At 49.1% G+C, this 70,719-nt stretch overlaps 2 protein-coding genes across 4 annotated transcripts in view; one reads left to right on the top strand and one right to left on the bottom strand.

Annotated features, from left to right (window-relative positions):
* Positions 1-3,210: 3,210 nt before the first annotated feature.
* Positions 3,211-30,872, bottom strand: KREMEN2 (kringle containing transmembrane protein 2). Its single transcript, XM_035135658.3, has 8 exons — positions 29,377-30,872; positions 15,240-15,506; positions 14,172-14,296; positions 12,478-12,631; positions 9,633-9,965; positions 7,605-7,733; positions 4,856-4,928; positions 3,211-4,355 (listed from the first exon to the last, which is right to left on the bottom strand). The coding sequence occupies exons 1-8, from the start codon at positions 29,441-29,443 to the stop codon at positions 4,061-4,063; spliced, it is 1,443 nt and encodes a 480-aa protein (XP_034991549.1). The 5' UTR covers positions 29,444-30,872; the 3' UTR covers positions 3,211-4,060.
* A 27,950-nt stretch (positions 30,873-58,822) lies between these two features.
* LOC118094628 (uncharacterized) overlaps positions 58,823-70,719 on the top strand; it is a 13,036-nt gene continuing 1,139 nt past the window's right edge. Inside the window, exons 1-4 of one of the 3 annotated variants that reach the window (XM_035135183.3) lie at positions 58,823-59,094; positions 63,836-64,823; positions 65,795-65,996; positions 67,238-70,719. The exon at positions 67,238-70,719 is cut by the window's right edge and continues 1,139 nt beyond it. In XM_035135183.3, the coding sequence (XP_034991074.1) occupies positions 63,999-64,823; positions 65,795-65,996; positions 67,238-67,887 (1,677 nt within the window). In that variant the 5' untranslated portion in view covers positions 58,823-59,094; positions 63,836-63,998 and the 3' untranslated portion in view covers positions 67,888-70,719. Of the gene's footprint in view, positions 59,095-59,199; positions 59,334-63,835; positions 64,824-65,794; positions 65,997-67,237 lie in introns of those variants that run through there. The other 2 variants (XM_035135185.3, XM_088656340.1) reach the window with 2 other exon arrangements.

Consider the following 70,719-nt stretch of genomic DNA (forward strand, 5'->3'; position numbering starts at 1 on the left):
TTGACGCGGTTATGAAATTAATTCCTAAATCCTAGAAAGTCACGCCCCTGGCTAAACTGCGTGGTGGCCCGTCACATAATAGGACACCTCTTTGATTTTTTTTTTAAGTAATCCCCAAAGCGCTATTGCAATAACGTTGTTTGTGCAAGGAGATCTCATATTATTATTAGTATTTGCATGTGTTTCATAATGCAGTGATTTCCTACGCATTTATAGCGCCTTGTGAGTTTTCAGCTTTCAGACACATAACGTGATCATCCTTGTATGGAAGGCCAGCCTTATCCCCATATTGCAGAAGCGGGACAGGCTGAGAGAGCGGTTTGCCTATAACCGCGAGGTGGGTGTCTCGCAGGAGGAGTGAGGTTTGATTGAGAGACTGCCAGGTTCCTAGTTCAGTCTGCGGGTTGGCAGCCACTAAGCTACACAGCAGTTTTATTAATAGAAATATAACTCACGCGGGTGATCCTCCTCTTTATTAAAGCAATAAGTAACTGGGAGGAAGGCTGACGGAGGGGTGGGAACGCTGTAACAATATTTGCACAATGTAGGATACAGCTTTCCTTTTACCTCTTGATTACCGTAGTAATAATTTGGGTTCGTTATTGTCATGTTCATCTCAGACTACTTGCACATTCCAGATTACTGCATTAAACTCGTCCTGCCCAGGCAGAACATAAGGAAAGCTAGTGGAACAGACACGAATTACAATAATTAATTACTCTCTCAGCATTGCCTCATTAATCCAACTGCTTTGGGTGTCTCCCTTTCCTCAGGTGCTCCTGGCAGGTGGAGGGTAACAAAGTTTTCCCCTCCAAAATGGAAGACAATTAACATTATACATGTACAATATGAAAAAAATATGAGGCGAGGGGAGTTACAGCACAACCCTATGCATGCTTAATCAATGGTTCAGTGGGACTTCTTTTATTTATTTTTACATTTTTATCCCACCTTTCCTCCAAGGATCTCAAGCACGCACTTTCCTCCATTTTATCTTCACAACAACCCTGTGAGGTAGGTTTGGCTGAGAGACAGTTCCTTCCAAGGCAGTGTGTATAAGATTGCAGCTGCAATTCCTTTTGTTTTGTTTTGAAATGCAAAACTCAACATAACATTTGAATGTGTATTTAATTAAATATGTAAACTCACAACCTTGGCCCACATCTAAATTTGACTTCCCTCAAATTTGCATGCAAATTAAACATGAATCTTCTGCTTGCTGCATTTCCATTTGTTTCCATTTGGAATTATTATTTAATATGAATGGGAATAATTCATATTAAATGAGTTTGGGTGCTCACTGTGATTGGATGTTCATTACTGTATATTTACGGCTGTTTAATTTTTTGTGGTCAGGTATGGCATGCTGTAAATCCAAAACAACCGCTGGATTACAGTCAAGATTTTGAACTCATACCTGATTTGGGCCTGTTCATTAAAACTTCAGAACAAACATGAGGGAAAACACATTTTTAAATGTAGGTTAGGTTGTGGACATTGCTAAAATAAGGTACTGTTCCTCTGGTGTCTCAATCTAGAAATTACACCTGTGTTCTTGGAAACCCTTACTTGTGAAAGCACAAAATCTGTGTGGCCGGTGACAGCTAGTTAGGCCCAGCACCGGCACCCAGTACCTTTGGGCAGTTGCTGGTGTTGCGCTCATGCCTCATGTAGGGTGGCTGGGCCTTCAAGCTGTCATTAAAAAATATCCCAAAATGCAAAGTATTTTGGGAGTTACTGTGGGAAATTCACACATGCTCAGAGCACCCTCTTTGTATTGTTTCACATATGGGCCCAAGAGCTGAAAAGAAACTATAAAAGTTATTGCCCCATAATTTAGTTTAGCGCTGGCAAAAGAAATATGTGAGGGGATTTGGAGGGGGCAGGTTGGAGGGGGAGGGTTCACTTCGGGGCGGTGGGAGTGGAAACTTTTGGGCTCCACAGACTTGATCCTTACCAGGATTGGCTTTGCAAGTAAAACCATCTAACTAGCAATCGCCTAACATCACAATGAGGCAGCGGTCAGTAAGGCGCTGCTGCTAAAATGGAGAAAACAAACATCATTTTAGCAGGGGCTTCAGTAAAGGGGTTTGCATTGAATTCTGTCAAGATGAGCAGGATTTAATGCCCCCTCCCATCAACAGCTGGTGAGCTGGAGGGTCAAATTCTGCCACAATGGCTGCAGGCACAGGCAGAACAGAATTGAACCCTGCCCATCAGCTGGTATCACCCACCTATTGGAGTGGTGTCAGGTGGTTGATAGGCATGTGTGGTTTGGGGGGGGTGGCTTGATGGGCCAGGTTGGCCGACGGGTCGGAGGTGCCCCATCCTTGCTTCAAGGCATGGAAAATTTAAATGGTAGCTCCCCTACTGATCCAAACTTCCCCAGGGCTGATCAAAACTTTGGGAGATAATTAACATTGTGTCCAGGGCAGGTCAGTGGTAAGCTTTGTCAGGGCCCAAGATCTTCAGCAGCTGCTCAAGGATAATAGAATCATATATACCGGTAGTCGTACCTTGGATCCCGAACGCCTTGGTACTCGGACATTTTGGCTCCCGGACGCCGCAAACCCAGAAGTGGGGGTTCCAGTTTGCGAACTTTCTTTGGAACCTGAATGTCTGACAGGGCTTCCGCGGCTTCCTGCAGCCAATCGGAAGCCGTGCTTTGGTTTCCAAACGTTTTGGAAGTCAAACGGACTTTCAGAACAGATTCCGTTCGACTTCCAAGGTATGACTGTAACTGTAGAGATGGAAGGAACCATGAGGGTCATCTAATCCAATCCCCTGCAGTGTAGTAATCTTCTGCCCACCATGGGGGATTGAACCCACAACCCTGAGATTAAGAGTCTCGTGCTCTGACTGAGCTATCCCAGTTTTTGACGCCAGGAGGCCCGCAGACAGAAACACAACCAGCAGCCTCCTTTGGACTCACAGGAGCCTTTAATGAATTATTGCTTTTTCACGACAAGATAGGGATCATCTCATGTTCTGTGTCCTGTCACAAATTTGGGAATTGTTGCTGTTACCGAAGGAAATCTGATCAAAACCTCTAGGTACGTGTGTTAGAATTATTCCCTGCTCTTGTGCCTTCAACAGCCACCCCTGTATATCCAAACCAGGAACAGTAAGAAACATTCAGACTTTCAGTTCCCCGCTTTCAGCCCCAGCCCAACATTGCTGATCAGCACAGTGAAGAACATAGAAGCATTGTTACCGATATGAAAATAATTTAATGAAGGTTTTATGTTCCAAAATCCATCGTGCGGCTCTGGGACGCAATAGGCAAGGGGGCTGGTTTTAATCTCCCCTCTTCTTTTTTGGTGTGTCTTTGCACCCCCATGCAGTCAAGTGAGAAGTCTTTCAAGTGCCTCATGGCCTCTGTGTGTACCCAAATGTCCCCAAAGTGACACCAGTAATGGGATCTGCACACAAATACCACCATTCCCTGCCCCCCGCCCCAATTCAGCATCCACGGATGAACTGCCCTCCCTGTGAAACTGAAGCTTTTCCCCGCTCCAACCACTTTGAGGATGCAGCCAGGATCTCACCATTCCCAGGCCTTGGCGACTCACAAAATGTGAACCTGCGAGATGCCTGAACTTCCATGTGTTATAGAGAACGCACCTCTCCTGTCACACAGTCCTAAATTCCATGCAGGTATGAATCCAGCCATGATGGGAGACTTCCACCAAAACTCTTTGTCCCACAGGCAAGATTTATAAAACCCCAGCTTCAAAGAAGGCACAAATGTCTCCCCCAAAGGGACGTGGCAATAGGAGTCTCGCCACCTCAGTACTCTCCTGACCCAGAAAAGGTTGTTTAGGCAATGTTGCTACACAAGTTCCTGCTGTCAAAACAACTTTCAGTTTTCCCGGAATCTTCTTATCTCTGCCAAACGGTGCATTGGCTTCCATTAAATTCCGGCTCCCCACCCAGAGAGCATATGCTTATAAGGTTGGTCTCTTGGTTCCTAGCAAACTGAGGAAGTTCTGCTTCAGGGGTCTGGCAGTAGAAAGGGAGCTGGTCCTGACAGGGGTGAAGTTATAAGGTTTGCATGGCCTCAGATGGTGGAGATGAGGGATTTGAGAGAGGACTGGTTGGTGGACGAAAGGTTCTCGTAACTGTGGCACAGGCATGAGCAGTCTGAGGAGGCCTCGTCGTCCCCGGCAACCCCGCCCCCGTTGCGCAAGGGGCGGTGGTGCGGGGCTCCGCGCGTGGTGCAGATCACGACTCGGGTGTGGCGGTAGGCCACGGCCCACGCCTCGCCCCCAAGGCATTGGCAGCGACTTCGTGGGCCTTTGGAGGAGAAAGGGCCCAGAGAGCTGCCAGTCTTCTTCTGCACAAAAAGGCAGGTCCTGGAGATAAGAAAACCAAACAAACAGTGCAATCAGGTGAGTCAAAGATTGACGCCACCCCTAGCAATGGCCCAGCATCCAGAGCACGTATCTAATGTTCAACACGTACAAGACTCTCTAGATCAGGCACCCCCAAACTTCGGCCCTCCACATGTTTTGGACTACAATTCCCATCTTCCCCGACCACTGGTCCTGCTAGCTAGGGATCATGGGAGTTGTAGGCCAAAACAAATGGAGGGCCGCAGTTTGGGGGTGCCTGCTCTAGATTAAGGGTAGTCACTGTGGGGATCTCTGTAGGTTTTTGGACTACAGTTCCCAGCATCCTCTGCCAACATGGCCAAAGTGACTCACTTCCTCTTATCTCCTTGTAAATCCACAAAAAGGGGGCAGAATCTAGGACTCTTTGCTCCCTACAATACACACACACACACATCAAAAGATGGGAATGAAATGCAAGACCTCTGACTCACTCCCATCATCCAGTTGAAACCCCAGCCTACCTCTTGCGTAGATGGTACGAGATGATGAGGATGGCTAAGATGAAGGTCCCTGTGGCTGTGTACATCACCCAAGCTGTGTTAACAAAAGAACAGAAGACACTATTTATGTCCAACCTTTCACCGAGATCTAGAAAGCTACAGGGCAGGGTTGATTAATCACCATGCTGAGTCCCCTACAGAATTAAGTCTCTTTCTAGCTCTCACAACGAAAAGGAAATTACTTTCAGACATTGCAAATATGATAAGAGGATGCTATACTGGTCAGCTTACATTTCTGTGTAAAAAGCTGGCCAATACCTGCTCGGTAAAGAGAGACATCCTGTGCCTTTCATATAAATTTATAATGTCTGCTGCGTCACGCAGATCCAAAAAGCCAAAAGGTCAGCCATTTCCAATCTGTTTATTGAGCCAAGGTAGGAAGCTGGTTGAGATCTGTGATCAGACCTACCATCTATTTTTTAAAAGCAGTTCTTTTTAAAGACAGCAGCTTTGATCACAGAGCTGCAAGTCTGGTTTATGTTTGTCAAGAGTGGTGATTTAAAACAGGGACATGGAATCGGTGGCCTTCCAAATGTTATTGGACAAGAAGTCCCGTTCTCCCTGACCACTGGCCATGCTGGCTGGGGCTGATGGGATCCAGCACCACTTGGAGAGCTTTGAGCTCCCCTACCCTGGTTTAAAGCACCTTCTAGTCCCTCTGACATTGCACAGCCTCCTTACTACCAGGCCTTTGGCAGATTGACATCTGATGTAAGCGGGGATTATTGGGTTGTATTTGTTTTTGTTTTTATTATGTATTTCGTGTGTGTGTTTTTTATTGTGGTTTTATGTTGTGAACTGTCCTGAGATCTACAAGTTTGGATGGCGTACATGTTTAATAAATAAATAAAAAACAAAATTGGCACCAGGTTGTGCCAAATGTTCTATATAACCCTCAACACAACAAAACAGAGGTTGGGAGGTGGGTGTTGTACATCAAAATACACCTAGACTACGGTCTTGTGAGCCACTTTAGGAACAAAAGGGGCACACAGATTAAAATAATGGTAGTAATAGTATCAATAACAATAATAAGACTATTTGGAGAAGAGAGAAGACCCATGAGAAAGCAGAAGTTGGCTCCCATCCACATTTTTGTTTGTCCCATGATTTCAAGTCATGGGTCCGAGAGGAGGTTTTTTTTGGGGGGGGGGGTGGTCCTGCTGCTTTCCCTGGGAAAACCGTCTGTTTACTGCAGAAATGGAACAAACAAAAAAATCCTCTTGGACAAGGAGCTGTTTATTTTCGGGGGGGAAAGTTATAACATGGTGCAAATCCATGTAAAGGTGTTCTCTGTATAACTCTCTCTCTCTCTCTCTCTCTCTCTCTCTGTGTGTGTGTGTGTGTGTGTGTGTGTGAGAGAGAGAGAGAGAGAGAGCATGTTGGCATACAGAGACTTGGGGGGGGGGGGTGTTTTTTCATGCTCCTAGTCCCCTGTAGATATACAGATGTGAAAGTGCATGGGCAATGCTGCAGAAACCAGGTGGGGTGACAGCCAAGCAGGGTTTTTGGCAAAAGCAAAATAGGGATGAGGCTGCCCTGCCCAGCTCTCTTCCATTCCCCATGGCTAGTAAGGGTTGTGCAAAATAAGATATGAAATAATTGTGCTTAATAAAACTTAGGTCACAGAATCCAGTTTTTACTGCATGCTGAGTTCTGATTTTTCTTTCATTCATTCTATTTAAGTGCAAGGTGTGCAAAGCTTTGTCCAGAATAAGAGAGAGTTCAGGATAACCCACCGCTGTGCATTACGTTGCAATGGTAAAGACTATGACCCCTGGTGGCTGGATTGCACCACAGCAAATTTTACACAGTGTGGGAACCAAAGGTCAACTAGCTGCACTTTGGAGATGGGCAAATCAGTTTACTTCAAATCTGTGCCCTTTTTGCTTGTGGTCACCCATAAATTCATTCTGTGCCATTTCCACATGAATCTACATTTTTTTTTTAAAGCAGATTAATTTCTATCAAAACATGCATTTCCAAACCTATCTTTCTATCAAAATATGCATTTCAAAGTATTTTGATACGTTTTTTGAGCCGAGATTTGCATCGGAACATTCAGAGAGCCTGGACATTTGTGGGTGACAAAATCCCAATTCACACATTAGTACAGGAAGAGCAGATCAGTTCATATTGGAATATGCAAAGATCCAATTCTTCAAGCATCCCTATTAAATTATATGTGAATGTGTATTATTAGGGAATGTTAGTATTTTGGGGTTGTTGTTGATTTTTTAAGAAGCTGCTTTAAGAGAGGGAGATGTAGACTGTAGAATGGAGAGAGTTCTTTACCCCTTCCCTCCCCATTTCTCAGCTCCAAATGGCACCCACAGTGAGTGCCCCCCCCCGCACTGCTCTGATACCACTTACATGCTTATCCTTGAAAACATGCAACTGTTACCTGTGCTTGGGATTTGGAAGCTGTTATAGGAAGGGGTTTAGAATTGTGAAATGGTGGGTAGAGAAAGGACTAAGCACATATAGGTTGCCTTTCTCTAATCTGTACTCTCCTTTGCAAAAGTTACCTTCTCGTTTTCTAAAAAAAAGGGGGTCATCTGGCAGGCACATGTGTACAATGAGTTGTTAGCCCCACATTTCCTGCAGGGAATGTCCTCATCAGAGACTGTTTTGATTGAGCCAGCCAATCGGGTTATAGCACAAGCTGCAGCATCGAGGGCCAATCCCTGCCACAAGTCTAGTTCTTTACCTCCTACCCCAATGGCAGAGTCATTGGCGCTGTAGTTCCAGGTGGAGTTCAACCAATCGGAGGAGGTTGGGATGAGACGGGATCCGTCACCCGGTAGGGTTTGTAAATCAGACCGGGCTCCTTTCACTCCTGCAGGGAAATCAAAACAGTTTATTTGACTTCACAGTGGATTTTTAGCCCACCCTGTTTCCAAAGTCTGGAATCCAAGCCTTATGAGGAACGGTTGAGGGAGGTGGGTATGTTTAGCCTGCGAAAGAGGAGACTGAGAAAAGATATGATAGCCATCTTCAAATATCTTAAGAGCTGTCACATGGAAGATCTCAAACCAATGGCTTCAAATTGCAAGAAAGGAGATTCTGACTAAACCTTTCTAACAGTAAGAGCTGTTCAACAGTGGAGCGGTCTCCCCTTGGGAGGTGGTGGACTTTCCTTCGTTGGAGGTTTTTAAGCAGAGGTTGGATGGTCATCTGTCATGGATGGCTTAGCTGAGTTTCCTGCATTGCAGGGGGTTGGAGTAGATGACCCTCGGCTTACTGTGTCACAATTGTGAGGCAAGAGCCCCAGGGCACTTCAAGACTGTCACAAGTGATGCCGATTTGGAGCTCTTGCAAAACAAACCTGCTTCCCAGAAAGATAGGTGACCCAGAAATGAACTGCAAAGTGTGGGGTGGTGATGTAAATTATGAAATTTATAGCTGTGAGGGTGTGCAATTGCTCTTAAATGGTTTTTAAAATTCTAAGTGTTTTAAAGTTCTCAGCTTTTGACGTTCTCTGCTTTTAAAAAGCTTTTTAGGTGGTTTTTGATTGTGTTTAAATAGGTTTTCACTTGCATTTTAAATCCTGCTTTTCTAACATGTTGACCTTTTCTGCCCTGAGCAATTCTGGCAGGATTTGGCAGGATCCAAATTTAACAAGCAAAGTCCACCAGCAGGTATTTTGCCTGACGATCAATAAGATGGTACCTTTCCTGTTTCCTGGCCAATGGACACAGAGGCCCAGGGACAAGCAAGACAGCCATTGTATTAATTGTTGTTGTTTAGTCATTAGTCGTGTCTGACTCTTCGTGACCCCATGGACCAGAGCACGCCAGGCACTCCTGTCTTCCACTGTCTCCTGCAGTTTGGTCAAACTCATGTTCGTAGCTTCGAGGACACTGTCCAACCATCTCATCCTCTGTCGTCCCCTTCTCCTTGTGCCCTCCATCTTTCCCAACATCAGGGTCTTTTCCAGGGAGTCTTCTCTTCTCATGAGGTGGCCATAGTATTGGAGCCTCAGCTTCACGATCTGTCCTTCCAGTGAGCAATCAGGGCTGATTTCCTTCAGAATGGATAGGTTTGATCTTCTTGCAGTCCATGGGACTCTCAAGAGTCTCCTCCAATGCATCAGGCCACTTGTATTTAGGCTCTTCCTGTTCTACATTCATTCTCTCTCCCCTCCCCCAAATCCCCCAGCCAGGTGCCCTACCCACCTTTAGTTCACAATGATTTTTGGCTTCAGGCTGCACAGGAAATTCAAAGGGACACACCGGGAGAAACTTGCCCGTAGTTAACCCATTGGGTGACTATTTCAAAGGTGCTGTCGCCAGCAGGAGGGCGAGCGAGTGCGAGGAACCCACATGCAGGGCTTCCCAAGCGCTGTCAAAAGAAACCCTCCCCATTCCCAGGGCCCCAGTTCAAAGGGCCGGTCACCCTCCTCCCTTTGCAGGTGTGGAAGCAAGAGCTTCTAATTAGAGACTCTGACACACCGAGCCCCAGGGAAGAGTTGGCAGGCGCTGGAGTAAGTCCGGGAGTTCAAAGACAGCCTCGCTCCGCCTCAGCCGCATACCACACCACCTCGAAGTCTTCTGGTGTGGGAGCAGGGGTTCTTACTTTTGGCCCTCCAGACCCACTTGGGAAGAGGCTTCTTTCCCCTGATCCACCTCCTCTGCTGGTGATCGCTGCAGCGTTACTCAACCCAGGTGGAACAGGTTTATCCCGCTGATTCTACCCCCGGGGCAGATGCATCGCAGAGTCAGGCCTTGGCGCATACCTCTGTACAAGATGGCAAAGCCCTGGGCTTGCAGGAGCTGATCTGACTGGAAGGAGAGGAGCAGGTGGTCTGTGGGGAACAGCAGGGGAGCCCCCGGCCTCCGGCGCCCGTCAAACTGAGCCAGCAAGAGGTTGCTGTGTCCATCCCACAGCTCCAGGCGGTCGTTGGGGTCATGCACGTCAAAGATCCGGAAGGTGACCTCCACGGACTCGCAGCCCAGGGGGTGCAGGGACCAGCTGCAGTTGCTGTCGGCTTCGTAGTCGTCCGGGAACTGCGGAGAGTAAATCACTCCAGAGAGATCACTGAAGTTTCCCTGGCAGGCACCCATGGATACTGTGGGGTGGAGAGACAAGCAGGGTGGGGGGGGGGTAGGGGGGAAGGATCAGAATAAAAATGTAATCAATAGAGGGATGCAACTTTTAGTGTCCCCAGTTTTTTTGTGTACCTCCATTGTTTGCAATCATGGCAAGAGAGACAAACTCACCCTTAAAAAAAAAAGCCGATAAAAGAGGTAAGCAGTGTAGTGGCAAGACTATAATCCTCACTCATTCACAAAACGTATTGAGTGACCTGGGTCACCTTAGACCAGGGGTAGGCAACCTAAGGCCTGTGGGCCGGATGCGGCCCAATCACCTTCTCAATCCGGCCCACGGACGGTCTGGGAATCAGCGTGTTTTTACATGAGTAGAATGTGTGCTTTTATTTAAAATGCATCTCTGGGTTATTTGTGGGGCATAGGAATTTGTTCATTTTTTTTCTTCAAAATATAATCCGGCCCCCCACAAGGTCTGAGGGACAGTGGACCGGCCCCCTGCTGAAAAAGTTTGCTGACCCCTGGTTTAGAGTGTTGTGGAAGGATTGGGGAGAGACCTCAATCTGGCCCACCACATGGTCTGAGGGACGGTGGACCATCCCACGACTGAAAAAAGTTGCTGACCCCTGCCTTAGACCATTCCTGATCTCTCAGGAGGTTGTCGTGAAGATAAAGGAAGAGATTTTTAAAACATAATGAATAAACACAAAAATGAACTATTATCATTTGTTTGAGATGGTAAATGGGATGACCCAAGTGTACCAAACAATTACAGTATACTATAACATTCTACAATAACAGTACAGGCATCTCCCCACGTGTACATGATCAGCACACACGCTCCTGCTAACATGTGTGCCATTTTCGGCACTGAAAAGGGGCGGAGTGGGGGTTGGGGCACAGTGGGGCAGGCTAATCCCCACTCGCATGTGTCGCAGTAACACGTAAAGCAGCCAGGAATGGAACCCCATGTGTAAGTGAGGATTCCCCTGTATTCAATATACCTTAAGAACCCCTTGATCCTTTATACCTGTGCCTGATCCCTGAGGTCTACAGGGGAATCACCACGGTTCCCCACAGCTCAGGCGCAGGGCTTGTGTCCACAAGGAGCCATGCAGTCAGGATTGTGGGCATCATTTTGTGGAAGCCACTTCCAAATGAGATCAGAGATGCCCCCTCCCTGTTGAAAATCTGGGGCCTACTGAAGGATTTCTATTTCAGCAGTCATCAAAAGTCATTTTTGATCTTAGAGTTAGCTTTTTATCTCTGTTGTATTTGCTCAGCTTGCTGTAGTGGTAGATAAACTGTATAAATAATAATAATAATAAATGGTTTACATGCTGTAATAATATCATTCACGCATCATACATTATTAGAGGGCTGTTGTAAAAAATACTGAGACAATGTGGGTGGAACCCAAAAAGCATTATATAGGTTGTGAAAAAAACATTTTTTTAAATAAAAAAGTCAACTGTTAAGCATATACACCGCACTTTGACATCCCTGAGAGTCAAAACTGGGGAAAGAAAACAACTCAACCGTGTCTGGAAAACAGGAAAATGAAAAATTTCTCAAAAACCAACGTTGGTTAAAAATAAATAAATAAATGCAATCCAGATGTGGAAAGAACGTGAGACTGGAAGGATGGGAGCAAAACGATATCCGCTTTGGAGGAGGCCCGGGAAAGATTCCCTTTTCTAAACCGAAATACTCTCCCAGCCCTACCTGGAGATGCTGGGGACTGGACCTGCGACCTTCTGCATACAAACCACGTGCTCTGCCCATGTAGCTTGGGGCCATCAATCACCACTCTTCATGGCAATGAATTCCTTAGGATGCGTTGCAATCCAACATGTGTCCACATGGAAGTATGAGTTCAACAGGACTTGCTCCCAAGGGCAGGCAACACCCAATTTATGCAGGGCTTAAGTTCCGAGGTGAAATTATACGTAATTTTGAAACACAATTTGAAAAAGCCTGCAAACACCCTCTAAACCTCTGGAAACCCTTGAAAAACCCTTTAAAAAACCAGCAGCAACTTACCAGATGATGAACTCTAGCACAATCGCTCCCTCCAAATCCCCTTGCCCAAACTCCAACTCTGCACAGGTCTCAACAGCCAGTGCAAGGGCTCCTGGGATTGCACTTGCAAAGGCTTGTGGGATTGCTAGGCACTGCTTTTTCGCCCTTTCTGGGCTTTCTTAGGGTCATTTTAAAAGTCATTTCTGGGTTTGGCACACTGCATGTATGCGCGGTCATACATCAATTGGACCCGCACCGATTGGTCATTGCCTGTACAGTAAGTGTATGCAGGACTGCAGCCTTAATTTTGTGCTGGGTGGAGGTGTACCTCCTTTACCTTCCCATGGATTTCACTGGGTGTCCTCTGAATTCTCCCTCAATGGGAAAACACTTCTCTCTACCTCTGTGCATAAAAACCTTTTTCATCAGGCATGCACAGCAGATGCACGTACATCTTTTTGATTAAAAAACCTTTGATCTGCGATAAGCCTTCTGCGTCCCCACGCTTACCATTGTATATGCCAATCCGGCCGTCTCCTCCGCACAACTCACTGGACTTGCCAAAGCAGACTTGGTCGCATTCCACGGCGCTCACTGGCTGGCTACGTCGGACATCCCCTTCATGGCCACAGAAACAGGCATAACCAGCCTCCACGCCAGCAAACTGCGGAGGAGAAAGGTGATTCAGAAAGCATGTACATGGGAGGGGCAGCAGGGTGTAGATCTGTTCCCATAACCTGCCGATGGTGTTTGTTTGTCGCATGGCTAACAGCACAATCCTATACATATGCACTCATAAGCAATCCCTACTGGGGTCAGTGGGACGTACACCCAGAAAAATATAATAAGAGTTGCAACCTCAATGACACCAGTAAATGGCTCCAGTACAGAGAAAGTGAAGCTGAGGTGGACCTTTTTAATACATACAGTGGTGCCTCGACTTACGAATTTAATCCGTTCCGAAGGCACCTTTGTAGGTCGAAAAATTCTAGGGCTCTAGGGCTGGAGTAGCACAGCAGGAAAGTACGCTCAGCCTCGTGCAGTGCTGAAAAATGCATCACAGCTGAAATTAAATTTTATAAAGAAAAGTCACACAATGACTTGAACATGTGGCAGCTTCATCACCATCTCCATCACAGGCAATGGCCAATAGGTGCTTGCAGGCCTATATCTGAATTTTTTGAGATTGGGTAACTAAAAGAACAAATGCAATAGCAAAAAACAAAACAAAAACGAAAACCAACCTGTGTCCTCGTACTGGTCAGTCATCCCAACTGCCTTTGCACTCATTTTTTTGTTTCTATGTTCCTGAAGGAGCGTCTCCACCCCCATCATTCAGACACTGAGATCCAGCACCGAGGGCCTTCTGGCGGTTCCCTCATTGTGAGAAGTGAGGTTTCAGGGAACCGGACAGAGGGCCTTCTCAGTAGTGGCACCCGTCCTGTGGAACGCCCTCCCAGCAGATGTCAAGGCAATAAGCAACTATTTTACTTTTAGAAGACAACTGAAGGCGGCCCTGTTTAGGGAAGTTTTTAATGTTTGATGCTGTACTGCAGGCATCCCCAAACTTCGGCCCTCCAGATGTTTTGGACTACAATTCCCATCTTCCCTGACCACTGATCCTGTTAGCTAGGGATCATGGGAGTTGTAGGCCAAAACATCTGGAGGGCCACAGTTTGGGGATGCCTGCTGTACTGTTTTTAATATTCGGTTGGAAGCCACCCAGAGTGGCTGGGGAAACCCAGCCAGATGGGCAGGGTATAAATAAATTATTATTATTATTATTATTATTATTATTATTATTATTATTATTATTATTACGGGTCTGTAATGAGTAAGACTTAGTTGAACACAACCCTAAGCCTTTTTCTGTAGGGTTGATGCCTATTTGGGGTTGTACCCAGTATTTGCCCTACTCAGAATATACCCACTGAAATGAATAGGCTTGATTAATTTTGGCTCATTAGTTTTAAAGGGTATACTCTGAATACAACTTACTTCATGAAACCCCATAATTTCTATCCCAGGCTTTCTACCATGGAACTCCAAGTTGGATTCACTCCTGGTCTCCAAGACACACATTGACTAGGCTGAGATCCGCTTAACTCCAGCAGAGTTGCGACATCAGATCAGGCCATAAGCCTGAAGATGCTATTAGGCAGGCCAGGTGAGATGAGATGGCCATGGTTGACAAAGAGCTTTACCTTATAGCCCCGCTTGCGGCAGAAGCTGAGGCAAACTTGCACTGTAAGCTTGGTGGACGTGCCGCTGCTCCCACTCAGGGCTGGAGGGGTCCCGGAATCTAAGAAGCAACCGACGTAACCTGGCACTGGAGAGGAGGACAAAGTGATTGTGTTTTTGTTGTCTGGAAGTGCAAGAGAGCAAAAACCCCAACACACACACACACACACACACCCTGGAACACTTGTATAAAAAGTTACAGAATTTCACCATGAAGTTACGGGGCATGCACTGATTGGAAACAAAGCTGTCTGTCTGCCTTAAGGCTTTTGCAAGTGCTGCGACAGACCAGTTCCATCAGGCCTCCTGCCCCTCAGCTGTCACCTGGAGAGTCAGCCCAGGCTTGTGCAAGTTGGGGGGGGGCAGCAGGATACACTTGCCCCGAGCCTCAGAGGGCTAAGCTAACTGGGGTTTATAACTTTATTCTAACAAGACAAGATCTGTACAGGCCAGGGTCAGCCTTCGCCTTGTCTCTCCACTCTCTTCATTTATCTCTGTGTTTTAGGAGACCAGGGATGGGGAGCTGGTTTCAGCAGGAGGGGGAGACCCCCTGGCTTCTTCACCAGCCTGCCTAATCTCTGCAATCTGAGACTCAGTCATGTGCCTGTCTTTCCTCTGCTCTCTTCATACCTCTTCTGGTTCTGCGAGACCAGGGGGAAGGGAGCTTGCCAAAGCAGGAGAGGGTGACCCCCTGGCTTCTTCACCTGCCTGACTCATCTCTGCCTCTTGGCCCCCCTCCTCTCCAGCCTCCGCTTCTGCCTCTGATTCTGGACTGCAATCTGCCACTGCCTCTTCCTGCTCACTAAACCCTGTTACCTCTTCGGTTTCCGACACCACCACCTCCCAGCCTGCTCCCTCTTCTCCCTCATCGCCATCCCATCACCAATCCCTTGGCTCGGAGCCTTCTTTTCCTAGGGGTTCCCTTGGGGGTTCCCCAACTTGTGGCTCCCACCACTCCTCTGTGCGTGCGTGCGTGCGTGCACGCACACACACACACACACACACTGTCTACCCAGGCCTCCTGTACTCACTGTGGCAGGTCGGGATGTCACAATACTTCCAGTAGATGCCTTCCTCGTTCTCCGAGATGTAGCACCAGGGCTGTACATCCCCATCCGGGTTGCGGCAATAGTTGTGGCTGCCCAGGCCCCATTCACCATTGGGGTACTTGGCCGTGTTGTAGGCATGCTCTCGTGTCTGGTTCCAGTAGAGGCAGGGTCGCCCCGTGCTCCCAGGCGAGGTCCTGTTCTGCGTCCCCCGGTAATCGGCCCCATTCACCATAAAACACTCAGACAGCTCTGCAGGCAAGGAGGGAGGGAGGGCTGGTCAACGAGACAAATCTTCTAGTTGCACACTCTCACTTTCTCTCTGGCATCCCAAAGAGGTGACATATCAATATACAGTATATATCTACATATTGCATTTCTTAAAATCCCACTCTTCTCCCGAGTCGCTCAGTTGCACATGCATACACTTTATCCTTACAACAACCCTGTGAAGTAGGGAACCTGCTTAAAATAAGCCTGTCTAGACCAGGCATCCCCAAACTGCGGCCCTCCAGATGTTTTGGCCTACAACTCCCATAACCCCTAGCTAACAGGAGCAGTGGTCAGGGATGATGGGAACTGTAGTCCAAAACATCTGGAGGGCCGAAGTTTGGGGATGCCTGGTCTAGACAAACAGACGTTGAAGTGTTTTAAAATTTATTTTACCATTAATTTTAATTATCTTTAAATGCTTTTGACAGTTTTTAGCCGCTTAGAGGTTTTACTACAATCAAGCGACATCTAAATTTTTTAAAAATCAATATAAAATAAAGCACGAGTAAGCTGCCTTAGCCACCATATTAGTCTAAACATGACATGAGAAAAATAAATATCCTTATAATCCATATTGTCCTGTAATGTAGCTCAGTTTCGCTATGCCCACATTCCAGAATCAGGGAAACTGGAAATAGCTTGCCAAAAGCCGCCTAGTGGATTTGTGCTTGACAGGTTTGAATCATGGCATGCCTTGATGAAAACTCACACTCTCACAATCCATGCATACTGAAGCAGAAGAAAGGCTCGTTGAAATCAGCGGGCATCATTCCCTAAGAATTCTGCTGTTAGCCATTGCCGTGCCCCAGGTCCTTTAGACCTCACACGTCTGACTTTTAGCGCTTAATTTCTAACAGCAAAAGAGAGAGGGAGAGGTTCCTGGATCTCAGAGGATCCAAGCCCATGCTCTAAAGTTGGAAGGCATGACTCGTAATTGGCAAAGGCTGGATTTGACAGGTGAATTGTGAGGGAAGGGTGCTCTGTGCCCACTCAGAGACGTTTGTTTGTTTGTTTTGTACCTGTCCTTCACCCTAAGGTCCCAGGGCAATAATAAAAAAACACTAATTGCATACACCCCGTGCATTTAAAGCTTCCTGCTGAAATCCTGTAATTTGTTATACCACAAATGTTCCAATTTTTTATTTTTTGGGTCCTGCAAGGCGCGAAATTAACTTTTGCTTCTTTAATCACCATTCCTGTGGAGTTTTTTTAAAAAATGGAAACGAGCTAATAGTATGCGTAGCAATCACAGCCTGAATCACAGCGAGGGGGGGGGTCAGAGCCACAGGAGCTTGTACTTCCACGTACTTCCTGTTGATGCCACATACAGTGGCACTTCTGCGGTTTCCTCCCCCTGCTGCAAACTAACACGGTTTCACGCAGGAATTCATAGCTGAAACATACAGTCTTTGAAAGCAGACCAAAGGAAGTATGGTGGCACAGCGCAACTTACTTGCGCTGTCCGGGAGCGGAAGGGGGAGTGGAGATGGGGATGGGCAAAATGCCAAGCATGCAATGGGTAGAGTTAAAATCTGGATGCACTAACGTGGGCACATTGGGGAAGCATCAAAGGACAACTGAGAAAGAGGGATGATGTGTGGATGGTCCAGTATAAATCCACTTCAACACATTACTAATACATCAACGGCATGTTGCTGCATACACCCACAATAAAAACAGCCTTAATATTGCAGCCTTTAAAGCCCTTTCGAGCCTCTACTATTTGTAAGTGAATGTTGAAATGCTATTTTAAATACACCTGTATCTGATTTTGGGATTGCTGGTGTATTTCCACACCGACTTCAACCTCCTTGTTGGTTTCATGGCACCTCTCAAAGGATGCAGTTGATCAGAAGTACATTTCAGTCTCCCGTCCACCACTTCCTCCCTGCCCTCCACACATTGGGGGAATGGCTTTTCTTGTCTTTTAACCTGTCCTCCCTCATTGGGAGGTGTCTCTTGGTTGACTGATATAAAGAATCCGGGAGCTTCTTCAGGCAATCTATCCTCCCTTTCTGCTGCTCCCATGCCCCTGCAGAACCGATAAGGCTGGGAAGGAAACCTTGCCAGTTTCACCAGCTTTGAAAAAAGTCGTGCACTCTGGTGAACTCAACCAGGGGCCGGGGTAGCGTTGTGCAGAGCAAAGCTGCTATTTCTGCCCCCTCTGAAGGAAACGACCTGACCCACATTTAGAACACACTCAGTGCATATTTAAAACACATTACTTCCCTCCCCCCCAATCCTGAGAATTGTAGTTTCCTTCTTCACAGAGCTACGATTTCCAGCACCCTTAATAAGCTACAGTTCCCAGAACTCTTTTGGGGGAGGGGGCAGCTGTGTGCTTCAAATGTGTGTTGGATGTGCTCTAAATGTACATTGTCAATCTTGTCTGACGATTCAAGACTAATGGGGAGGAGCAGATGATAGTTTTCATACTACTGGATACCAACAAATCTCAGTTGGTACAATGTAATACTCTCAGTCACAGGATTGTGAGTTCGAGCCCCACATTGGGCAAAAGATTCCTGCATTGCAGGGGTTGGACTATATGACCCTCATGGTCCCTTCCAACTTTACGATTCTGATTCTGGTATCTGGTGGCTGTGAATTCGACACTGGGAAACACGGTTGTTAGCAGGGTGGGAAAACACAGTTTATTGCGCCTAATGTTTAGAGAAGTTCTAATAACCTGAACAACTCAGTGGTCAAATTACTTGCGGGAGGGAGAGAAGGAAGGGCTTCCAGCCCCCTTACCTTTTATGACACATACCATTTAGGTACTGTTTTTTAGAAATGTACAGGGCGACACAATACAAATAAAATTCAGGCGAGTCAGAGATCGAAGCTTGTGGATTTCATACACACCCACCCGTACCCAGAGTGGGAGTTAGGTAATTTTAGACTCTGGGCATGAGGTGGAGGGGGAACTACCGGTAAGTGAGATGGCAATGAATATTCCGTATTCCTTTGCTTGTTTCAAAATACGGCAGGTGAACCTTGCTGCGTTTGGAGACCCCCCTCGGCCACCCTACCTCTCCTCCTACAATTTGAGGGCTGCTTGGGCCCAAGGGTGCAGGGCGACCAGAGGATCTGAGGGGCTCTTGTCTTCCCTGGGAGTTCACCAGAGACCTCCAGCTGCCCCTCCTTTCCACCCCCACCCCCAAATCTCTGAAATGTGGAGCTGGAGGAACATCAGAGCAAGCGTGACAAGACAAGCTTGAAAGAAGAGGGACATGTCCCAAGGCTGCCTCCAGGGTGGGGGCCAAGAGGAGATTAGAGATGCTAAATGTGTAATCAGTTAAAGCATGCAGAGGCTTTGAAGATTCAAAGGGAATCGGTGTGGAGGGTGTCGTGTGAGCCTTGGCTGCAGGCAAAAGAAACACAGGAGACCCTTTTAGATCTTATATTGGGGGGGGGGAGGGAATGGAAGAAGATCAAAGAGTTCAAAGGCGCATTTAATCTGCCATGCCAAGACAGTCAAGTGCAGGCAAAGCACAAGGGGGGGGGGAGATGGACAGGACTCCGCCCTCCAATCCAGCTCTTTGACCTCTAGCAAGGTCAGCAGTGGGTCCTTCTGGACTTTAGTCTGGGGGGGAATGGGTTCCAGCTCTGCCCTCAAATCACCAGCAACTGGCCCTCAGAGAACGTGTTTCCATAGCCAGGCCAGCTCCAGAGCAAGCAATGCATACCGGGTAGTAACAATGAGGGCCAGGGTGCTACTGAGCATGGGCAAAGTTCTTCCCCTGCATTGTCATGACTAACTGCAACCTATCATCAGGGATAAAAGACTTAGTCTGTCCTGCGTCACTGAATGTTCCTGCAAAAAAACAAACAAACCATGTAACACCTTGCAAGGAAAATCTAGCACATCAAGGAGAAAAATTCTGCCATAGCTCAATATCTGCTCTGCTTTTGGTTTGTTTATCGCTGTGTGCAGGAACATCCCAAAGTTTGATTCTCCACCTGCAGCCCCTTATTTGACCACCTCAGGTTTCTGCCGCCTCCTTCCACTGCAGACATAGACCAGTCCGAGGAAGGCACAGATACTGGATCAGGAAGCAGAAAGGTGGGGCCATGTGAAAATTCAGGCGTGCCTTTCTTGCTGTGGGAATTGGGGCCTGTTATTTGCCTGTGTTGGGAATGCAGAGAATCCAGAGGAGCTTAATCTGGAGGATAAGAGCATGACATTTCCAGGAATCAACAGGGGAGACTTGCCTACCTGCTTGCTCCTCCCCGTGAAGAGCAGAAGCAAATCTCAGCAGGCAATCCAGGTTGCGGAATGCACGTTTTCTTGACGCAGAATCCTGATTACACTACACACACATGCACCATTTCAAAAAGGACAATAGGCACAGATGCGGCCGACCTTCTTGCCAACGAAATAACGCCGAGTGCCAGGCTGCCTTCTTCGGGTGCCGCACGCAAGGAAGCCTGTAATCCGAACTGGCGAAGAGAACCGGCCACTCTGGGCCCTGTCCCTCCCTGGGAACCCAGGAGTCCTGGCTCCTAGCCGGCCTTGTTCTATCCCAGACATATTAATGTCCTTCCACAGCTGGGAATAGGCCCAGGAGTCTTGCTTCGCCTTCCCTGCCACTGCCTCCCCCGCCTCCCAGCCCGAAGCCTCTCCGTGGTGTAACCAGACGCCTTTCCAGCCCAGCAGACAGAAGCCCCGGGGGACAGGCCCCACCTGTTGCCGGGGATGGAAATAGTTGAGAACATAATAAACAGGTGGTTGATATAAAGCAAAAGAGGGTAGGCAGGGAGGGGGGCATAGGGATTGCGTGGTAGGGGGAGATGTCTTGGTGGGGACGGACGGACGTAGAAGCCCACAGAGGCCCGGAGCCTGTATGTCTAACAGGTGGTGCGTGTTGGCAGCTGGGCCCTTCGACGCTGCAGGCTGCTTGGGCCTAGTGGCGGGGGTGGGGTGGGGGGGAGTGTTGAATTGGGGACCGGTGCGGGTTGGGGGGGCATGAATGTGAGGTGGCCTTGGAGATCAGGAGGGGGACGGGACATCAGAGGGACAAATGGCTCAGGGCTCTCTGTTCTCTTGAGCCCTGGGATTGCGGAAGAAACGCAATGGAACGCACACCGGGGGGTTGCGGGTGGGAGAGAAATAGCCCTATTCCGACAAACGTGGGATTAGCTATTTCGGTACCATTGTGGAGAGAACTTCCTCCTGTTGGGGAGCTGCTGCAGCTGTCCAAAGGCCAACAGCCTGTCGCGGCGAAGCAATAGGGAATGGGGCAGAGGAGAATTCCCAGAGTACTTGCGATGCCTTTCTTTAAATAAATATATAAATAAGTAGATGCCGGGGCGCTTTCACACCTCTAGGAACTGGCGCGTGAGGATGAGAGGGAGCGCATGTGGGCACGCACATGCTCTCTCCTCCCCACTCCAGGGATCCTGGAGCTCCTTGGACATTTGCCCTCGTGTGAGAAAACCAGTGAGGTTTCTTCGGAAGGCAGCTTACATTTCCCTTACCAATCTTCCTCCACAAGGTGCAAGGTGCGGGGGGAGGCCCTTGGGGATGTTTCAGACTAGGCCAGCTGTGAGGGAGCCATCATGCACATCGATGTACAGCTCACACGTGAAAAGAAGGAAAGGTCAGGCTGTGTGCACGCCATGTTTATAAAGCGCACCGCTTCCTTCGGAGAACCCTGGGAACTGTAGTTTACCCCTCGCGGTGCTACAGTTCCCAGCACCCTCAACTATCTGCATTTCTCTGGATGCTTTGGGGTAAGTCGTGTGCTTTCTACGTATGGTGTGTGCTCCGCCGCACACATGGGAGAGAGGCAACGATGAGCTGCTATGCTCAGCTTACTGCTACTTCAGCCAGGTTCTCCAAATACATTTCTGTCTTCTTAGCTGCAACACTGGAAGCAAGCTGGGAAATGGGGATAGAACGGCTGCGGCAACCAAGTGCGAGAGGAAAAGCATGACGGGGCCGGTCCAAGACATTTTGCTTCCCGAGGCAAAGAAGGTGCCCCTCCCTCCCCACCCCAGAATCCAACAAGGCTGACAGTTTTGACAGCAGAATTTTACTTCAGGTCTCACAACTGGGAAGCTCTCTCCCTTGCACCTGAGGGCAGCCGTTAGCAAGCTTAGGGGAGCTGCCATCACCGTTTGACACCCCTCCACATCTACCGCCTGAGGCAGCCACCTCCTTCTGCCAGCTGCCCTCCTGCTGTCACATCTAGCTGGGCCCTCAGGAGAAATAAGTCTATCACTGCCTAGTAACCATGATGGCTACATGGAACTTCCATGAGCAGAGGCAGTATACCACCGAATACCACTAGCTGGAAGACGACAACGAGAGGGCTTTTGCACTCCCGTGCCCTGCTTTTGGGCTTCCCAGAGGCATGACTGACCACTGAGGGAAGATGGACCTTGGATCTGATCCAGCAGGACTTGTTTAATGCCCTTTTGAGTGTCCCAACGATGAGGTAACTCAGTGACATGGATGTGCAGCAGATTGTCAATAAAAGCTCCAAAGAAAGACAGCTGCCGCCTCCCAAATGTCACTCTTTTTCAGGACGGATTCAGTCACATACCAGAAACTAAGATTGGCACAACTGAAGAGTTCTCAATAAAGAGGTCGTCTGGGGGATCTCGGTGCAGCAGAACGGCCAGAGCACCGGATATGCCCCTGAAATGCGAATCCCACCTCCGCTTTTGGGATGCATGGAAATGTGGAGGTGTCAGCTGAGGGTGTGTAGGAGGGGAAGGAAACTGGAGATAGGGATGGGGTCCACAGCGGGTCATTTCACACTCCGGACTTAATGGTCTTGTGGGGGTGGGAGAGTTCTCTAGATGCTCATGCGTTTTATTTCGTTTATTTAAAACGATCTCATCCCCCTCTCCCTTTAGATGTGTATTACCAATAACTGCCAAAATTGCAGGGCAGAGACAAAAAGCTGTGCTGTCAACATTGCTGTCCCTGTGGCTTACCTAGGCAGCACTGGGGCAGGACAGGGCGGTCCTCACAGCCCCCACTTTGCCCTGCCCTGCTCCAGTGCCAGTCAGGTACAAGTTGTGATGTCAGTTTTGGGGTGGCAGATCTGCCACATCAGCCACAGCTGTGGAACATAAGAAGCTGCCTTATACTGAGTCTGACCATTGGCCCATCTAGCTCCATAGTGCCAACACTGACTGGCAGCAGCTTTCTAGGGTTGAACGTGTCCAGAGGAGGGCAACCAAAATGGTCAAAGGCCTGGAAACGATGCCTAATGAGGAACGGCTTAGGGAGCTGGGTATGTTTAGCCTGGAGAAGAGAAGGTTAAGGGGTGATATGATAGCCATGTTCAAATATATGAAGGGATGTCATATGGAGGAGGGAGAAAGATTGTTTTCTGCTGCTCCAGAGAAGCGGACATGGAGCAATGGATTCAAACTTCAAGAAAGAAGATTCCACCTAAACATTAGGAAGAACTTCCTGACAGTAAGAGCTGTTCGGCAGTGGAATTTGCTACCAAGGAGTGTAGTGGAGTCTCCTTCTTTGGAGGTCTTTAAGCAGAGGCTTGACAGGCATATGTCAAGAATGCTTTGATGGTGTTTCCTGCTTGGCAGGGGGTTGGACTGGATGGCCCTTGTGGTCTCTTCCAACTCTATGATTCTATGATTCTAAGGTGTGGGTCTGTGCCAGCCCTACCTGGAGATGCCGCAAGCGAACCTGGGACCTTCCTCATGAAAATCTGATGCTCTGCCGCTGAGTTACGGCTTTTCCCCTTGTTTCGAAATTCAGCAAGCCCCACCCCTGCTGCACTTGGGGGGGGGGTCCTGCTCCTTCTACTGAGTGTGGCCCTGGACCTCTGCCCCACAGTCCTGCCCCGATGGCACCACACACCTGCCACATATTGGGTCAACATTTTCATGGAGCTATGCACTATGAATCCAAGGTCTCGTTCCTGGACAGTTAATAAATGGATGCAATAGACGGAATACTCTCTAACATCTCACAGATGAGAACAGGAATATGATCATTTGGTGCAGTGGTTAGACTGGCAACTTAGGACTGGGGAGAGACCAACTTCAAATCCCCCCTCAGCTATGAAGTTCCCAGGGCTCATCAATCTCTCTCAGCCAGTAGCCTGCTTCATAAGCCTGCTGTGAAGATAAAATAGGACAAGGGGAGAGAGTTCCTTGGCGGAATGGCGAGTTATAAATAAAAGCCAATTCTCCAACCAAGGCCTGTTGCCTGAATGCATCTGTTACATTGCTGAAATTCCTGTTCTGCATGCTACGTTAATTTACTTTTGCAATAGGTTGTCCTCTAGTGATCTAAATGGGAGGTGTTTGCTGTTATGGTTAAAAATAACTCTTAAAAGCATAATACAAAATATGCCTTTGTGTAGGATAGGGATGGGCGAATCTGCCCGTTTTGGCTTTTCTCAGTTTCTCATTTTCCTTAACTTATATTCAGTTCTCCATATTTCCACATCAGTTCACAATTACGTTTTTGTTTTTTTTAAGTCCTCGTGAACATTCATGCAACTTGTTTATATGCCATTTTGCCTAGTATGTACAGTACGTACATTGTTGCAAAGCAATTCTCCCTGATGTAATGCATCTTTTGTATTTCCCTAATATGTGCACACTTATGTACCCTTTATGCTACCATGCGCATTTTTGTACACAGCACTTGGCTGGAAAGCTGCACTGCCAATTTTGGAAAAGCGCAATTTTTGGGAGGGTTGCTTCCTTCAGTTCGCACATTGTTTTGGATCGTGCAAATGATTGCCTTGAGATGCAAACTGAATCGACTTTCTCCCTTGTCCCAGCGTAGGAATGGGGAAACTGTGATCCCCCAGATGTTGCTTCCCTTATCCTTGACCGATGGTCCTGCAGACTGGAGCCTTTTTCCCTTGCTGCCTGGAACTGCCACCCAATACATCTTTGGGATGCTACCCCTGTTCCTTCAAATCCTTCTTCAAAACCCACCTTTTCTTTGATGGAAGACCATTAAGCCAACCTCTTTTGATGGTAATGTGCATTGCTTCACTTGCTCCAAAATAGGGGCATTCCAGATGGCCAAAGGTGCCCAAGCCATGGGTCTTTAGCACTAGGCCCAAGATCTCCTGCCGTATGCAAACGCATGCCAATGGGCCTGCAGTCCTGGCTCCACCTACTGTCAAGTTGCCTTCTGACCCACCAGTTCCAATGGGCACAGCCACCACTGGCAACACCCCGCTTCAAATGACGGTAAGCCAGCTCTGCTGTGTTTGGGGGTACTCCTGCTCACCTTGCCCCCAAAGTCCTGCCCCGACAATCCTCACTGCCCCTTAGTTCCTATCCCTTCCCGCAACTAAGCCCAAGTACATGTAACCATACAGAGCAGATATACTTCCCCTGTTTACTTTTGCCTCCTTTTTTTACCCTTCCTACTATCGCCTCCTCTATGACAAATTTTGGATTGTTTGCTCCTCAGGGCAGAGACCCGTCTCCTTCATTTTTCTCTGCAACACATGTTGATGGCACTTTACAAGCAAATATAATAATAATGATAATAATAATAATAATAATAATAATAATAATTGTGCGCACACAATGGAATGAGCTTTTTTCTAACCTAGGATACAAAATAAAGAGTTTTAGTCGTGCGGTAATCATCCTGCTGCTCCACCCCGCTGGAAATTGATCGGCAATGTATCTCTTCCACCATGATGTGGGTCAGCTACCGACAGGACCAAGGGATGCTGAGGTCAGAGTAAACAGAGAACCTCTATGGCACTCTGCAAACTGCAAGAGGTGGGGAAGCCCACAAGATGCAGCTCATCTCTGAAGCCATGGGAGACAGAAAAGTAGCAACGGTAGACTCCTTTATACAGGGTGGGTGAAACTAAAACTGGATTTGAAAGGATTTGAAAGGATTTCAACAAGCCTGATCAATTTGGATCTGAGAAGTTGCTTCCCCACCCCCCTTTTCCTTTCCCCACCTCTTTCCCCCAACTTAATGACAGGCAGCAGATCAGCTTAGTTTGCATACACGGGAATTATCCAAAGGACTGAAGTACGTAGCTGGTTGATAAACGCTTATGGCAAATGTATGTAACGGAACAAATCCTTCACAACTATCCTTCCTTCACACCTGGGGTTCCCTGTTCAAAACCACACAATAGGATCACAAATCCTAGCTCACCCAACAATAAACATGTGAGCATAATTAACTAGTGCAGGATGTGGTGATGGCAATCAGTTTATATGTCTTCTTCTTTAAAAAAAGAAGAAGACTATATTCTTAATGATTCTATACTCCTGCATAAATTAACCCCAGTTCTGTATTCACAATTACAAAAGCATCAGCATTCTACCAAGGCAGAAAGTAATCTACCTTTCTTATACCACTCTTTATGAATCTCCTCCTTTTGCAACAATATGTTAAGAAAAAAACATCAGGGGGTATAGATTGATTCTGTATGCGATGCACATACAGAGAGAAACACGCTTGGTTTAAGGAGAGTGGTCAGTGACAGTTGTACGAAGCTTTCCTGGTGATGAGAGAGCCCCCTCCCTATTTTTTAAAAGCACCCTCACAAGAAAAGGAAAGGCTTAAAACCACCGTTATGAAGGGGGAATGGGGAACAGAGCAGAAATGAACAGGCTCAACTGCCTCCTGAGCCAGAGCACCTCCTAATGGCAGTCTGCTACACTGCAGCTGGCCTTTTCTGTGCTCAGCGTCTCAAACGTGGGAAAACACACACAAAAAGTGAATTTGAAAGGGACTGTCCAGCATTTCCTGTTGAAAAGGAAATGGGAGAGAAACTGTGGTTTTGATCCTAGTAAAAGAACAAAGAGACAACAAGCTGGGCTTTGTGCTCTGTAGCCACAGGGGGTTGCCAACATTTTGTCCTGCCTTTTCCAAGTGCACAAAATAAAGGCAGAAGTTCAACCGGCAAAGACCCGTGGTGTAGCTTATGCTGAGATAGAGAATGACTTAGCCTCAGGTCACTCATTGAGCTTCTTGGCTGAGTGGGGAAATTTGAACCCAGGTCTCTCTGCTCTAAGCCTGACACTCAGGATTGCCAACCTTTGAGGGACCGTGGGAACGTCTGCAAAGCAGAGAAGCCGCCACAGCAACCAAGCACATGACACACACAGCCTAGGGTATTGGCTACAACAGAGTGCCTTGTCCAATTGGTGATCCTTGCCCTACAGCAGCCTTTGCCAACCTGGCGCCCTCCGTGCGGCTTTGGACTGCAGCTCCTACCAAGCCCATCCAGGTAAGGGCATTGCTGCACTATGCCCTCAGCACCTGGCAAGAGGCACAGCAACTCCAGAGCTGCGCCAGGGAAGAGCTTTGTTCTGCTGACGGACACCTACGTGTGATTGTGTTGGGGCAGCAGGTGGGGCAGGTCCAGGATGTCCTCTTCCAGCGACACAGAGTATCCCTCCCCACAGATACTTGCATGAGGCTGTACACAACTCTGCCTCAGAGTCCCTATATAGGTTTACCTTTGAAACTGGTGCCTAGATTGGGGGGGGGGGGAGTTTAAAAATTCATTTGTTAAAAGGTGCCAAAGAGAAAAAGATGCCAGACATGGTCGCCATCTGATCTTTGATTACTGCCCAGATTCAGCATCTAGATCCCTGCTGGGTGGGTAGAAAGTAGCCAGCCCACTTTTTCCCTGTACCACCACCATCCCTGCCAGGAGGGGCATCTGTACCTCTGGTGTCAGCTTCATTAACTACAACCCCTGAAGTCCGGGATCCCAAATTTCAGGGTTCGTAGTTAGTGAACCCCCCTGGGTCCTCAACCCAGAACATCCCCATATTAGCTGGGCTTCTCTGATAGACCTTATCCTGTGAAGTTGCCTACTGGTAATTTTACAGACTCAAACACAGGCTGGTTTCACACCACACACTGAAAGCACACGGCTTCCCCCCAAAAACCCAGGGAACTGTAGTTTGTGAAGGGTGCTGGGACATAGTCCTATGCAGGGTAAACTACTGTTCTCATGATTCTTTGGGGAAAGCCATGCAATTTAAATGCATGATGTGGGTGCAGACTCAAGCCCAGTATTGTCTACTCTGACAGGCAGCAGCTCCCCAGGGTCTCAGCCGGGAGCCTTTCCCATCAACCACTGCTGCCTGATTATTATTATTTTTTTACTGAAAATGCCAAGGCTTGTGCTCTGTCGCTGAGCCACATTTGGGGTGATTATTATTTGGTGTCAAAAGATGAATCTCCAAATCAAAGGGCATGGTTTTATTTTTGGGGGTGGGGCAATTAAAACATAACCTGTACCTGCATTACTATTGATAAAATCACTTGGGGAAAACGAGCAGAACTTACTGTTCCATCAAGCCTTTGGCATTATCTCTTGGTCCAAGTACTCTGCCTACTGCAGCTAAAGTTAAGTATACGTCACGGAAATAATCACATTTTCTTCCCCGCTTGTCCCTTGCATCCAATTACCCCTCCTCCCTTCTGTTGCCACACTTGCATCTGTTCTTTTATACTGTATGATTGTTGGGGCAGAGACCTGCCATTTCATTCTTTGTAAAGTGCCATGGACATTGAAGAAACAACAATATCCAGCTTACAGCCTCCCCACAAACATGTTCTGTTATGAAGAAGAGAGAAGAGAGAGAGAGAGAGAGAGAGAGAGCTCAGTCAGTAAAGCATGAGACTCTTAATCTCCGAGTTTTGGGGTTCGAGACTCACACTGGGCAAAATATTGCTGCATTGCAGGGGGCTGGAGACTCGATGACCCTCACGGTCCCTTCCGACTCTGTGATTCTATGACCCAGTCCTACCCAATTGCTTAAATCTTGCTTAAATAGCTTGTCAAGGTGATGAATATATTTGAAAGCAATTGGGTTAGGGGAAGGATGAAGAAAGGAAAGCATACCTTGCTCTGGGGGGAGGCGGAGCCCAAGCCCTTCATACACCCCCCACCCCACCCCAGCAGATCCCTAGCATCAGCAGCATTGCAGACTGCAGCCTACCTCCCCAATTATAACCCAGCCCAACCCTGTTGAGCCAGTTCCTGCCGCTTGGGATTCCCATCTGACAGGTATCCTGGACGGCAGCCAAAACGCGTCTGGGGAGACAGATGCCGTCTGGGCTAGAAAGTGTGGGTGAAGAAGTGGACCGCAGGGGTGGGGATCTGTCCCAGACACACTCTCTCTCTCTCTCTCCTGCGGCTGGGGTCCAGCAGCTGTCTAGGGGCTGAGTGTGTGAAATCGGCTGGGCTCCGTCTGTCTGCCGTCGGGCCAGGGTGGGACAGGTGGCCGCTGAACTGTGCCTTTGAGGCTGGGGGCTCATCGGGCCAAGCAAGGGAGGCTGGGAGGGGGGAGGGAGAAGGGAGAGGAAGCCAGAAGGGGTCCTGCCAGGCCAAGGGAAGGCTTGATCCTCGCAACCACAACTGCAGCTCCAGCCACCCTCCTCTCTCTCTGGCCATCAGCCCCCTCCCTCCCCCCCCCCCCGCCAGCCAACCAAAGGACCAGTGCAATGGGACTCTTGCACCAGCCCCCTTCCAGACCACTCACTGCCCTTCCACATGACCCCCATCCTCAAGGGACAGACAATATAGGAGTCAGTAGAAACAGTCTCAAAGAGAACCCAGGAGTCCTGGCCGTCTTGCCTCCCACAACATACATTTCAAGTTTTAACACATTCATCACCTGTCCCAGAGCTGCGAAGGGGGACCCAGGAGTCCTGCCCTGCTCCCTCTGGGTTTTCCTCGCTGTTCCCAGCCCTCCTGCCCCACTCTTGGCCACTCCTTGCTCCCCCAGCCCCCATTCCCAGAGCTGAGAAGAGGACCCTGGCTCTAATCCCCCCTCCCTGTCCCTCACTATTGCACACATATAAATGCACAGACCCTCCTTCCCTTCCGCAGTTCTCACTCACCTGCCCTCTGCAGAGCCCGAGACCCTCGAAGAAGCACCAACAGCAGACCAAAGACCACCCAGGGCATTTCTGGACGGTGTCACCCCTCTGCCCGGGGCACCCAGGCTGTCCCACACCTGGAGGGTGTAGGAACAGCCAGGGTCCCAAGCTAGAGCCCAGCTGGGGGAGGGAAGGGACAAGAGGGGTGTCTCTGGACTGTCAGGGAGCCAGCCAATCGAGGATCTATGCGGGATCTTCCAGGGTCTGCATGGATGGCAGCGAAGGACGCTGGCGATCCAGTCGTTTTTCTAGGATCTGGGCGGGTGGAGCCTGCTAACTAGCCATTGCATCGGAGAGGCTCGGGTACCCCTCAGCTCCTCTTCCTCCTCCGGGGAAGTCGCTGTCAAGCAGTCGGTGGGTCGGAGAGAATCTCGTTGAACTGTCCACAGGATCTAGGGATCACATGTCGCTGGTCCCCAAGGGGCACCGTGTCCTGTCCTGAAAGTGCAGCAGCCCGAGGGCACCTTGGGTCCCAAGCGAGTTTCTCTCGCAGTTCGACGGCGCGCAAGCTTAGCTGGTATCCTTCCGGATCTGCCACGTTCCGAGCCAGCTGTCCCCAAAGGATCTGGAATCCACTAGAGTCCGAGCGCGGTGCCTCATCTCCCCCGGTCTTCCTGGGTGAGGATCCGGCTGTCAGACGGGACAGGGTCCCGCCTCGCCCTTCTTAGCTCTCTTCACCGCTTCAGCCGCCGAGTAAGATCTCGGATCTCTTGCCAGAAGTGATGCTCGTGGATCTCTCTTTCTCTCCTCCCCTCTCCGCCTCTCTCGGCTTCCGACCAATCCCTTCTCGGCCTCCTTCTCCCTCCTTAGGCAAATCTGGAGTGGCTCCGGAGCCCCGAGGGATGGTGTGTGGATCAATTCTTGTCCACGACGGGTTTGCTCACCAGGTGGGTTCCTTCCATCCCGGAGGGGATCTCGGCGCCTGTCAGGCGGCGGCGTTCAGCGTATCCTTTCTCCCCGCCCTCTCCCCGCCACCTCCAGAGCGGATCCGGAGTTCGCAGGCGGACCAAACCCGAGAGGAATAGTCTGTGGCTCTGCTTACGTCCAGGCAGACCTGTGGTAGTCCGGGCTTTTCCTGGGGGGCGAGTAGTCGGAACCTGCCCCAGGCAGCCCCCAGAGGAGCCTGGGCAGCCGCCGCCCTCGTGGTTGAACCACCTGCAGCGGCAGCCCCGCAGCTCCCTCGGCTGGGCGCTTGTTCGACGGGGCCGGTTCCTGGCTCGGCGGCTTCTGCTGTTGCTGCTGCCGCCGCCCTCCGCTCTCTGTTCCCCCCAGCTCGCTCCCCTGGCAGCCGGAGGCAGAAGGGAAGGCGGCTCCCCCGCCATCCCCACCCCACTCCCAGCAGATCTCCCCGCCCCGACCGGCGGCCGCCCCTGGGACGTCCCATCCCGAAGGGGAGGGCCGAGAGGAGAGGAGGAGGCTTCTCTTCTCGGCGCGACTTCTTTGTGGCCGCCTCGCTCTCTTTCCCTCTCATCTCTGCGCGCGGCCTTGAAATCTGAGACGGGGCGGGAAGGGGGGGGGAGGAGAGGGCCAGAGGATGTGCGGTTTGGGGGCGAGCGGGTGGGAGAGGAGGCTGGGCAGCCCAGGGCTTCGCTTGGGACAAAGCTCACAGCCCGGAATCAGTTTTTATTCTGCTGGGCCTCAAGCCCCGGAACACGTGAGGAGAGCGCGTGCCTCTGAGCACGTGCAGAGTTGAGCTCTCTCTCTCTCTCTCTCTCTCTCTCTCTCACACACACACACACATTCTCACACTCTTCATGCCATCGTCCTCACGCGTCTGGAATCAGGGGGGAAAGATGGGTGAGGCTGACTGCCAGAACATTTGAGCCCCCGCACCTCTTCTTTTTAAAACGGAGCGCTGGCCCGGGCTCCGGAAGGTTAATGCCTCCTGGAGCCTGTTTTTTAAATGACTGCGGACACACTGTGCATGCAGAGCACATTTCGCCACCCCGCAATAACCCTGGGAAATGGCGTTTGATAAGGGCGCTGGGAATTTTAGCTCAGTGAGGGGCGAACTACGGTTCCCAGCATTCTTTGGCACTCTTTTGATGGGTGGGGTGTGTATGCAGCCAAGGCCAGCAGGCCTCAAGGCTGGTGCGTATCAAGGTGGAACATCTCTGGGTACCAGCAATGTGCCATCTCCTCCTACAGAGCCCTGCATTAAAGGTTAAAGAGAAGAGGAAGTGGAAGAAACAGCATCAGCTACTTACAAAATGAGCACCAAGCAGACCAAATCCCAGGGATCCTGGCTCTGTCAGCCTCACCCCAGTATTGAAGGGAACTAGGAACCAGAGCACTCTGGTTCAGTGATTCTCACTTCATAATTTTTGTAATAAGGAAGACAGTGAATTGCGGATCGAACACACAGGATCGTTCCCTGGTGGCAGACGTGAGCAGAGAGTTTGGAGGGGGCCTTGTAGGATACGCAGCCTGATCCACTGCTGGATGCAAAATATCCAGAGCTTGGAGCATCCTCGGCAGACACTTGCTCAGCCTCTTGAAGACCTCCAGCAAAGGAGACACATGTACACACAACCAGGTAGAAATGGCTAAAGTGCTGTTTCTTCCAATGCCCAACCACAGTCCTGACCTTAAGCCCTATAGATCATCATTTAGCCTGCTCACATCCAGAGGGGTATTCCCTGTGCACAACCTGTGTACACCACCAGCTGGACTGTATGCTTGTAAACTTATGAACATGAAAGGTTCAATGAGACGAGTGCACTGTCTGGGGTACCGGTGAACCCAGTAGCAAGTGTACACCTATTCACAAACACTTGTGCATGCGTACAGACAACTTGCTTCTAAGGTGTCACCGAGCCTCCTTCAAATATTTGAACAATGCTAAAGGATTATAGGTGGCAGTGGAAGGGCAGCTCTCATTACTCACTTAGGAGGAAATGCGTTCTGCACATGTTCAAAGGCAATTTCTTGTGTTACGTATATTACTGTGAGCCAGTCCTGGCAATGAAAACAGGTACTAGGTCCGAGTCCCTGATAGATTTATGACCTGCCTTGGCTCTGTCCTAATGCAATCATTAAAATATAGTTTTAGTCCACCTTTGTGCAGTGATATAATGGTTAGAGTGTTGTGGAAGGATTGGGGAGAGACCTCGGTTCAAAGCTCCACTCAGCCATGATGTTCATCTGGGTGACCTTGGACCTGCTACCACCTTGTAGGGTTGTGGGGATAAAATGAAAGGGCTGAGGAAGAACCATGAAGAACTCTGAGCTCTGGAGGTGGGTGGGGGAAGGCAGGATAGAAATGAAATAAATAAACCTCCCCTAGTTTTACGAAGTGGGTGGAGGTGGGAAGAGAGTGGTTCAAGTCAACCCGCGTGGTGGTTCAGGGAACGTTGACATGGCAAAACTTAAAAACTGGTTTGAGAAACCAGTTTAATTATGGAACCTTTCCTTCAAAGGATCTCGGTGACTGTCATCTTGTGAGGGGTGCTAAAAATGCTGTCTTTCAAGTCCCCTAAAGTAAAATTATTATTATTATTCTAATTTGCAGTCCTTTGGTTTAGGGGCAGGGGCGTTACTCAATTATTTCATTTATTTCTATCATTTATATCCCAGCCTTCTCCCCCCCCCCCAAGGTACGCAGGTGTACTCGGGAGGTCACAGACCCATGGCACCAATTTGCATAAAAAAATTGCATATGCTAATGTGTGTAAAGAGTGCAAATTAAGGAGGTTTTCTCAAAAAGATCCCACAAATTAATGGAAGGTGGGCCTGCCATTGGTTGAATAGAGCCTCCATGATCAGAGGCACTATACCACTGACTCTCTTGACACCAGGAACAATCCACGGAGGAGAGCTCTCAGCTTTCTGCTGTGCTTGTGAGCTTGTGTGGGTGTGAAGTCTAGCTGGCTGCTGTTGGCAACTGATCTGGATGAACGTTGGTCCCACCCAGCAAGAGGATTGTTAGTAACATCAAGCTGTTGTAATGGGTTGCCTAAGCTGATGAGGTCAGGAATACAGGGGGGGGGGGAGTCTATGGCCCTCCTGATGCCAAACTCCAGCTCTCACTGGCCCCCAAGCCAGCATAGCCAGTGGAAAGGGCGGGCCACAGATTCTTGGAGTGGTGAGACCCACAATATAAAACTGGATGATTCCCTGTTCATGCTGCAGTGGGAGACAGCCTCTTGAACCCGGAGGACGCCCAGCCAAAGTGTGGGTGAGTTTTAGGCTGTTTGAAGATGGCTATCAGGAGAAAACAAGCTTGCTCCATCTTCCATGTGGCAGCCTTTTAGATATTTGAAGATCGCTATCATATCTCCTCTCATGCCCTTCTTTTCAAGGCTAAACATACCCAGCTCCCTCGACCATTCCTCAACAGGCTTGGTTTCCAGACCCTTGATCATCTTGGTCACCTTCCTCTGCACACGTTTCAGTTTGTCAATGTCCTCCTTAAATTGTGGCACCCAGAGCTGGGCACAGGACTCCAGGTGTGGTCTGACCAGAAGAGAGCAGTACTCTTCCTTCCCTTGACCTGGACACTAGACTTCTGTGGACGCAGCCTAGAATAGAAATCCATAACTAATAGTGGTCATCACTGTTAATGGAGGTGTCAGGATGAGGTCTATACTGGCTGGTGAGGGGGGGGGTGACACAAGGTGGAACTGAGCTGCCAAAGCAGGGCCAGGTACTGGGATAAGCAAGCTGGGAGTGGGTTGAAGCACTCTGGAGCTTGGGGTCAGAGCACCTGCTGGTTCAATCCCTGGCATCTCCAGGTAGGGCTGGGACAGAAGGTTGTCTGAAATCCTGGAGAGCAGCTGCCAGTCAGTGTAGGCAATGCTAAGCTAGATAGACCAGATGGACCAATGGTAGACCTGACTCAGTACTGTATAAAGCAATCTTCCTAGGAGGCCAAAGAGCAGGAGAGAAAGAGGTTCTTGTGAGTTGGGATTGCAAGGGTATCATCCTCAAAGAATCACACTTTCTTCTCCTTTCATCTGCTCCTTCCCTTTCAGGTTCAAAGCTGTCAGAAAGGGGGGCCTGTGGGCGAAGCAGTTTCTTGGGGATCAAGGGGGGGATTAGGTGTGATGCGGCTTGTTTTTAGTGTCTCTTGGCAGAGATCGAGGCTGGTGGAGGGGCTTTCCACGCAGGGAGAAGAAAACCCAGCTGGGATTTGGGGCCTGCAGGAACCTGCCCCTTTTGAAGGGGCCTTGGAATCTCCCCCAGGCTTGTGGGGGGAGGTGGGGGGGATGGATAGAGGAGTGGCCCCAGGTGGTAGCTGAAATTGGGGAGAGGGATCAGAGAGAGATCATCTTATGCATCAATCAAGCTGATTACAAAAAAGCTGTGAACACTGAAGCATGGAAGAATCTAGACTTTGACACCCAGCCGCCTCTCGCAATGGCTGAGGCAGGCACCACAAACCTCACCCTCACAACCACACGCTCACATTCCTCGGCAGGCAGCATCGTGCACTGCGGAGCATGCATGTGCACGCACACATAGACACACTGGCTCGCGTCTCGAGTCACCACAGTTTGACCTCTCGGGAGTTTGCTGCTTTGAAGGCCTGACAGGAGTGAAAACAGCATAGCAGAGATGAGAGGGTCCCTGTGCATAAACAGAGTGTGCTTCCTTCGCTGCCCACGTTCCGACTCTGGCGCCCACCCCACAATGGCAGGCGGCCCCTGGAATTCTGACCATGAGGGAATGCGGCCCCCAGGCTGAAAAAGGGTCCCCACCCTTGCATTAAAGGGACTGGCAAATTCCACAAGGAGGGGGCCCAGTGCTCAGTGGCTGAATACCACTGCTTTGCACACTCACACAGAAGATGCCAGGTTCTGTCCCCCTGGAATTGCTGGTCCAAGAGGAGCTCAGAAGCCAGGAGAGCAAAATATGGGCCTGATGCATGTCATGAGTTAAAGCAACGTGGCCTGAGTCAGCAGATGTCAACATTGTGCATTCACCAACTGTCCAATATTTAAGTCTTGCTTTTGCTTCTTTCTTGTTTTTAAACAGTGGCCAGGCTGCAGTTTGCATTGCCGGCCTTGAGCGCCCAAATGTTTGCAGCCAACTCCAAACATACCCACGCACAGAACTTCCATGTTCAGGGACAGTATATCGTTAATTGTCAGGTACCCGAGACAATAAACGGAAAGCAGTGGCTGTGTGTCTCCATTGTGGCTTTTCTTCAGAGCTTCCTAGGGGGCAGGTGGTTGTTGGAGACAGAGTACGGAGCTACGTGGGCCTGAGGTCAGATCCAGCAGGAAATGGCAGTGCTTGTACACGAACAGATGCCTGTACAATACCATGGGTATCATAGCTACTCAGAGGGCTACTGGCAAGAGCTGCTGTGTTCAGTGAACATGCAAACATAGAAAGTCCTGGTGGACCAGGCCAATGGTCCAGCATCCTGTTCCGACAGTGACCCATCAGACACCTCTGAGAAGCCCACAATCTCCCCTGTCTCCAACAATAGAGGCAGAGCACAGCCCTTGTGGCTAGTAGCCATTGCTAGCCTCACCCTCCATGCATTGGTCTAATACTCTTTTGAAGCCATGCAAGCTGGCTATCATTACTTCTTGTGGCAGTGAATTTCACAGATAAGCTGTGTGGGGCAGCTGCTTTTACACACAAAGCAAATTCCAGGAGGGCTGTACTCTACTGCTCATTCCACACAGCCCCCCCCCGGGGGGGGCAGAGAGAGGCCCACGAGGCGGCGGGAGTTTCCCACGGAGCAAACCAGGGCGGGACTGGTCAGGGCCGCTCAGCCAGCTTGGAGGAACCTACACTTAAAGATCTCAAGTCTTTTTAGCTGGGGAGAGTGCAGCAGGGTCAAACAAACCCTCGTCGTGGGGATCGACGGCTCCTAGTTCCATTTTCAGAATGAGAATGTGCAATGTGATAATAATGACAGGGCAAAAGTGCCTCTGAGCACTGTAGTGCATTCCATCTCCTGCACAAAGGAAACGGAGCCAGACATGGCACTCTTTTAGGATCCTATTTCAGGAATTAACTGTGGTGCCCAGGACAGCATCAAACCTTTCCCCACCTCTCTTTACTCCATACCTCCAGCACCGCAGAGTAGGAATGGTTAGGCAACAAACCCCTTCCCTGCCATATGCACCCTGAGAATCTCATAGGAAGTTCTCTTATTGACCAGGCCAGGCCATTGGTCAATCAAGCTTGGTGTTGATTGCAGCTACCATGGCTGTGGCATCAGGCAAGAAGATCCGGCCAGTGGCCCATCAAGTCCAGCATCCAGGTGTCCATGTGAAGCCCACAAGCCGGAGCTGTGAACAACGGCCCTCTCCCCACTTCTGATTCCCAGACACTGGCATTTAGAGGCATACTGCCTCCAACATCGCCATCTTGATTCATAGGCGTTGATGGTCTTTCCGATCATCTGCTTCTCTGGATCCTTAAACCAAAGACGCCAGAGACTGAATCTCAGACCTTCTGCATGCAAGGCATGCTCTCCCCTTGAGCTACGGCTCTGCCCAACATGCATGCGTTGCAGGTTTCTAGCTCTTACGGCGCAGGTTGAAAGTGTGTGGACAATGCATGCAGGAATCTTAGAAGCCCAAGTGCAGCTGGCTAAGCAGGATTTTCAGCTATCGGGACTCTGCTCCCCTTGTCTCTGGCTCCACCCATCATAGGATCTGGCTCCTCCCACCACTAGCGCCCAACTTCTGACCTGCATCCTTTTGTGTCCATCACAGCAATCAGGAACATGGGAGTGGGGTGGAAGGGGAGAGGAGATGGCATTAGTGGTGGTGAGGAGAAGCAGGACATACTATTCTGCACAAGAATCTGAGCAAGGTTTTCCCCTCCCCCTTTCCTTGCCAAACCACCGGAGAGTAAGCCCCGGGGTACTCGGTGATTGTTTTTAATTTTATGAGCAAGGCACCCTGGAGTAAGACTCGCTGCAGACAAGCTTGGCTTCACATCTTTAATGTACAACTTCTGCAAAACAGCTCACGTTCGCCTTGGGACCCAGCGCTCGGGAAATTTCACATTGCCCCCGAGGCACGTACAGCGGTGGTCGGCAATTTGATTTCCCTGGCAGAACAGGGCCGCGGCAGGGAGCCAAACCCCCTTCCCTTCCTCCTCCGACTCGCTTGCTGACTCCAGGACAACGTGGAGCTGGCTGAGGTCTCAGATTGGCACTACTGCAAAAAAATAAAACAGGCAGCCTTTCTGCAGATTGAAGGGATCAAAGAAACTCCTTTTAGCCACTACCGGTAGAATGGCAGAGGCAAGGAGTGTGGGCCAAGTGATGATCCTCTTGTAGGCCTGTTTTTTACCCACAGGCAGTCAGTTCCCGACCAGAAAAGTCTATCTATGACTACTACGGTAGTTGTGGTGCTAAGTGGGGAACCTCCATTTTCAAAAGCAATGCACCTCTGAATACCAGTCGGTGGGGAGATGACAGTAGGGCTATGGTTATTAGGAGGAGAAATGTAACATAATGTCAGAGTGTGTGCTTTGTACACAGAAGGACTCTGGCTCAGTCTCTGGGCGGCCATCTCTATATATGCCAGGAAAAAAAATATGGACTGAAACTCTGGAGACCTGCTGCCCATCAGGATAAATCAGGGGTGGGGATCCTGTGACCCTTGAGATGCTGTTGGGCTCCCAATTCTATTCCTGAACATCAAGGCTGATGGCTGTTGAATCCAACACCATCTCAAGTGCCACAAGTTCCCCATCTCTGGCAGACCCTCCCAAGTGTCCCTATCTTCCAGGGACACAGTCCCAGATTTCCAGAAGCTGTCCTGGTTCCTGATTTGATCCCAGAATGTCCCGCTTTTCCTTAGGACGCCCCTATTTTCATCAGCAAAGTTTTGGAGGGTGTGGTAGGATGTCGCTATGTTCATTGGAGAAATCTTGGAGGGGATGGAGTTATGCAGAGCAGAACAATTTCCAGACAAGGTCCCTTTTCCATCCACCTCTCTGTCCTTGTGGGACAATGCAGGACAATGCCCCAAGGGAAGTTTGCAATGCTTACCCATGCATGTTGAAGCAGGTGGTTGGGGGGTGTGGGTGTGGGATGGAAAGAGCGGGAGGGTTGGAGCGGGTGGCAGTTTCTGCCTCTTCCTGTCCATTAATTAAAGATTAAGGAGGATGCAAATCAAAGGGTGACAGTGCGACAGGCCTTGCCTTCATCTGGCTTCCAGCTGGAGGAACTGGCCTCAAAAACCTCCACTCTCCACCCACCCAATGCCACATCCCCTTCGTTTTAATTTGGCCCTGATGAATTGCAGAACTGACAGAGCAGCAGAGGGCAATCGCTTCCCCAGAGGCCTCCCTGCCTCTCTGTTGTTCTGCAATATGGCTAAGGTGCACCCTGGACACGAACCTCAGCTGAGGTATTCAAGTTAAATTACGTACCAACTTGGTTTTGTTTTGTTTTGTTGGTTTTTTTTTAACTTTTCAGCATGGAATATTTTAAGGATGCTTTCAAAGTGATGACTGAAAAGCCATATATTGGCTTGCTTGCTAAGAGGCGTAATTTGGGGCAGCATGTCCAGCAATGTGGCATCATTGCTGGCTCCTCATAGCCTCTGGGCTGACAGCCTAGCACAGTACAGCATATTAAGGCACTGAATGCCAGAGGAAAAGAGGTCTTCCTTACCCCACATTCTGAGCAGAAGCAGTCTCATCTGAGGGGAGATTTTCAGCAACAGGATCCTTCAAGTTGCGTGGGGGAACTCTTAGCTTGTATCTGTTATCAGTAGAGGCGGCAGAGGCGGTGGACTAGCTAAAAAGCCTGGTTTTGGGGGTTATTTTTTAAAAAATGCTAGCCAAAGTTCCCAAATACGGTCTGGCAGATTCGCTTTGGCAATCTCAATCAGTGGAGCTCTTTGAACCTGCAACCTGAGGAAGACTTCTGTGCTGCTTGGAAGCTAGCAAAAGTTGGGCTTCATTATACACTTTTAGGCACCAGGGCAGGCAAAAACCAGGCCTTTGGCTGATTGACATCCAATGCCCTTTTAAATATGTCATGGGAAGGGAGGATTATTGGTTTGTTGTAGTTCTTATTTTTTACTAATTTTATGTTTTGAACTGCCCTGAGATTTGCAGATGAAGGGCAGTATGCAAGTTTAATTAACTAATAATAATAATATTTTTTATGTCATTTGGTCTGAACAAAAGGTCTCATCTCACCAACTGGCAGGTTTCTGCAAGGACCCATATGGTCTACTAGCCATTATGGCTAAGCTCTGCCTCCACAGTTGAAGGCAGGAATGGTTCTACCTACTGGTTGCTGGAAACCACAGGAGGGGAGAGGGCTCTTGTGCACGGGTCCTGTTTGCGGGTTTCCCATATAGGCATCTGGTTGGCCACCGTGAGAACAGGATGCTGGACAAGTAGCTCAACTGGCAGAGCATGAGGCTCTTAATCTCAGGGTCGTGGGTACAAGCCCCGTGTCAGGCAAAAGGGTCCTGCATTGCTAGGGGTTGCATTAGATGACCCTTGGGGTCCCTTTCAACTATGATTCAATAATAATAGTAATAATAATAATAATAATAATAATAATAATTCATTACTTATATCCAGCCCATCTAGCTGGGTTTCCCAGCCCCTCTGGGCAGCTCCCAACAGAATATTAAAAACAGGATAAAACATATTTGTTTTCCAGCTAAGGCTCTCAAAATTGTGTACAATCAGCTTTGTAAACATTTTTTAAAAAGTTATAAATAGTATAAAACTACATAACCCAACAACAACAACAACCTGCCCATTTGAACAGGTTGCCCCAGCCCCTCTGTGCGGCTTCCAACAAATATAAAAACATAATAAAATATCAAAAATTAAAAACTTCCCTAAACAGGGCTGCCTTCAGATGTCCTTTAAAAATCAGACAACTGTAGTTGTTTCCTTGTCTTCTGATGGGAGGGCGTTCCACAGGGCGGGCGCCACTACCAAGAAGGCCCTCTGCCTGGTTCTCTGTAACCTCACTTCTTGCAGGGAGGGAACTGCCAAAAGGCCCTCAGAGCTGGACCTCAGTGTCCGGGCTGAATGATGGGGTGGAGATGCTCTTTCAGGTATACAGGGCCGAGACCTTTTAAGGCTTTAAAGGTCAGCACCAACACTTTGAATTGTGCTCGGAAAATTACTGGGAGCCAATGTAGGACCGGTGTTATATGGTCTCAGTAGGCACTCCCAGTCACCAGTCTAGCTGCTGCATTCTGGATTAATTGTAGTTTCCAGGTCACCTTCAAAGGTAGCCCCACATAGAGCACATTGCAGTAGTCCAAGCGGGAGATAACTAGATGGGCTATTGGCCTAATCCAGAAGAGCTCTTTACATGTTCTTAGATTTAGCTTGTTTAAAGCCTGCCAAGGCCTGGAAAGTTTCAAAAGCCAAACTGCTGGTCCCTGGCCTCTATGCCCATGAGAGCCTCTGATTCTCCCCCCCCACACACACACACACTGCAAATCCCTGGGTAATGCAATCCTCCTCGCAAATCTGGCAGGAATTGCTTTATCTCCTCCGCACCCCCTCCCCGCTCAGATCTGCCTCCAGCTGCACCTGGCAAAGTTTGAGCCTGCCCTGATCCAGCCCCTGTTTGAAGCTGGGTGCCTGAAATTCCAAGCGTGACGCCTTTTGTTTCCGATCATCCTATAGTCTCCCAGGCACAGCTAATTCTGTCCCCTCCTGCTGGCACCCAGGCTAGAAACGGGAATGCCGCCGGGTGCATTCAAAGGGATTGATGGATGCCTTTGGGATGAGGCAGGGTCAGGGTGACCCTACACTGAAGCGGGTGAGGGGACCCAACAGGGGCCCGGCAGGTGTAATGGCCCAACCTTGCCACCCGGGGGGGGGAGCCCAACTGCAAAGAGCACCCGCCCGCCCAGCCGCTTTCTCCCTGTTCCTATCGGAGGGTGCTGTTTCGATGACTCTGCACTGCATCAGCTTCACGCCCGCTTTGCCTTGGTGTTGCGCCCCTACGCACGCCTCTCCTTGCCACCCTGTTTCCATGCGCAGCCTTGCCCTTTGGGGGCATGCGCAGTCCGCGCATGCACACGCACATACGCACGCACAAACCCCAGCACATATCCAGGGGTGGTGGGCGTGGGAACAGTCAGTCCATAGTGTTAGGAATGCGTTACACAACCCTCCAGATGGAGCAACAGTGCTCTCCTGCCAGATGTGTGTGTCAGACAATCGCATGTGTCATTCACTGCGGGGAAGGGGGGGAGGGTATATGGAGTGTGTGTGCAACAGAGAGAGAGAAGGCTCATTCTGTGTCACAACACATGCATCTGCGGCCACTTGGTCCCTTTTCGCAGATGCTTAGGGGGGTGCGTGAATGCAAGAGCCAGCAAACGGACAGGCGGGCATGGAAGAGAATGACACACATGGTTGTGTGCAACTCAGAGAATGCAACATTTTTGTAGAATTGTAGAGTTGGGAAGGACCCCCAAGGGTGATCTAGTCCAACCCGCTGCAATGCAGTAATCTTTTTGCCCAAGGTGGGGCTCGAACGCACAACCTTGAGTTTAACAGTCTCATGCTCTACTGTACTGTACTGTATTATTTTGACTCTGAAAACGCCTTACTGGATGAAGCCAAAGGCATCCACAGTGGGCCTTTGGGAAGCTCAATGGCAGCATAAGAAAGTGACAGCTCCTGCCAGCTGCTTTTCACAGACATACTGCTGCTGAACATGGAGGCTTTGCCTGAAAGCTGTCAAAGCTGACATCTTGTGGCAGCAAAAAGTGTCCATACATGAATTATGGCTTCTGGTGCGTGCGACTCTGAACGTGTGGATGTCTCCCATCCACACCCCAGTGCTATACTGGATGTGTGTGAGAGTCCAGACCTAGGCATGTTAATTCAGATACTGTAGAATAATAGAGATAGAAGGGACCTTTAAGATCCTCTAGTCCAACCCCTCCGCATGCAATAAATTTACTGCTACAGTATTCCTGATAGGTGGCCACCCACCCTTTGCTTAAAAGTCTCTACTGGACAGGGAGACAGAGAGAGCCCACCATCTTCCGAGGTGATCTTTTCCACTATAAAGTGACTCCTACCACTGTAGACCAGGCATCGCTAAACTGCAGCCCTCCAGATGTTTTGACCTACAACTCCCATGATCCCTAGCTAACAGGACCAGTGGTCAGGGATGATGGGAATTGTAGTCCAAAACATCTGGAGGGCCGAAGTTTGGGGATGCCTGCTGTAGACTTTCCACTATAAAGTTCTTCCTCACGCTTTGTTGAAATCCTCTTTCAAAATTTAAACATCTTGATCAACAATGGATTCCATCATCTATGTGACAGCCCTCTGGGTATTTGAAGATGGCTACCCTATTGTCTCTTAAGGGTCTCATAATATCTCCAGGCACAACAGCCTCCTTGGTGGCCAGATTTCTTTTTCTGGCCCTTAAGCGTCGTAAAGTCAAAATTGACAGCATTGACATGGGTCTAAATGTATAGCCTACTTCTTATTGTCGGTTTAAGTTTTAAGTTCCTTTAGATGTTTAGATGTTTTAATTTTTGTATGGATAAATGTTTATTTGTGGCTGACGGTCGAATAAAATCTGATTGATTGATAATATCTCCAGACTAAACATGCCTAACTAACATCACCCTTTCCTCACAGGACTTGGATGCAAGGCCTCTGTTGCTCTCTCTCTCTCTCTCTGCCCCCTGGACACACTGCAGGTCCCTGGTCTCCTCCTTAAGCTGAGTGCCCAGAATTGCAAGCAGGATTCCCAAAGTGGTTTGATCAAAGTGGAATTGAGTGATAGCGTGAACGCTTTGCAAACTGCAGCACCGATACTTCTGTCAATGCCTTTAAAGTGCCACGTAACGCCACTGACTCGTTTTTAGCTTGCTGTCACCGATCCTCTTTTAGAGGTAGTGCATCTAAAAGTTCAGTGGAGTTTACTCATGCATAAGTGCAGACAGAATTGCAGCCTGTGCACGGATAGAGAAATAGATGGCATGCAAAAAGGGTGGATGCTGCTTTGATATTATACGTGTCCACTATTAGAGTGTGCATTTGTGCATGACCACAACAAAATGAATATATGTGTGTTGTTATTATATGTATTTATATCTGACTAGCACTTTCGCTTCCCGACTGCTGTGATTATTATGTGTAAAGTTAGCATTCATGTGTATACTGGCATGTATACACGTATACACGCCTGGAGGTGTATACTGGCATGTATACACGCCTGGAGGATGCGGACCATTTGGATCCCTTCCAATCGGGATTCAGGCCTCATCATGGGACTGAAACTGCCTTGGTCACGCTGGTTGATGATCTCCAGCGGGCTAGGGACAAAGGTGAGAGCTGTTTCCTAGTTCTGCTGGATCTCTCAGCGGCCTTTGATACAATCGACCATAACATCCTTCTGGACCGTCTAGAGGGGTTGGGAGCTGGGGGCACTGTCATACAGTGGTTCCGCTCCTTCCTCCTGGGCTGTGTTCAGAAAGTGGTGGGAGGGGATGAGTGTTCAGACCCCTGGGCTCTCACTTGTGGGGTGCCTCAGGGTCCCGTCCTCTCCCCCATGCTTTTTAACATATATATGAAGCCGCTGGGAGAGATCATCAGGGGGTTTGGGCTGGGTGTTCATCAGTATGCGGATGACACACAACTCTATCTCTCTTTTAAATCAGAACCAGTGAAGGCAGTGAATGTCCTGGGTGAGTGTCTGGAGGCGGTTGGAGGATGGATGGCGGCTAACGGATTGAGGTTGAATCCTGACAAGACAGAAGTACTGTTTGTGGGGGACAAGAGGCGGGCAGGTGTGGAGGACTCCCTGGTCCGGAATGGGATAACTGTGCCCTTGAAGGACCAGGTGCGCAGCCTGGGAGTCATTTTGGACTCACAGCTGTCTATGGAGGCGCAGGTTAATTCTGTGTCCAGGGCGGCTGTCTACCAGCTCCATCTGGTACGCAGGCTGAGACCCTACCTGCCCGCAGACTGTCTCACCAGAGTGGTGCATGCTCTAGTTCTCTCCCGCTTGGACTACTGCAATGCGCTCTACGTGGGGCTACCTTTGAAGGTGACCCGGAAACTGCAATTAATCCAGAATGCAGCAGCTAGACTGGTGACTGGGAGTGGCCGCTGAGACCACATAACACCAGTCCTAAGAGACCTACATTGGCTCCCAGTACGTTTCCGAGCACAATTCAAAGTGTTGGTGCTGACATTTAAAGCCCTAAACGGCATCGGTCCTATATACCTGAAGGAGCGTCTCCACCCCAATTGTTCAGCCCGGACTCTGAGATCCAGCTCTGAGGGCCTTCTGGCGGTTCCCTCACTGCGAGAAGCAAAGCTACAGGGAACCAGGCAGAGGGCCTTCTCAGTAGTGGCACCTGCCCTGTGGAATGCCCTTCCATTGGAGGTCAAGGAGATAAACAACTACCTGACATTTAGAAAACACCTAAAGGCAGCCCTGTTTAGGGAAGCTTTTAATCTGTGATATTTTAATGTATTTTGGTATTTGTTGGAAACCGCCCATAGTGGTGGGGGAAACCCAGCCAGATGGGCGGGTTATAAACAAACAAACAAACAAACAAACAATAATGATGATGTATGATCTTGTATTTCCCCATTGCCTTTGATATAATATTGTGTGCGTGTGCATGTACAGTATGTATTGATGAGGCAAGCAATGGTTATTTTTTCCAAATCAAAAGCAACAGGATTCAAGCCTGCCTATAAAGCCACACCTTCCGATGCCCTGCTTCCTAACCCCATTGTGGGAAGCTTTCCTGTGCTTACTCAATGGCAATGAGAAGGCACTCCGCACACGCTCAGAGGCACCCATCTTTATCATTACACCTCCACATTCGCAATATGCAAGCACTGACAGTGGGTTCTGGAGCCGCGCCAGACTTAAATTAAACACTGGGGCTGTGTGTGTGTGTGTGTGAATGAAATATAATATCTGCACATGCAACATAATCTGTGTGTATGCGAACGAGCAGAAGCTTTTGTGCTGGAGGCAATTCAGGCAGCTGTTGAATTTTTTGGGCGGTGGGGGAAGAATCTGGTTTGGGAGAAGCAATTGGTGTGGTGGGGGCGGTTAATGCTTTGGTGTTGTATTAACCTTTGATGCAAGATGTGTCCATAAATCTTTGTATCAATAGGTTCCATCTTGCATGCTGCAGGATACACTTTAGTTGCCTCTCTTAAAGAGAGTGCTAAACTGGGATTGGGGGGGGGGGTGGATGAAGGGGAAGGGGCGTGCAATGCTCACAATTTTGCCTGAAGTGGAAGTTTGTCTGCAGCAGCTGCGCGCGCGTGTATTTGATATGTGCCTACCTATCTGTCAGTAGGTGTGCTTGACTCTGTGTGACATGTGGGTGTGCCGATGCCTCTCAAGTGAGCCACAGAGGAGGTCTGTATATGCCTCCTGTCACCGAGGTTTGTGAGTCACCGTGTGGCTTAACAGGTAGGTGCAATGTATGGCGTGTGGCATTGGTGTTTGTGGTGCACAAACGCACCTTCTGGATTACGTTTTGGCATCAAAACCAGGTCCTGCGCTAAGTGAGCCCTGTCTGAACCACTCTGGTCTTTAAAAGGCATCAATCAGGGGCATGTATCCATTTTTAGATGCAAAAGTCATCATGTACAAGGTAGGTTGAATTTGTGCTTGTGTCTCAAGGAGAGCTACCACCTTTCTTAAAAAAAGAAAAAGAAAAGAAAAGCAGTTATAAGAAAAGGGCCATGAGACATATCTATAAAAAACTGAGGATCAAAAACCCTTGTCTTGTTCTCCTGCCTGATGCAGACTGGGTGCAGAGGGAAAGGGGGAAATATATGAGCAGTGGGAACAGTGCAAAGAAGGACCCGCTCAGGAAGGGAGAAAGCACTAAGAACATTTGTCCCAAGTGCCCCACACCCCAAAATTCTTTGGCTGCATATGCACTGTACATTTAAAGCACATGACACATACACACAAAGAAAATTGGGGACTGTAGTTTGCTAAGGGTGCTGGGAATTGTAGCTCCGGGAACTACGGTTCCCAGTATTATTTGGGAGAAGTAATGCACTTTAATGTATACATTTAAATGTATAGTGTGCATGCAGCCTGAAACTATATTCCACTCCCCAATTTCATTCTCTTGTGCTCCATACACACTAAGCATTTAAAGCATATTTAAAGCGCAATACTGTACAGCAGGCGTAGGCAACTCCGAAGAGACTGTGATCTACTCGCAGAGTTAAAAACTAGCAGTGATCTACCCCCTTTTGGGGTGTTCAGGTCAAAGTTGTTTAGGGAGGAGGAAAGCCCTGTTTTTTAGGGGTTCAGGTCAGAGTTGTTGAACGGGAAGAAAGCCCTGTTTTGGGGGGTGAAGGGCTAAAATGTTGAGCATTTTTAGGGGAGCCAAAGTTGTTGAGCTTCTTTGGGGGAAGCCAGTGATATACCAGTGATCTACCACAGACGTCCAGTGATCTACCAGTAGATCACGATCTACTTGTTGGACGTGCTTGCTGTACAGTACATCCTCTCCAAAGAATACTGGAAACTGTAGTTTAAGGATGCTGGGAATAGTAGCTCTGTGAACACGGGCTTCTTGCAGAGTGCATCCATCTGTCCTGCAGAAGGTGCCCCTCCAGCAGGAACACAGTGTCACCACTGACAGGGACCCTGTGAAGAGATGAAGGCTGCGAATATACAGTACTACAGTATACTTTTAAAGTGCATTCAAAGCACATTTCCTCCCTCAGAGAATTCTGGGCTCTGTTGTTTGTAAAGCATTGCTGAGAATTCTAACTCTATGAACTACAGTGCCCATAATTCTTTGAGGGAAAGAATGTGCCAAGGACCTGCTTTAACATATCTCAATGTTCCTCCCAGGAAGGCCAGTGAGAGAGGGAGAAGAAGGCCCTTGGTGCCACAGCAGCCATCTCTGCCCCTGCTGGCCTCTCCCCTCAGCACAGCCAGCCCTATCATTAGACAGAGGGAGGCGACTGCCTCAGGCACCAGATGTGTGTAGGTTTGCCATATTTCAAAAAGCAAAAACCAGGACCCCTCGAAAGTTGTTGAGATTCTTTAGGAAGCCCCCAAAATTGTTGAGCTTATTTAGACAACCCCCCAAAGTGTGGTTTTTTAACAAAAATTTGATTATTATTTTTTTGACTTGTCTAAGATCCAGGACAAAGTGCCGCCGCCTTTCGGAAATTCTTCCCCAAACGTCAATTCTGCCTTCGGACTCCCTGTAATGTCCGGGGAAATCCAGATGTATGGCAGCCCTATGTGTGAGAGGCAGGAGCAGCCTCTTCCTGAGCTCCCTGCCTGCGCTCTTGGAGGACGAAGCTGAGCGTGTTACGTGGCCCGCTCTGTAGCCCCATAACCAGTTTGCTGCCACTCAGCTTTCGCACAGGGAGAAATGGGGATCCCATTTTGTCTTTCGCCTCAGGCTGCAGGATATTGTGGGCCCAGCCCTGTCTGCGTCAGATACGTTCCTCAAATGGGGTCCTTCTTTGGACAAAGAAGATGGTGTCGGGTCCTATGCGGAGGCTTGTAAATCTTGCAAGAGACTTGCAGAGGTGGAAAAGCACTCTCAGTTTATCACTCCTGCTTATCACTCCTGCTAAACAGAAGCTTGCCGCGTCCACAACCTGTTTGCTAGTTAAAAATAGGCAGGGCTTGGGCAAGTTATTGTTAACCGTGTGGCGATGTCCAGCAGTGGGTGATATATTTTTGTGCGAGGGGATAATAGTGACAAATGCGTTCTCTACTCGTGTGTGTATGAGAGAGCCACTTCCACATCCCATAACCTTCCCAGCTGCTCCCTCTGCTCCATCACACTCCTTGAACACGCTCACGAGTTTTCCAAATTGTTGGTTAAAAACAGCCTTTTCCGACCACAGACAACTGTTTGACATTACTGGGGAGTGAGGGGATGAAATCCAGGGGCTGGGCCGCAGGGGTGGGAACGCAGCCACATGGGCGAGGCAGGAGAAGGAGGCAGCCATGGGCCCTCCGGCTCCACCTCAGCCTCCCTGCTCCAGGCAGGCCCAGATGCCCCTGGCTGGCCCTGCTACCACAGCCAGGGAGGAGGCCTCGCTGAGGGAGTTCGCCTTGGCACTGGCAGCCGGCTGCGCTGCGGTGCACTCCTCCCTGCACGCGGCGGATGTCCCTGATTTCCGACAGCATTACTCCCACGCCACATAGACAAGATCGCCCTCCCCTCCTGCTGCTGCTACTTCAGATTGACTGCTGTCGCTCACAGGCCCCTCGACTGCCGGTTGAAAGATAACCTTTGCACAGAAAGCGCAGAAAGCGTTTAGGAACTTTGAATGCAGAAGCAGTCAAGAGGACAAGGAGGAGGGCAATTCGTTGCAAAAATAAATAAATGGCTGAGATGAGTGGATGGGAAGAGACACCACTTCTTATATCAAAAACAACAACCCCAAAGAACTTTGCAGGCTGTAAGCATGGCAGGGTGCTCAAAAGTGTTATGGTGTTAATCTGCATTAAGTTATTTGGAGCCTCTCTCTCTGGCACAAACACACACATAAACAAACACAAATCCTGGAGTGCTGTTTAGGTGCTGTTATAGCAACAAGCCTGAGTCACATTCCTCAAATGAATTGTATTTTAATTTAATCATTACCCTTGTTTACCAGCCTGACATTCGCACAAACAAGGCTTGCTAAGGAGTTGTAAAAAGCATATAAGCGAAGAAGCAGAGATTCTAATACTTGTTAAGTGGATTCGCACATGTGCGTATACAGTAGATGTATACTTGTGTGAAGAAAGACAGAAAGACAGAAAGACAGAAAGACGAAAGAAAGAAAGAAAGAAAGAAAGAAAGAAAGAAAGAAAGAAAGAAAGAAAGAAAGAAAGATGATAAATAGATAGAGAGATAGATAGATATTTGTTTCAACTTGGTGAGTGGCAGAGTGTGTGTATAGACCTGCTGGAAATCATTATGGCTGAGGTGATCCAGAAGCATTAAACCCATGGCGGTCCTTTTCACACATGCCAACCACCACTGGCTCTCACAGTCATCAAGCAATGAAGATGCTTATTTTAACCAGACCTTAATGTGTGAGTGGAATGTGGATCTGGGGAACGTGGATCAATGTTTGAAGGCAGCCCTATATAAGGAACTTTTTATGTTTGAATGTATCACTGTGCAGTGGTGTCGCAACGGGGGCAGTGGAGGCGGTGCACTCCCAGTGCCAAGTCTACAGGGGTGACAAGGTGGCACCCCACCGCGGCAGCGCAAGCAGCCATCACCGTCACATGGGGAGGATCCTCCATTCGCAGCTGCAGCCGCAAGCAGAGGAGCAGCGGCGCTGGCAAACAGCTATGTAGTACGCATGTGCAGCGTCGCTACGTACGGTGCATGCATCATACATAGCGACACCACACATTCGCGCTATGTAGCGACGCGACGCCCCCGGGTGCACGTCATGTTCTTCCGTCACTGTCACTGTGTTTTTATATTATTTTAAATATTTTGTTGGAAGCCACCTAGAGTGGCTAGTGCAACCCAGTCAGACGGGGGGGAGGGGGGAGGGGGGAGGAAGAAGAAGAAGAAGAAGAAGAAGAAGAAGAAGAAGAAGAAGAAGAAGAAGAAGAAGAAGAAGAAGAAGAAGAGAACGACAGAAGAGTAGAGAGGGCCTGCCATACTTATCTTTCATTATGGCTCTCTTTGTTGCTGTTTTAGGGATCTGCTGTTCATTTCAGCCTTAAATGTTTTAGGGCCCAAGTTATTTCATACACCCATATGAACATGCCCAGGCTTTGAGGTAGGCCTTACAGGACCACCAGCAATATCAATTAGGTGGCTGGGCATTAGAGAGAGGACCTTTTTGGTGGTGTCCACATATCCTAAGAACTCCCAAGGAACATATCCTAGGCCCTTCCAGTGCTGGCTTTTTAAACAGGCCATGAAAAACCATTCATTCCAAACTGCTTTTAATTAAGATGCTGAACTTCGTGTTATATCAGTGTTGGTTTAAAACTGCTGGTTTTAAATGGGTCTTGCCTGCTGTTTAAATTAATATGAATGGGGTGCTGGCTTTTGAAATGCTGTAACTGCTGCCGTTGTTGTTTTCCATAACTCTGATTGTATTTTATTGGAATCATGTTTCCACTTTTTTTATGTAAGCTCCTGTGAGAGGACTTTGCCCTAAAAGGGGGTCCATAGATCGTTGCAATGAAATAAAAATTAGAAGACTACGGGGCCCATTATTTACTTAAAAATTGAGAGGAGGGAGACAGTAAATGGGGCGTATGGGGCTACCTTCACCCTATGTCATTTAAGCATTAGTACATAACATTCCAGATTTAATTTAACAAACAAACTTGTGAATGCTGCGCTCGTGTGTGTTGCAGAGTGGTAGATAGGCAGGCTAATGTAAGGAAATAGGAAAATAATCCTTGGCTATCATTTGTCCTGATACCATTTGTCATGGTCTGAAGCTCAACATCAAAAAAACCAAGATCATGGCCACTGGTCCCATCACCTCCTGGCAAATAGAAGGGGAAGAAATGGAGGCAGTGAGAGATTTTACCTTCTTGGGCTCCTTGATCACTGCAGATGGTGACAGCAGTCACGAAATTAAAAGACGCCTGCTTCTTGGGAGAAAAGCAATGACAAACCTAGACAGCATCTTAAAAAGCAGAGACATCACCTTGCCGACAAAGGTCCGTATAGTTAAAGCTATGGTTTTTCCAGTAGTGATGTATGGAAGTGAGAGCTGGACCATCAAGAAGGCTGATCGCCGAAGAATTGATGCTTTTGAATTATGGTGCTGGAGGAGACTCTTGAGAGTCCCATGGACTGCAAGAAGATCAAACCTATCCATTCTTAAGGAAATCAGCCCTGAGCGCTCACTGGAAGGACAGATCGTGAAGCTGAGGCTCCAATACTTTGGCCACCTCATGAGAAGAGAAGAATCCTTGGAAAAGACCCTGATGTTGGGAAAGATTGAGGGCACTAGAAGGGGACGTCAGAGGACAAGATGGTTGGACAGTATTCTCGAAGCTACCAACATGAGTTTGACCAAACTGCGGGAGGCAGTGGAAGACAGGAGTGCCTGGCGTGCTATGGTCCATGGGGTCACGAAGAGTCGGACACGACTAAACGACTAAACAACAAATCATTTGTCCTCCCCATGTACAAGCATCAAACCATTCCAAATAGTGTGTCTGTGTAAAAAATAATGCAGATAAGTATAGGATTGTAGGCTCAAAAATATACAGCGTGCTTACTGGAATGGGGAAAAGATCTAAACTGGATGTAGAATTAATCCCAATATATCCTAAAGTGATCTCTTCCCAGTTTCCAACCATGTGGAGGCCTGTGGCAGGTGGTTGAGATTTCGTACGTGTAAAGGCTTAATCGTGCAGGAATTCTCAAAGAATAGAGATGTCTTAAAAATAAGGGGGGTGGCTGCCAATCCGTCTCAATTTCTCCCCCCTCCTTTTTACACAGCTGCTTGGGAGAAGGCAGACTCCTCTCGTCTCCTTCCTTCCCCCCCCCCCCATAAATCAGTCATCGTTACCTCCACGCTACCAGATGCAAGCGTGTCTATCTCCCGAGGTCAAGTTGCAAACTTTTCGGGGTGCAAAGAGGGCTTGGATCGAAAGGCAGGGCCTGTTAGAGGTCGGTGCAATTTGTCCCGGGGGGCAGCGCGCATCGTGGGTGGGTGAACAATGCCGGGACGAAGCCCCCCCCCCCTGCCGCCGCCCCACACCTTCCCTACTCCTGGCAAGCGAACCGGTCGGTCTGCCCCAACCTGCTGAAATTGGCAACGCGGGAAAGACAGCAGCTTAATGAGAAAGTGTGAAAGACGACGAGGGCCTGGGGGGGGGGGGAAGGGAGAGAGGCCGGGCTCGGTGGGGTGGGAGAGAGGCAGCCGGGGGGCTACAGCGAGAGAGCTGGGGTCCAGGTGCTGGGCCTGGAAGGGGTTTAATGAGCAGGAAACCCACCATTGTCACTAGGGGTGGGGGGCACGGTTGGGACTGGAGCCCCACGTGGTTCTTGCTTCCCCATTCCAACTCTGGAAATGTGTAGCAGAATGTATTTTTTTAATAATGTTTTTATTAAAGGTTTGCTCGAGTTACAAAAGTGCATCGTTTCTAGTTTCAGATCATAAAGTCCTTGCAGAATGGTCTAAGAAGGTTACACTGGGGCAGAAATGTGCAAGCTTTTGGGTTTCACAGACACCTTCAGCAGGAGAGAAGTAAGTGGAACAAATGTCTAGACAGAGGAGACAGACTATAAAGGCAGCACCCTTCAAGCTGTATTAGCTCCTCTTAGGTTGCAATTCTCGACCTGCTTTCCTGGGAGTAAACTCCCTTGACCTCGATGCGATTTAACTTCTGACTTGATTAAGATTGCCCTGTTGGTCAATCAGTTTTATGACTTTTAATCACTCGCTCCGCTAACAGTATGATCTCATGAGCACTTTTACTTAGAGCAAGCCAGAGTGCACTTAGCAGTACTTGGCACTGTGGTCTAAACCACAGAGTCTAGGGCTTGCCGATCAGAAGGTCGGCGGTTCGAATCCCCGCGATGGGATGAGCTCCCATTGTTCGGTCCCAGCTCCTGCCCACCTAGCAGTTTGAAAGCACGTCAAGTGCAAGTAGATAAATAGGTACCGCTCCAAGCAGGAAGGTAAACAACGTTTCCGTGCGCTGCTCTGGTTCGCAAGAAGCAGCTTAGTCATGCTGGCCACATGGCCCAGAAGCTGTTTGCGGACAAACGCCGGCTCCCTCAGCCCATAGAGCAAGATGAGCACCGCAACCTAAGCAACCTAAGGCTCATGGGCCGAAAGCAGCGCGTGGAGGTCATTTGACCGGCCCATGGGCCGCCCCCAAACTGAGCTGCCCGCTCATGCACTGCACTAAACCGGGGCAATGCTGCACGGGGACTTGCTTTCGCGGTGCTGAAAATCACACCTGCGCAGCCGCCGAAAATCACATCTGTGCAGACGCAGACACCAAAAATCAGGTCTGCGCATGCGCAGACACCAAAAATCATGGGCGGGTGGGCGCGCTCACGCGTACTCCGGCCCACGGAGGGATCTCTGCAGGACCGAACCAGCCCAGGCAAGATAAACCTTGCTGACCCCTAGTCTAAATCCTCTTTTAAAACCATCCAGGTCTCCTGCTCTACCAACTCAGCTCTCTCTCAGGGCATGGATTGGAGGGGCTCCCAAATGCACCAGGGCTGTTGCACCACGTTTTGAAGGATGCGAAGTAGCACATCTTTCCATTTAAAAATGGGGTGGGAGAAAAAGTGGAAAGAGAATAGAGTGGCAGGGAGGAGACCACGACTGGCTGAAAGACAGAAAAGGAGGAATCTGCACGGCAACGTTTGGTTTCAGTCAGATCTTACTTCTTCAACAAATTTTCTCCATTTAATTTCAATTTGTGTAATCCCAGTTTGGGGTCAAAGTTTGAAGTAAAGAAAAATTATACATTTCAGAAAGTGAAATGTTGCATTTCAACATTTGGCAGCATTTTATTTCTGTCAGCCTCAAGCTTGCACACATCTCTTCCTCTGGGAGGGACAACTTAAAAGGTTCCTACCACAGTACACTTGACTGATGCAGCTGTTCCGTAATATCTGAGGTAAGGAGTTTTGAGCCCAGGGGGCAAATGCAGTCCTTTGGGCTTCTCTGTCTAACCACATGCCTTCCTCAAACCATACCCGCTCTCCCCAGACCTATTGTACTTCATACCCTATTTGAACACAGTGGTACTTCTACTTATGAATTTAATGCGTTCCGAAAGCACATTCGTAAGTCGAAAGAATTTGTAAGTCGAATCCCATAGGAATGCATTGGGAGAAAAAATTCATAAGTCGAAGCAACCCTATCTAAAAATTCGTAAGTAGAAAAAATCCTATCTAAACCGCATCCAAGATGGCGGACAGAGCTCCGTTCGTAAGTAGAAACATTCGTAAGTAGAGTTATTCGTAAGTAGAGGTACCACTGTACTTTCACCTAGCTGAATGCGTCCTTCACCTCCATTAACGCCTTAATTGCTTGGATGGGTTGTGTTTGTGAGTGTAGAAACAAGTATACTGCACAAAGGTGAAATTTGCATTCATCGCTCCATCCATTTTTGCCTCTGGCCCTGCCCACTTCTGGCATGCGGCCCCTGAAAGGTTGCCCATAGCGGAATGTGGCTCTGAGTCTGAAAAACGTTCCTCACACTTGCTTAAGAGTTACCCTATGTTTCTTCAATTGCACTTCATTCCGGTTGAATCCAGTGGCCTTTGCTCCTCATACAAGACTTTACTACTTCGGGTTCTGCATTTGAGACCAGCACGGCCTACAGCTAAACAAGGAAAGGACTTTGCCGGCATTTAGGGAGGCTGCGGCTCACTCCCAGCCACTCAGCGTCCATTTCTCCAGTTACTTTTACAGGCACGCCAGTGGCGCTTTTGAGAATGCGCGCAGCAGTATGCCAAAAGCCGCACCGGATTAAATCTTGCACATGTCGTCAGGATGCACACAACTGCTGTGCCATGTGACAACATGGCTGGAAGGCAGCCTAGGCCCTTCACAGGCCCTCATGCCCTTCAAATGAACAATTGGTTTTGAGTTATGCGAAGGTGGGGGGAAATATTTGTTGTATTTGGCGGGGAAACAATGCCCTCCGCTGCCCAGGCTGAGTGTGCCATCTAACGGCAGGTTTATGCAACTGCATCCCCAGTAGATTCCCTTTTACTGTATTTTTATTTATTTTTTAAACCCAGCTCAGTATGGCTGCAGAAGTAACACCACCATGGCTCCCTTCACCTCCCTATGGAATACTCATAGAATCATAGTTGGAAGAGACCACAAGGGCCATCCAGTCCAACCCCCTGCCAAGCAGGAAACACCATCAAAGCATTCCTGACATACGGCCATCAAGCCTCTGCGTAAAGACCTCCAAAGAAGGAGACTCCACCACACTCCTTGGCAGCAAATTCCACTGTCAAACAGCTCTTACTGTCAGGAAGTTCTTAATGTTTAGGTGGAATCTTCTTTCTTGTAGCTTGAATCCGTTGCTCCATGTCCACTTCTCCGGAGCAGCAGAAAACAACCTTTCTCCCTCCTCTATGACATCCTTTTATATATTTGAACATTATATGACATCCTTTTATATATTTGAACACGACATGGCTATCATATCACCCCTTAACCTTCTCTTCTCCAGGCTAAACATACCCAGCTCCCTAAGCCGTTCCTCATAAGGCATCGTTTCCAGGCCTTTGACCATTTTGGTTGCCCTCCTCTGGACACGTTCCAGCTTGTCAGTATCCTCCTTGAACTGTGGTGCCCAGAACTGGACACAGTACTTGAGGTGAGGTCTGACCAGAGCAGAATACAGTGGTACTATTACTTCCCTTGATCTAGATGCTATACTCGTATTGATGCAACCCAGAATTGCATTGGCTTTTTTAGCTGCTGCATCACACTGTTGACTCATGTCAAGTTTATGGTCTACCAAGACTCCTAGATCCTTTTCACATGTACTGCTCTCAAGCCAGATGTCACCCATCCTGTATTTGTGCCTTTCGTTTATTTTGCCCAAGTGTAGTACTTTACATTTCTGTTAAAATTCATCTTGTTTGCTTTGGCCCAGTTGTCAAATCTGTTAAGGTCATTTGAAGTGTGATCCTGTCCTCTGGGGTATTAGCCACCCCTCCCAATTTGGTGTCATCTGCAAACTTGATCAGGATGCCCTCAAGCCCATCATCCAAGTCATTGATAAAGATGTTGAATAAGACTGGGCCCAAGACAGAACCCTATGGCACCCCACTAGTCACTTCTCTCCAGGATGAAGAGGAGCCCTTTGGGTTCGGTCAGTCAGCCAGTTACAAATCCACTGAATGGTAGCATTGTCTAGCCCACATTTTACCAGCTTCTTTACAAGAATATCATGGGGCACCTTGCTGAAATCAAGATAGGCTACATCCACAGCATTCCCCTTCATCTACCAGGCTTGTAATTCTGTCAAGAAATGAGATCAGATTAGTCTGACATGACTTATTTTTCAGAAACCCATGCTGACTTTTAGTGATCACAGCGTTCCTTTCTAGGTGCTCACAGATTTCTGGAAAAGGCCGGAGATCTCTAACCGAGAAGTCTCTTAACACCCCCACAAATTTGCAGCGATTCTTGGAGGAAGCCCGGAATAGTGAATCCAACTTAAAACTGATTGCATTTGTAGCATAATTCCTCAATGATGGCGTAAACAACAACGGATGTTTTGAATCTGAAATGACAGTAAGTGGGAATCAGCATAAGCACTGTAGAGTTTACCCGGTTTGATTGTTTCCCAAGCTCATCTTGCTGGCGCACTGCAAAAAGGTGTGTGAGCAGAAAATACCGCAGACGTGACCTCATGTCTGTAAAAGATTATGATTTCTGCAGAGCAATAAAAAGGTTCATTCCCCCCTTGCTACTACTTCCATGGCACTCGTCCTAAAATTGTACAAATGTGACGGAGGAAGGAACAGAGAAGAGACCTCCTGCTATTAAGAGATAAAAATGTTGGTTTCCTTTTCTTTGTTTCCAATTCTGACTGCTTCCTTGCTCCCCAAAAATTCAGAGGAGAATTCAAAGGGGAAAGGGGGCTTTCTGCCCCACCTGAGAGCCCGTGGAAAGCTCTCCCCAAGGAGACAAAACTCCCCCAAAATAAAATAATTAATGTTTATTTTTAATTATTTTATTTATTTATTAAATTTGTTATACCACCTTTTCCCATAGACCTCAGGGCGGTTCACAACCTTCAGTTATCTCTTTGTGGCATCAAGGGTAGTATTGAACTAGGTTTCGCTCACAGCAGCCCCACTGAAATGAATGAGCATGACTAAGTTAGGTCCCTTAATTTCAACGGGTCTGCTCTAGAGAGAGAGGAGAAATTCGGTTTAGTTCACGTTTAAAGCTGAGTCTATCAAATCTGTGCTTTATAACATGAGAACCAAAAACACAGCCATCTTTCCCAATTTCCACTTTGAATTTTGGGATACAGTCCCCCAACCTGCCAATGTTTACAAAAAGGCCTATATAGGGGGACAAACATGCATATATTAGTGAAAATAACATACAAAAATGCATTGCACTTAGAGAAAATTGCTTGCAAAAATGTGTAATTAGTCAAAACCACATACTGTATGTGTTAGAAGAAATTCACACTAGAATCCTAGCATTTTAAAAATCATGGCTTTCCCCCAAAGAAGCCTGAGAAGTCTACCTTGAGTTAGGACACCCCTTTGCCCTCACAGACCTAGAGTGCCCTGGGAAGGAGGACTGATTCTTAAAACACTTTGGAAATGGGCTTTAAATGTATAGTGCAGAGGTGGCGTTGGCTGAATACTGCTCTAGGTTAAGAACACAAGTTGATCTACAAAGGCCTTTGATGAACGGTCATTGTGGATAGTTTTTTGACTACATTGCCTGCAAAATGTCGCCTTTTCTGTCTTGGGATTGGCATGCAGGTAACTTGCAACTTCCACAGATTTAACTTGAGCGCAATCTGCTTTATGGGCTGGGCGGTAGAATTAAAAAGGGGGTGCGGGAAGGAAACTTTGGCCATCCCATCCATTGCACCCAATGGGTTTTGACTGTAGTGTACTGTAGTCACTACACTACACACAATTTCGGCTTTATGTACCATCCCCAGAATGTAACTCCCGCTTAAGTTGAGAGTCGCCTCTACTTGACTTATGCATGGATTTCGGAGTGGGTTGTTGAGCGCTTGCTTCATTTTACATGAGCCACCGTGAACGTTTATGTAAATTGAAAGCCGTTCTTGGAATAAATCAAGATGAGGCAGTTTTTGAAACCATATTCCACCACGTAACTTGGTGCATATGTTTGCAAGCCAACTCGTCTCCCCAAGTTGCTCAGGGACACTGTGGTTTCTTAAAAACCATATGCTGCCTTGTAAAAGTATTCAGAATTGATCCTGCTGGCCTAGTTCTGCCTCTCCCGGCAGCAGACCATGGGGGGGGGGCGCTCCCCTCCTCTTAGGCAAGAGGCCTTTGCCCCCTCTTCTCCCTGGCTGAAGCAACACTATTCGCTATAAAACGACCCTACTAGCCAGCTTCGTTTTTGAAGCACTTTCGCACGAGACAGACGCTCGTTCCCTTCCTCAAAGGAAATGCGCTCTGCACATGCCTAGAGGCAATACAGCGCAAGATGCAGCAGCAGCAAAAAGTCGGCGACCCCTATTTCCGTACGCTGTTTTTATTATTATTATTATTATTATTATTATTATTATTATTATTATTATTATTATTATTATTATAGTCAAGATATCGAACGGGAAGAAAGGCGCGTCTGCTGCGCCCTCCTCGACCCGGCTGCGCGCAATCCCGGCCGCGGCGCCTGCAGCGCGGAGCAATCGTGGCAAAGGCGGCCCTGCCCGGCCTGCCCCCCCCTTCCCTCGCCGGCCCGCCCTCCCTCCCGCTTTGGGCGAGGGGCTGTCCCAAGCCGGCTTCCCCTTCCTTTCGGCGGTGACTGACAGAGATCGCAGCCAGTGCCCGCCCTGCGGAGGGGGGACTAACCCCAGCCTCTCCGGCGCAGCCCGGGAACCAACCTGGCGGCCACCTCCAGGGCAGGGCGAAGCGAGGCTTGCGAGGCGCGCGGGCAGGGCAAGGCAAGGCAGGGCCGGGCAGCGCGCGATGGGCGCCGTGGGACTCGAGGCGGAGACGCCGCCGCCGCCTCCGGAGCCCTGAGAGAGCGAGAGAGCGCCGCACGGGAGGCGCCCCGGCCCAGGTAGCGGAGCCGGGCCCGGGGCGCGCCAAGACGCGCACAGCCGGCGAGCGGAGCACGGGGCGAGGGCGGGGGACGGAACAAAGGGCGGAGCTGGAGCCGGGACTCCTGGGTCCCTTCGGGGAGGAGGGGGATCTTGCAGGAAGCGGGAGCCGGGATTCCCTTTCGCGGGTCCCGGGGCTTTAGCGGCACCAGGACGCCTGGGTCCTCCCGGGGCAAGGAGGTCGGAGAAAGAGGCTTCGGTACTCGTCCGGGTCCCGTTAGTTCTCGCATTTGGGGTTGGGCTCCACCAGGCTTCCTAATATCGGGGTGTTGGGGGAAGCCGGGCGGGAAGGTGGAGGTAGGACTCCTGGGTTTCATTCAGAGGCCGGACCCAGGATTTCTGGGAGCGGGACCGGTTATAGTTCTCGATTATTAGGAGCAGGACTGCTGGGTTTCCTTAGGAAGGGAGGTGCGAGGCTGGGCTCCTCGGTGCTTTTAGAGGGCAATGGAAAAGAACCTGCGCCCTCCGCCCAAGATGTTGTGGGGCTCCAGCTCCCATCAGCCCCAGCCAAAATGGCCTGTGATCAAGGGGGATGGGCGTCCCGGTCCCCGCAACCTCTGAAAGCCCGCCGATTCTCCATCCCTGCCTTAGGGAGACACAGCGTGGAAGATCAGAAACAGCACTCTTCTAGAAAGGAAGAGATAAAACTTCTTAGAATTAGGGTTGGGAGCCAGGACTCTTGGATTTATTTGCAGGGAAATGTAAGTGGGAATCTGATGTGCCAGACCCAGGACTTCTTGGTCCTCATGATACTTTTTCCTAGAACAGCCACTGGAGAATCCTGAGAGTCAGAATTCCTTGGGATATCAGGGAGAGTGAGTTTTATAGGCTCAAGCTAGCCTCCTAAGCGGGTCTCCCATATGCTTGGCGAAATGGGATGGCAACAAAGAAAGACAAGGGGATGCGAATCAAGGAGCACAGCTTCCTTGTGACATTTTAGGGGAGGAGTATTGGGGATGAGGGGTAGAATTCACTCCATCATCCCATCCAGTGGTAGGATTATGTGTGGGTGGCAGGGAATGTTGGAGTGGCTGATCCACAGGTGCTCAACTCCAAAGGACTGCCTTATACGTTAGCAGTATGGCATATGTTGTCTGCTTGTGAACTCTTACAAGGGACTTTTGTGGTGTGTCGGGGGGGGGGGGTTGGATCTTCCTGAGACACCCTGCCTGTGTGTTTAAGCATGACCAGAATTGCTTCTTGCCTGTGGATTGAGTCAGTTCATTATTGGTGCATGGTGAGAAGTCCCCCCCCCCCCGGCACATCCCTTCCCATAGCACTAAATTGGCAGGAGATTCCAGACAGACCGGCCACAAAAAAGTACTTTACTTGACGCACACACTTAACATATGTATTTTGCTGCTTCTTGCTTAGATGTCTTTAAAAAGAGATTAGGAAAAGAAAAGAAAAAGAATGGAGCATAGGCCCAGTTCATGTAAGCTAAATGAGAGCATTGTGTTCAGATTCTGCTTGTGGGCTTCCCAAAGGCACCTGTTTGGCCAATGTGAAAACAGGATGCTGGACTAGATGGGACATCGACCTGATCCCACAGGGCTTTTCTCCCATTCTTACGACACAATAGGAAGCAAGATGGGCCTTTGGTCTTATGCAGCAGGGCCTTTTCTATGTTCTGCAAACATCCCAAGCGGTTTTTGGGGGCAGCTGGGAAGCAGCACAGTACTCAGGAGGTGTGGCCCAGATGTGTGCATAACCCAAGTGCTTCACACACACCCCAGCATCCTCTGAAACCTTGCAAGGGATTCTAGCGCATGATTCCCAGACTTCCCAGGGTCTTAGGGGACGAGCCTTGTTAAAGAATCCCTAAGAATTGGTACCAGGGGTTTGGTGCTCTGAATGGGCACATTTGAGTCGTGCCACATGGAGTTATCCAATGGAAGTGTTTGGAATTAGATACAGGAACCATAGAATTATGGAGCTGGAGGGTCCCTGAGAGGCCAACTAGTCAAAACCCCCTGCTTAGTGCAGAATCCACAGTGAAGGAAAGCCCACTTTCTCCCTAGGGCCCTCTTCCCAGGACCAAGCATCTCTCGCTCTTAGTTTGTCTCTCCTCCTGTTTAGCTGCTTCTTTGCAATTTCCACCAATTGGTTCTAGTCCTGCCCTCTGGGTGACAGGACTGGCAAAAGGATGCCTGATTAGCTTCTGTCATTCATCTTCATGGGATGCTGTGACGACTGCTGGCTTTCCATTGATCTAAGGAGGCTGCCTTAGACCAGGTCAGACTAGTTGCTAATCTAATGCAGTGCTGGCTACTCCAACGGCAGCAGCTCTCCAGGGCAGAAAGAAGTATTCCCACCCCCCACCAATCAGCTACTCACTGATCATTTTCCTTAAAACAAAAAACCCACTATGCTAGGAATTGAACTTGGGACCTTTCTACTACCATGCTACCATGCCGCCCTTAGGTCAGGCAAGGTCTGCTTAGTCCAGTACTCTTTTACTCCCGAGTAGTAGTGGTCTTTAGGCAGATATCATTTGCATTTCCTGCTTAACTGGAGATCCAGAGGATTGAACCTGGGACCTTCTGCAGACAAAGCACATGAGCTGAGGCCCCTCCCATCTGGCCAGGCACTTTCAGAATGCTGAACTAAAGGGACCTTTGGTCTGGCCGAGGAAGGCAATTCACGTGCTCTTTATCTTTTTAAATAAAGTGTCACTATATTATTCTCTCGCTCAGAGGCTCTGTAGATGACCTGTCGGTCACGAGAGAGCAAGTAATTGTGCAGAATTTTGCATTCCAGGGGACAGTTACGCCTGGAATATTTTAAAACAGGAGTGCTTTGATCATCGGAGGCAAAGTACTGCATTATCCTGCCCTATCACTCGTTTTTTGCTTTGCCCTCGCTTTGAGGAGAGAACTTCCACTTGCCCTATGCTCCTAAGAAGGGTGCTCTTGTTCAGTGTGGAGAAAATGAATAGCAAGAAATTACTTCCCCTTCCCACAGGAAGATAAAACTCAGGTTTTCTCAAAAGAAATTGGCAGTAGACGCAGGAAGGATAAAAGGAAGCACTTTTTCCGTGCAATGGGTGCTTCATCTACATCAGGGGTTCCCAACCTCTGGTCTGTGGCATGGCTGTGGATTTGTGGTCAAAAATGGGAGGCAGTGCAGCCGGTCCTTGCCTTAAATGTTTTCAAATTGCATTTTTATTCGCTTCTTGCATTTCTTACATTGTATTACAAGTTGAATTCTATGGAATTTGGGTTGCATTGCAATGAAATAGGTATGAAATAAAAGGAAGCAATAGAAACACAGTTTTAAAAATAGTACAGCGCCTAGCACAGTGCATTACAATTGCCACAGCCGGCGGAAAAATCATTAAGTGATCTGCCGTCCGAGACTCTTGGCAGTTTGCAAGTGGTCCAGGGCTGGGGGGTGAGTTTGGGAATTGTTGCCGTGTGGTCTTCCCTGCCACAAGATGGAGTGATGGCCACCAACCTGCGTGGCTTTAAAAGAGGATTAGATACATTTCTGGAGGAAGGGAGGGTCTATCAATGGCTGGTGTTCTGTCTACATTTTATCTCCAGGCTGTGAATGCTGATGCAGCAGACTCGGGGTGGGGGGGACACCCCAAAGTTTGTAGAAGTACAAAAAAAGCATTGGGGGGGAAGGGGCTTTAGGATACTGACTGACTTGGGGTAGAGGTTTGGGGGCAGAAGGAATGGCACAGAGTGTCTGGAATCCTGAAAAGCAGCACTCAGCACTGCAGCATTTTGCTGCAGGCCCAATTTTCTTTATTATTCTTTATTAAATTTATATGCCATCCTTCATCCGAAGATCTCAGGTCGGAACGCAAAATAAAAATGTAGGATAGAAGCACAAAATAAATAGGTAAAACAAAATGATAACTCCCCCTCCCACAAACACATGTAAAAGGTCATTTGTTTAGTCGTTTGTCGTGTCCGCTCTTTGTGACCCCATGGACCAGAGCATGCCAGGCACTCCTGTCTTCCACTGCCTCCCGCAGTTTGGTCAAACTCATGTTTGTAGCTTCAAGAACACTGTCCAGCCATCTCATCCTCTGTCGTCCCCTTCTCCTTGTGCCCTCCATCTTTCCCAACATCAGGGTCTTTTCCAGGGAGTCTTCTCTTCTCATGAGGTGGCCAAAATATTGGAGCCTCGGCTTCACGATCTGTCCTTCCAGTGAGCACTCAGGGCTGATTTCCTTCAGAATGGATAGGTCTGATCTTCTTGCAGTCCATGGGACTCTCAAGAGTCTCCTCCAGCATCATAATTCAAAAGCATCAGTTCTTCGGCGATCAGCCTTCTTTATAGTCCAGCTCTCACTTCCATACATCATTACTGGGAAAACCATAGCTTTAACTATACGGACCTTTGTTTGCAAGGTGATGTCTCTGCTTTTTAAGATGTTGTCTAGGTTTGTCATTGCTTTTCAAACCTAGACAGCATCTTAAAAAGCAGAGACATCACCTTGCCTACAAAGGTCCGTATAGTTAAAGCTATGGTTTTCCCAGTAGTGATGTATGGAAGTGAGAGCTGGACCATAAAGAAGGCTGATCGCCGAAGAATTGATGCAACATTTAAAAGGACATAGGCACTAATTGAATTCCAAACTCCTACTGTCCCAACGCAGCAGGGGCACAGACAGTTCTCGGCCGCTTTGGGGTGAATCGCATTTCTTACAAGCCTAATTCTCAGTGGTGTTTTGGCTTTATGTTTCAGGGAGGAGTCCTCTTGCTGCTGCATCATCAATTCACCGGCATTAAGGTAACATTTCCACCCTTGTGGAGACGTGTGGATTGTCTCAACAGCCTCTTTCGACTGGCCCCAGTTGGCACCAGCCAGGGGATTCCTCCTTTTTGCTGAGGGGAAGGTTGGAGAGAAAATGGCCGCCACACAGGAAGTGCCTCCTCCGGCGCTGGGCCTCCATTTTTTGTACCCGTTAGAAGACACGCTGCCGCCACGGGTGAAAATGGAGGAGCCTGGGCCGCCATGCCCCGAAGCAGGGTGGGAATGGGACGCCGCAGGGAAGGCCCCCCTCGTCGTCCAGGCCGGCACTATTAGCGACTTGCTGAGGTGGGCGACCCCTCCCCAGGTGAGGAGCGACCCCATCCCGCAGCTGTGGGAGGTTCAGTGCCAGGAGATGGTGCAGACCCCCGTGGCAGTGCCGCCCCCGCCACCTGCCTGGGGGAACCTCCAGCTCCCCGAGCTGGCGCCCGTGGACGACATTGAGGCCTACCTGTCATCCTTCGAGCGGGTGGCCGAAACCTGCCAGTGGCCGAGGGGAGAGTGGGTGACCCGCCTCATGCCAGCCCTCAGCGGGAAAGGCCAGCCACCCCACAACGGCCTGGACGCCAGGAGCAGCCGGGGAGACCACAGGAAGTCCAAGTCCTCCGGCCTGCGAGGGGAGGCCGGGCCCAGCGTGGAGATGCAGCGCCAGCGCTTCCGGCAGTTCCGCTACCAGGACTCGGAAGGCCCTCGGGAGGCTTGCCGGAGGCTGAGGGAGCTCTGTCGCCGCTGGCTGAAGCCCGAGAGCCGCACTAAGGAGCAGATCCTGGAGCTGCTGATCCTCGAGCAGTTCCTGACCATCTTGCCCCAGGAGATACAGAACTGGGTGTGGGAGCGTGGCCCAGAGACATGTGCCCAGGCGGTGGCACTAGTGGAAGGCTACCAGATGGGACGGCGAGAGGCAGGCATGTGGGAGCAACAGGTGAGGACGCTTTACGTCATGGTGACAGAGGGGTTTTATTTTGCGGACCACCCTGAGATCCTCCAATGAAGGGTGGAATAATAATAATAATAATAATAATAATAATAATAATAATAATAATAATAATGGAGCCTCCAGCCACAGTCCTCATAGCATCCTAGTTCCCCCAACGACACCTCCAGAAGTTTTCTTAAGAATCCAGCAAGGCGTTTCTGTATAAAACCCTTAACTAAGTGTTCAGTGCTTCACATAAATAGAGACAAGTCCCTGCCCAAGGTGTGTACAGTCTAAAACAGTGGTTGCCAACCTTTTTTTGGGCATCTCTAAAATCCCTGTGACATATAATTCTTATTATTGGAAAAGTGAACCATTGACGTGGAGGAAGCCTAAAAGGCCATTAACTGTTAATAACTCATTCTCAAATTGCCCCCTTTAAAAATCAAATTGCCCCCCTGTGGTGTGTGTGCCCCACGTTGGGAACCGCGGGTTTAAAAGAACCGTTTGCCCTACATATGTTGCTGGAACTACAACTCCCATCTGCCCCAGGAAGCATTAAAAGTGGCTAGGAATTGTGGGAGATGTGCAACATCTGGAGGGCAGGAGGTGATCCACGCCTGGTCTAAAATATATGAAGGATAACAAGGGAAGACAATTGAGAAGGGGAATGTGCAGGCTGGTGTTCACCTGCTCTCAGAAGGAGTATTGTAGAGCTGGAAAGGCACAGAAAAGGCCAACCTAAATGAGAGGATTGAAGCATTTTCCTTGTGAGAAAAAGCTAAACAAAGCAAAGTGAGAGAAAGATGTTCCCCTACAACAACTCCCACCAGTGTCCAAGAGTCAGGAGTGATGGGAGCTGGTCTAGTGAAAGCTGGAGGGTCTCGGTTTATTTCTTCCCATGCTTTAAAGGTGATGGGGGTCCTTGAAGGAGGCCGTTTCATTCCTAATGGCATGTTGTTGTCCCTCATTGCCAGGTTACAGTACGGGTGAAAGTTGAGCAGGTAAGCCCGCAAGAGATGATCTTGCCCGGAGCGCCATGGGAACCTCCTGCCCCACTGCTGCCCCATCTCGACTGCTTATCCTCAACAGAAGTAACACTAAACCAGCCTCCCCTCATCCCTGCTCTCAAGATGCCCTGCATCCCCAAACAGGAGCCCCGAGGACTTCAGGAAACAGGTAAGAAATACAAGAGGAGCCCCTGGTTTTAATGAAGGAAGCTTTGGGTGCAAGGGAAGGTTCTGGGGATGTTTCCCTACACACAGAGACTGAAGGTTGCTGGCCCAGTCCTGTTGGTTTGTTTCAGTTTTTACTTGCCTTTCTCATAAAACACAGGCCAACCTGGTGCCCTCCAGATGTTTGGGACTGTGGCTCTCATCAGCACCAGAAAGCAACTGGCCATGCAGGCAACCCACCTATAGTCTGGCTCAAACACATGCAGAATCTGCATCAGCAATGGAGAAACTTTTTTAGCCTGATTGCCACCTTACCTTCTGGACAACCTTTTGAGGGCCGCATGCCAGTGGTGGGTGAAGCCAGAGGCCAAATTGGGCAGAGCAACAAATCAGGGGGAATGGGAGGTATAAGTAAATTAATAATATTAATATTTTTTTACCTTTGTGCAGTAATCTGGTTTGTGAACACATGCACCCCACTCCATTCTCCCATCTAGCCTAGGGATGGGCCTTAGCAGAGGTCAAGGACACACACTAGCCAGTTCAAAATCGCTCAGGGAAGGGTGCAAAGCAGGACCAGAAGAGGGTGTGACTAGGGAGAATGATCTGCAATGCAGGGTGCAAAGAGGGTGGGAGAACCTGTGGCCTTGTGGGTGTTGCTGGACTCCCAGTTCCCATCACCCCTCACCATTGACCATGCTGCTTGAGGCTGATGGGAGTTTGAGTCCAAGGAAGTCAGGGGGGGGGCACAGGTTCTCCATCCCTGCCCTAACAGCACCCCAGACACGCAGGCCACTTTGCTGTTTGAATGACTATTACGTTCCTCCTAATGTTTAGCCCACTTCCCTGAGGTTTCCACTCATTTGCAGTGCAGAGAAGATGCACCCATTTTGTCTCGTGGTGATTTAATTTCTAGAGCCCAGATGAGGGAGGGTGAATTCTGAAGAACAGCCATGCTAGTAACTCTCCACAAAGAGCATTTCAGCTTGACATCCCTGAAATACGAAAAGCGAGAGGCGAAGTGGAGGCAGTGATTTATTTGTGTCTCAAGACAAGCGGATGCCAGCCATAACAGTGACATTGATGGGGACCTGGAAATAGGAATATTTCCTAGTAAAGAGGGACAGTAAGAGTGCTTACATTTTGCTTTCAAGATGCCAGACGCAGGTTGCCAGCCTGGCTCTGTAGGCGGCAGACAGCGTGCTGGCAAAGCGTGGCAATGCCCTTCTCTTTTTCTTATCCCAGCAGGTGCCCTGATGGTAAACGGGAGCCGAGAGGAGAACCCTCTGCAGGGAGGTTCCATGGAAATGGAGCCTCACAGGGCGTTTCCTTCCGGGAATTCCCAGGAGAACATGGCGGCTGAAAACCGTGGCAGCGAGCGAGCTAGCCAGCCTCAGGAAGAGAGGTGCGGTGAAACGGGAGAGAATCCGGCTGCACGCCCTGCCCCTGGCGGAGCCTCCCACCCAGCAGGAAGGCCCCTCCACCGGTGCTCAGAATGTGGGAAAACGTTCAGCCGCAACTCGCACCTGCTCACCCACCAGAGGATCCACACGGGGGAAAAGCCCCACCAGTGCCCCCAGTGCGGCAAGCGCTTTGGCCACACCTCCCAGCTGACCCGGCACCAGAGGACCCACGCCTCGGAAAGACCCTTCCGCTGCGCCCAGTGCAGCCGGAGCTTTTACCAGAGCTCGGAGCTGACCAGGCACCGAGCGTCCCACGCCAGGGACCGCCCTTACGGGTGCAGCCAGTGCGGCAAGAAGTTCCGCTGGAGCTCCGACCTCATCCGGCACCAGATCACCCACACGGGAGAGAGACCGTACAAATGCCCCGAGTGCGGGAAGAAGTTCGGGCAGAACTCGCACCTCGTTCGGCATCGGAGAACCCACACGACTTAGCGGGAGATCTTCCCCCGACGGAAGTAAATCCGAATTGCCCGGCTCTGAGAATTCGCCAGGGGCCAAAGCGTGGACCGTGCTCACCGCCAAGTTTGGTGCCCTTGTGGGCCAGATGACTGGTGTCCCTTCAGCTTGATGTCTGCAGATTATCTGTCAGGGATGGCTTAGTTAGAATGAATTCTATTTACGTGCAAAGCAGGAGGGACAGTGTGGCTGGTTTCTGGTTCCCATTTTGTTTCTCGCTAGAAGCTCCACAGCACAACCAGACTGAGCGGTCCAAGAAGATGCCCAGTCTTGCTTGGCTTGGCTTCTTGAACCAATAACATTGTGGTGGCACCAGCTGAATGTCTCTCTCTCTCTCTCTCTCTCTCTCTCTCAATTTTTCTCTTTTTTATAGGAAAGGCGATAGATCTTCTAGTCCTCTAGACAGGTTTATTGTTACATAACACAGCCTGTATTTCCGTATGCCAAGATCATACCTTTGTAGCAAAACAAAAGCAATGTATTTTTTAGAGAAGACGGTCCGTTCTGTATTTGGGGAAGCGGGGAATCTTCAAAACAGTGGAGATCCCTCTTGGGGAAGCTGCTTTGGTACTTTGTTTTTTTCTGGGTGGTGGTGGAAATTACAGCTTTGATAAACAGGAGAGTTGTCAACATAGGGTTTCACCGGTACGGGAGTACACAAAGAGGAGGTGACAATGATGGCACTGAGAATCTGGGTGTCTGGACGTTCAGGTAACAGGAGCTCTTCCCTGCCTCAAATGCTTGGGATTGGCAGCTGGCATTCAAAGGGCCCCACAGGATTTCCATCTGGTCCTCAGCATTGCCCCCCTGCCTCAGAGAAACGCCACCCCTTGCTACTTGCACACCTTGGCCTTTTCCTCCAATGTAGCAAAGGGCTCTTCATGTTCTGTGCAACAGAGGATTTTCCCAAGCTGTTTCCTTGCTTGACTAGTTTGTGAGCTCCCTTGTGTGAGTCAAAACCCATGCAAAATTGGGAGTGTGAGCAGGTGACGTGCGTAAGGAAAGCATTCCTGCCAAGGCCTCTGCTTGCTGTTCACACTCTGGGGTTACAGAAGGGGTTAAAGAGCCCTTTACTGGTGAGGATGAGCCAGTGGGATGAGGCCAGTGCTGCTAGCCCTTCAGTCCTTTCTTAGCATCGCCCTGTTGAAAATGAGGGACTGTGAGTATGAAGGGCCACAAGAGGGGGTAAGGGGAATCTCCTAAAATCTCTTTGAGTTACTGCCATTTTCAGAGTCCTGCAAAGCCCAATCAGAAAGCCCAGAATTCCTATTCATGATTGTAGTCCAGTGTCTTCCAAACTTGGGTCTCCAGCTGTTTTTGGACTACAATTCCCATCATCCCTGACCACTGGTCCTTCTGGCTAGGGATGATGGGAGTTGTGGTTCATACACAGGAGACCCAATTTTGGGAAACACTGTTCTAGTCCACCTGCTGTCCACTCCACATGATAGGCAAGGCTTGGGACAGTATAATACTTTATTATTATTATTCTCGTGTGCCTTCCTTGCTTCTCTCCTCTTCCAGCTAACATCCAGCTAGTCAGTGATTGCTCCACTCTTCCCTCATTTATGCAATTTATGCAAACCCCTCTACACCCAAATATATGCAAATATGTTTTGATTTGCACAAACCATACCAGGCCCAGGCTTCATTTTCTCTTCGTGCAGAATCTTTGAGTCTTCCCCTTTTAAAAAACAAAATTATGCAGCTCACAGCAAGCTGCTGTTATCTCAAAACCCAGCTTTTACCTTGTGGTAAATGCCTTGTGGACCTGCTAGACCAGTGGTGGCCAAACCTGGCCCTCCAATTGCTTAGGGACTACAATTCCCATCATCCCTGACCACTGGTCCTGTTAGCTAGGGGTGATGGGAGTGGTAGTCCAAAAACAGCTGGAAGGCCAAGTTTGGGCACCACTGCGCTAAGACTGTCAAGTCTCTCAGGGCGGCTGTGAAGCTGAGAGATCTTATTTGAAGATTTTAACAGTGGGTAGCAGGATCACCAAGTCCTAGACTAGTCAGGTAGTGAAGAGGGGAGTGTTCTGCTGGTATAAACATCATCAGAGTTGTACCAATGGGTTGGGAGGACTCTAGAACCCATAGAGTGGTGGTCAACTAACTCGTGGTCTCATTGGAGACCCATTGAAGTTAACAAACCCAAGTTAACCATGTCCGTTAGCTTAAATTGGTCTGCTTGGAGTAGGACTTGTGTTGAATACCACCCCTAGTATCAGCCATGTAGGACCTTATTAGGTCATTTTGACAGTCGTCATAAGCACTGAAGCGAAGTCCAGGCATCGTAAGTAACTCTTCTGGGAATGTTCTTATAATACTTGGATCTCCAAACACCTCATCTATACTCCTCATTTTATACCAACAGTGGTTGGGCAAGTATTGATGAGGAATAATTTAGGGGTTACTGCAGTATGTGACAATTCATTAGCCCAGATGAAGTGGGGTGGAGGTTGATATCTAGAAAGTGGGCCAGTGCCAACCAGCCTGGTTTCTTCCTGCGGTTTGGGTGCCAACCAGCCAGGGGAAAACAGTAGTCGGGCACTCTTGACTTCCAGGAGAGTGGTTTTGTGTGTGTGCAAAAGCCATAATTTTGGAGCTGGTTTTCACAATTTTTGGAGTAAAACTAGAATGCCTGGAGTCAAAGCGTGATTTCCCACTTCATGAACACACTTGAACTTGTATCCCACACCACCAAGCCAGACTGTTAAGCAGGGCCGTCTCGAGCAGGTCGGGCGCCCTGGCGCTGATGCGCGGAGATCGCTCTGGCGCCCTCGCAGCGCGGCTTCGTCGCGCAGCG

The sequence above is a fragment of the Zootoca vivipara genome, chromosome 12 (genome assembly GCF_965207765.1).
Source record: "Zootoca vivipara chromosome 12, rZooViv2.hap1.1, whole genome shotgun sequence".
Lineage (NCBI taxonomy): Eukaryota > Metazoa > Chordata > Lepidosauria > Squamata > Lacertidae > Zootoca > Zootoca vivipara.

Coding starts and splice junctions, on each gene's coding strand:
- KREMEN2 (XM_035135658.3), bottom strand. CDS start 29,443: ATGCCCTGGGTGGTCTTTGGTCTGCTGTTGGTGCTTCTTCGAGGGTCT. Junction 14,297..15,239: donor TGACATCCCGACCTGCCACA/GTGAGTACAGGA, acceptor CCTCCTCTCCAG/TGCCAGGTTACGTCGGTTGC. Junction 7,734..9,632: donor CTTTGCCATCTTGTACAGAG/GTATGCGCCAAG, acceptor ATTTCCCTGCAG/GAGTGAAAGGAGCCCGGTCT.